The 72,089-nt window shown below is 44.1% G+C and overlaps 1 protein-coding gene across 2 annotated transcripts; it reads right to left on the bottom strand.

The window, feature by feature from the left end:
* Window positions 1-25,278: 25,278 nt before the first annotated feature.
* Window positions 25,279-64,789, bottom strand: LOC135905276 (cholesterol 7-desaturase nvd-like). Of its 2 annotated transcripts, none has more exons than XM_065436297.2 (6): window positions 64,644-64,789; window positions 41,730-41,853; window positions 40,419-40,607; window positions 34,395-34,990; window positions 28,671-28,831; window positions 25,279-25,406 (listed from the first exon to the last, which is right to left on the bottom strand). In XM_065436297.2, exons 1-6 carry the CDS (start codon window positions 64,656-64,658, stop codon window positions 25,280-25,282), a joined length of 1,212 nt encoding a protein of 403 aa, XP_065292369.2. In that variant the 5' UTR covers window positions 64,659-64,789; the 3' UTR covers window position 25,279. The 2 variants fall into 2 exon arrangements, with proteins under 2 accessions (XP_065292369.2, XP_065292363.2); XM_065436291.2 differs by lacking the exon at window positions 64,644-64,789 and adding an exon at window positions 45,702-46,079.
* Between the last annotated feature and the right edge of the window lie 7,300 nt (window positions 64,790-72,089).

The following is a 72,089-nucleotide window of genomic DNA, read 5'->3' as shown; positions in this document are numbered from 1 at the left end:
AATTAAATGCCACGAAGATCAATTCCTCTTAAATACTACCCTTCAGAGCATTCATCCCTGGTGCCAGCAGTGGAACATGGAGCTCAACAATAATAAAACAGTTTCTATGAGAATTACTAAAAAAAAGCACCCTTTACCGTTTACTTATGATCTTGCATCTCAACCCTATCCGAAGTCGAGGAATCTAGGTACCTGGGGGTTATAAAGTATGATCTTTCCTCGACTAAACATATCTCTGCTACATGTTCTTCAGCTTTAAGAAAACTTGGTCTGCTGAGGCATAAATTAAAAATGGCACCTTCAAAAACCAAGCTGCATGTTGGCTTACAACTCTATTATAAGGCCTACACTAGAATATGCGGCAACTGTTTGAGACCCGTACATGAAACGCAACATCGATGCATTAGAAAAAATTTAGAAAACACTAAAAGTGCGAAGAAAAATTCAAAGGATTAAGTTCCTCTATCTGCTTCAGAATAATCGGCTATCTCTCATTCCGCAGCAACATGTACAACCACTAACAGGGCGATTAACAAGGCACTGGCACGCCAAGTCATTAACTCCGTATTTTGCCTGGACTAACACCTTTAAATATTCCTTGTTTCCTCGCACAATAACCGAATGGAATAACTTGCCCATATCGCTCCCTATTAACACTGAAAGCATTGAATGCGTTGACAGCTGAACACGCGACAGTTGAAAAGTGTTTGCTTCTCTTTATCTTGTTTTGTTGCAGTGTTTTTGAAATTGTTTTTTTTTTACTTTCCTGCAATCCTTCCAATGTAATTGCTGTTATTTCTGTTTTGCATTTTCTTGTTTTTTTCTCTACTTCTGCCCCTCCTGCAAGGGCCACTACAAGGCCTGCAGTATTTTCTAAATAAATAAATAAATAAATAAATAAATAAAGTGCTCAATGTCTCCTGTATCGTTGCATGCCGTACAGTTCGGAGAATTTATTCGCCCTGTCTTAAATAAACAGGCCGGTGTATTAGCAGATCCTGTCCTTATTTGATATAGAAGTGAGGCTTCCTCTCGGCGCAATCTCTTGGTTACGCAGGGCATATGCGGTGGAACCCAAAGCGACGCAAAGTGATTTCGAATGTGAGATTTTTGCCCTTGATTACACTTTGGAGTCTTGACTTTGGGAGGATGATAGCGCGCTGCGTATGCAAGCGCATCAACTTTTTTTGTTTCCAGAGATACCAATGTGGAAGGGAATCCACTAAAACTTTACTGTGAAGCCTTTGTTGTTGAGTTCTTTCACGATGGCTAGTGGTTTGCGTGGGAACTTGAGGGATGGCAGACCACATTATACTTGTAACGCGGCCTTTGAGTACGTAAGGACAGCCACATTCTGCGGAGGCAAAGTCTTTAGTTTGCGCAGAGCAGAAGCTATTGCTACACTTTCCACAACTGTCGACGAGGCTATACAGTCCTGACGGCCAGACTACGTATATCTTAGAGATAGAATGTAGAATGCAGCTGCGCAGCGGTCTTCGTCTGCCTTGACAGAGCTATCTGTGTATACTTGTAGGTGATTCGGGTAAGTTGTGTTCAGATGTTCCAGGACTAATGACTTGGCTTCTGCAAATGGAATGCAGCTCTTTGACTGCAATCATGGTACATTTAAGTTGCATTTGATGTCCTCGAATGTCCAGGGTGGTTCTATCCTTTCCCTCTGTCTCGAGCAGCACAATCATAATACGCGAAGTGTTTTCAGTGCTGCTTAAAAATGAGAGCGCGGCCTGTTACCTATACTTCTTAAGAGGGCTTTACCGGGCATAGACTCACTCAATCGTAGTAGCTGTATCATGAAAGCCTCGGAAGCCTGAAGTCGCAGAGGGCGGGACTCAGCTTCATAGCGCACTTTCTTGTTTGACGCTGGCTGATGGACTCCAAGGCAAAGTCGGATACCTTTTCTGTGGATGGCTTCTAAGCGCTCGTATTGGCTGTCTGAGGGTGACATCAGAGGTAGCTAATACAGGATCCGACTGGTAACCAACGCTGTACGTAGCCGTAGCATCGACGTCGCGTGGTTGCCCCAGCGTATGCAAGCTGCTCGCTTGAGCACATGTAGCCTGGGTGACGATGACGCCACAGCGTGGTCAACACCGCGGTGCCAGAGTAGCCTGTGGTCTAAGGTAACGCCAATAAAACATACGTTGGTGTCTTGTCGAATCTGGTATCCGTCCAGATTCAGCGTCAAGCGTGTAGATTTGCTTTTCGCTCCAGGAAATAGTACGAATGATAATTTCTCTGCTGATAGTGATAATCCAGTCGTTGCCAAGTGGCCCTGATTGGCTTTTACTGCTCCCTGGGCTATTCGTGCGAGGCGGCGATGCTGGTAGGCGGTGACCCATATGCAGATATCATCGGCATATATAGATATCTTCACTGGTATACGATGGTTTAGTACTCTTGGGAGGCTACTCATGGCAATGTTAAATAATTAGGGCGATAGAACACTCCCCTGTGGCACGCCGCGAAATATACGTATTTCATCGCTCAATCTGTCGCCAAGACGAACTCTGATGCGATGATCATTGAGGAACGTATGCATGAAGTGCAAGAAATGACCCTTGACGCCTATAACTTGTAACTGGCTGATGATGGCTGTTTGAAACACGTAGTCGTAAGCCTTGGAAACATCCATGAAAACAGCAAGTGCTGACAGGCCATCTGCGCTGTAATGTTAACATTGCTGGTTATAGAACCAACCACCTTCGGCCGTTGGTTCTATAACCAGCAATGTTAACGAAGAAAGGAAAATGGTCGCTGCCAATTCTATCTTTACTCGTCGTTGACAATGCGAGGATGCCCGCTGAGTGTAAGGGCAAGTAAATGGCACTGTAAGAGGCTGTTGGTCTAAAAAATGTTGGCTGTTTGTCATTTGCCACGCAGAGTCCATCAGTGTTTAAAGCACTAACAATTTGCTTCCCACGTCCATCAATCGTCTTGTCGTCCCAGAGAGTATGATGCCCGTTAAAGTCCCCACATATAATCATCGGAGCTGGGCAGTGACGACTGACTATTTTTGTCTGCTCGTTTATTCATGGGGTTTGGTGTCTTTCACGCCGTGATTAAGGTATGCTTGTGCATGCCTCAGTTGTGCGGCCTATTTGTTCTGGCATTTAGGGAAGACCTCTTATGCTAAAGATGTTAAGTTCCATCACAACTGGCAACTCTACTTATTGTGCTAGCTGTCCCAGTATTTGCTGCGCAGTTTGTCTGAAGGTTTCCAGTTTTGTTTTTTCACAGTAGGGATTTTCTTGCAATATTTGAGCTTTCATGGGCATATTGCACTGTGGATGAACAAATATACGATAGACAGTTTCGTAAAATTGACGGCACCACATAGGAACAAAAACATAGGCATTTAGTAAAAAGCGTTGGTACATTAAACTGGTATGTATTGCCCAAGATGTCTCGCGGCCCCGATTAGAAACAGTTGCAAAATTTAATTGTGAAAGTGTGGATGAAGATAATAGGACTTCGCAAGACATTAATTGGAGAAATGTGGCAGAACATAGAAGAAATAAACAGTCGACCTGGTGAAACGGGTGGTATACTGAAAAAGTTTGCTACCATATACATGCAATGCCCCATGACTGAAATCAGGGTTTTCGAAGAGTGCCCTGAAAATTACAATCCTTTATAAAAGGAAACGATAAATAATTGCGGAAGTATTTATACCATCCAGTTACAAAATATTCATGCAGATAATTTCGAATAGATTTAGCGCAACCCTTGTTTCCAGACAAACGAAACTGAAAGTCAATATAAAGGGATATTCAAGAATGACATAACATCACTGTGATCAATCAGGGCATTGAGGAGTCTGCTGAATATAACCATCGTTGGCATATGAACTTCACAGATTACAGAAAACACGTTCCATACAGTAAATGCACAGCCGTCACGGAGTCATTGCTTACTGAAGCAGGAGAGCAAGCATAAGAAAATCGAGCAACACAACGGGCGCCAAGGAAAACTTTCAAGGTAGGTAGAGCATTACGGGGTGGGATCAAAGTAGAAAATGTTCAAGTACAGGATGGAGTCGGTTGGCCCAAGATAAAAGTCGTTAGAGGTTACTTTGTGAGGCCTCGGTCCTGCAGTGGGAAAAAGATATCAGCAAATACTCTTAAAGGCCGAGCCCCTCAACAGGCCTGGCCATTTTCAGCTGACAAGCGCAGAGCATACATTGTGCGATAACGATCGTGTCTACATAGTATTACATCGTTATGCGCCGCGGATAGATCTGAAATTTCAATCCGAACGCCGTTTTTCCTTAAACAGTGCAGAGGTGCTTGTAGCCATGGTACGAAGGGAAGTTACACAATAGGTGCTTCATGGTGTTTTCTATGCCACATCTTTGATTTAATGATATTACCTCAAAAGTTCAACCACCGCCGTGGCTTAGCGGCGTTGCTTAGCACGAGGTCGCGGGATCACATCCGTGGCGCTGCTCCCACGTTTTGATGGGGGCGAAATGCAGAAACGCCCGTGTCCCTGCATTGGCAGCACGGGAACGATCCCCAGGTGGTAAAAATTATTGCGGCTACCCCACTACGGCGCGAATCATAATCAAATCGTGGTTTCGGCAAGTAAAACCCCCAAATTCAATCAATTCCTCAAAAGTTTCTTAGTGGGGACATTACATGAGGCCCTTTTACAATTGCCGCTTTTCACAATACCCGTTCGGAATAGGTTAGGCATAAGCAGAATGTGTTTGATGTCTGTATGGGATACGGCTAAATATTATGGAAAACTGGCATCTAGAATTCACATGGTTAAATACATCCTCACTGCGTATCTAGCTAGTCAAGATTCTTTTCTACAGCGGACTTGTTGCCCTGGGTGTTCGTATTTTTTTTCTGGTTCTCTATTTACAGTGTTCGGTGAATTTCACCGCTAGTTAACAACCTAGTTAGTTACCTAGCATAACGTTTTACAACAAACGACAAATGGTCAGCAATTATGCCACGTACAACATGGTGGGGGGAAGCCGTAAGTGTTAATCGTCAAATACATAATCGAACTTGCTGATCGAGTGTCACAGAGCCTCCTTACCTTCCAAGTACATATATATAAAGAGGAGTAGCAGCCCCCATTATTACGGTGTCTAAATCTCTTTCTTTTATTTTCATAAAGAAAAAGTAGAGCCGAACATTTTTGCTAGTCATTATCCAGTACGCCCAGTGCAACAACATATCGAAAGAATGACATGAACGATGAAGAAGCTGGAATGATTGGAAAGCCATAGAGCTTTTGTGCTTTTGAAATCAAGGCTGACAGTGTTCAAGCAGCATTGCACCTATCTACGTGATAGTGTAATTATGACAGAAATGTATTTTCGAGTGCCTCGTAATGAAGTATAGTGTAGAACTAAACGGACAACTTATGTAAGTAAATGAAACCAGGAACAAAACAATCCTGATGTGTTGATGTAGTCTACGATAATCCCCTCAGCGATACTATCGCCTTCGCTCGACATAAGGCTATACCAATAACAGCGCGCCTCACGGTAATACTATCGCCAAAGTGATTGTCACAGAATACGTCCGCTTACTTATACTTTCGTCGCAATTGTAAACACGATAAGTGTAGTGATGATCCCTGGCAAACCATGCATCGACTATATACGATGCAGTATTTGTGCATCGTTTAATTGCCGCTAAAACGGATCCTCAGCAAGGAAAAGTTGGCAAAGAGATGTCGTGCATGTGCCCAAAGGGCGCGACAACGTTATGCAGTGACGAAAACTTTGTTATATGCAAATGAATCCATTCTCCCCGGCAGCTCCAAGTAGCCAGGACCAGCGATCGGCGGGCAGCCATCTTCGATTCATTTCAGAAATGGGCTGTCTCAGGCTATGCCAAAAAATTAAAAAAAAACGTTCGGCATATTGAAGCGTCTTTAGTGCCTGCACGTCACTTTGACATCGTGAGTTTTCGCGGTTTTGCGACCTCGCGTGACAAACAGGCGAAGTGAACGAGGCCCGAAAACATCTGACCGATTGCGAAAGGCTTTTACGGCCTATGATGTTAGCCAGCTGAGCACAAGGTCGCGAGATCTAATCCCGGCTGCCACGGCCGCATTACGAGGGGGGTGAAATGTTAAATCGCCCGTGTACTTAGATTTAGGTACACGTTAAGGGACCCCAGTTTTTCGAATTTTCCGGAGTCCTCTACTACGGTGTGCCTCATAATCAGAATGTAGTTTTGGCACATAAAACCCCGTATTTTAAAGGCTTTAACGGTTTGACACGCAATGTTTCTTTATTTCACTGTTTTTCTCTGTCCCCATATGTAGGGTAGCAGACTGAGCAATGCGTAAATAAAACTCCCTGCCTTTCCTTCCTTGTCTCTTTCTCTCTCAGCCTTAATGTAAATGATGAACAAAACATTGCAGCAGGCGAGCAGCAATGCTCGTTCAGCCAACTTGCCTTTAGAAATGCATACAACTTTTGTATTACCATGGATGAGCGACTGTAACGCATATTCGGGTGGATAAGGGTTTGGTAGCAACGTAACTTTCGCAAAGCAATGTTTTTGTTTCACTAAGATGAGTTCAGTGATAAAAGATGCTTGACATTTGTTATCATTGAAGACATTGTCAAAAGGTGTCACCACGAGCGCTTGTATTAGCGTAACATGCGTGCCCTAACATAAACACTGACATCAGGAGAAGAGGCTCTACGCGATGTCCATACCAGTTTCAGTATTGAAGTGATCTTTTTTTGCTCGCCATAATTATTTCATGTAAACTGGAAAGTCTTATGGTGCTGGGCTGCTGAGCACGAGGTCCGGGATCGAATCCCGGCCACGGCGCCGCATTTCGATGGGGGCGAAATGCGAAAACACCCGTGTGCTTAGATTTAGGTGCACGTTAAAGAACCCCAAGTGGTCGAAATTTCCGGAGTCCTCCACTTCGGCGTGCCTCATTATCACAAAGTGGTTTTGGCACGTAAAACCACAGAATTTTTTTTAAACTGATATTAAATTTTAGCATCTCTTCAGAAATGAGGGCATCTTGTCGTGGCTTGACTCTGACCTAACGCAACGCCAAAAATATGCTCAAATAGGTGACTAGAAAATATAAATGGCTCCAGTCTTTTCAGGTGTTCCTCATAGGACCGTCCTGAGTGATCTATCATTTGACAGTGCTGCACAATGTCGACTTTTTTGTTTGACTGAGTGGTTTATCTTGCAATTCAATCTTAACATGACATTACTTAACATGACCAATTACTCTTAATGCTTGAACATGAACTTCTAACTGGTGCCATACCTGGATGATGAGCCAAAATATCCCAAAGTGCTCTAAAATTACTGTAACAAAAAGAAAGAATGGGCTATCGCATGCATATACAATTAATAACGTTGACATTATGCCTCTCGATGCTTCTAAATATAAGGGCATTGAAACATCTCATGGTTTAAGAGGGAGTGCGCATATTAACACCATAGTTTCGTCAGCCTCAATAAGGCTCTCGTTGCTTACGCAACGTCTGAAACAATGTAGGAGCAAGAGAAAACTAATTGGTTATACATCACTGGTGCGTCCTCTACCTGATTATGGTGACGTCGTTTGGGACCCACACAAAAAGGATACGAATAAGCTTAAAGTACAAAAAAGAGCACTTAGGTTTATTTTTAATGCCTGCGGAACACAAGTGTTGATGTATGATTTCCGTTCAAGTTCTGGTATCTCAACACTGGAGGAACACCGAAAGTTACGCCGTCTTAAGCTGCTTTACACGTTAGTCAATGGCCAAACTAAAATTAATTTTGAAAAGTATTTGCAGTTTACAACGTCTTGAAGTGTCCGCGGAGAACACGAACTGACCCTTATTGTATCCCAGGCTAGAACGACCGCTTATCGATTTTCGTTTTTTGCCAACACGGTAAGGGAGTAGAACTGGCTTTCACAAGGGATAAAAAAAAGCGCTCTGTTGACTCTTTCATACCACCTCTTTGTCATTTGTGAGCGAGTCATTTGATTCCTTTAGTGACCATATTTTTATTCAACTCGTGTCCTTAGTAATCGGAGCTATTGTTCTGCGCAGTAGTGTATAACCATATATCTTGTTTTTTCCAGTGTGTATAGTCTTGCTGTATTCGAATTTTATTGCGACGTTATCCTGGCTAGTACAGTGTCCCGTTTCTTTTTGTATGTAGCACCCCTGCTTTGGCTGCCAAAAATCAGCTGGCTGTATGTCAAATTAATACGCATAGGCTGCAGAGTCCCTGATCCACACTGCTGTTACTATACCAAAGAGATTCGCACCCACGTGAGAGCAAGCCTCTCTTGCTCCAGCTATGCAACTGCAGTGTGCAGTAAAGATACTGCCATCCGTATTTGCCAAGAGCCAGTCTTTGATGGGTGCCTCTGCAGACGCTGCGAATAGTGCACGTACAGAGAAAGGATGAACAGCAGATTGGTGACAGCTTGCCTCAATTTGTTAGCGAACAGGCAAGCTCATTTTTCTTTTGCCTATGCCTTACTATCATTCACCCTCGTGGTAAGAATAATTTAAAATCGCGCTGATAAAGAAATTCAGGTGATGACAGAGCACCTGACTTGCTGTTTGTCTGATTGTTGGCTTCCAGAAAGCTGGCAATGATTCTGCGCCACTTTTGCTAGCAGCTGTCATGCTCTTGTTGCAGCTAACTGCAAGTAATTGACGGAAAAAAAGCAGCGATAAATGAGAACTCGACAGTTTGGTGCAGTCGACACACTATAGCAGATGTCTGTCCACATGCGCTTTCTCCTTTTTTGCATTGGGTTGCTTGATGGCTGCTTTAAGATCTGCTTTTAGCTCTTGTGTCCACTCATGCAGGGAGATCGTGTCATGTTGCTCAGACTTAGATATTTTGTGGTGGAAAGCATCCGAGTATTTAATTTTGATTACACGTTCAGGGATGCGTGTCGCCGCCCCTACGACTACAGTGGCTAATTTACTGTGGCCTCTGCCCTAGTTCTCCATTAGGCTGTTCCAGAAGCATTGAGTTAACCCTTTCATCCTTGTTAGGTCGGGGCAGGTATCCCTGCTTATGTTGCTACCTATTCTGGTTGGTGTGTCAGGTTCTACCAGAAAGATACATTGATGAAGAATCATGATGTGGTTTAGCCAGAGACTTTTGGTAGCTTATTTAGTACCCCTATGCTGGGGGAGGGGGCGCATTGCAGTCTATCTCGAATAATAAGCTTTCTGGCTTGTTTGCTGGCCACCGCAAAAAAAAAATATGTCTGAAGATGAGCCGTCGCGATATTGAATCATCTGCCTGCAACCTTCTCGTCCATCGTTCCGCGTTTCTTAAACTAAAGAAATAATCCTGGTGGATTGCGCTACTTCCTAAGGCAAAATTTGAGCGAGCAGTATACGTGTTTTCATTTTGCGGTATATGGGCTGGCGTGGACAACCTGTTTCGTGCGGCACGTTGCAATGGCGTGAGGTGCGACCTGGCTGCCTCGCTAATCTGGAGATCGCGAGAGCCAGCACGTGGGTGACGCGTGGGCGCAATTCACAGCAGCCGTCGCCAATAGGTCTTCCAGATGACGCGCGCTACTCTGGCGCCATTTCGTAGCCATCGTCGCCGCGCTACACTTTTCTTCTCACGCGTTCGCCATACTGTCCGCTGCTTTCCGCTTCATGCTTACACTGCACCCGCCTCTCCGCTTTGCTTTTTGCATCATCATCATCATCATCATCATCATCATCATCATCATCAGCCTGGTTACGCCCACTGCAGGGCAAAGGCCTCTCCCATACTTCTCCAACAATCCCGGTCATGTACTAATTGTGGCCATGCCGTCCCTGCAAACTTCTTAATCTCATCCGCCCACCTAACTTTCTGCCGCCCCCTGCTACGCTTCCCTTCCCTTGGAATCCTGTCCGTAACGCTAATGACCATCGGTTATCTTGCCTCCTCATTTACATGTCCTGCCCATGCCCATTTCTTTTTCTTGATTTCAACTAAGATGTCATTCCGTCGCGTTTGTTCCCTCACCCAATCTGCTCTTTTCTTATCCCTTAACGTTACACCTATCATTCTTCTTTCCATAGCTGGTTGCGTCGTCCTCAATTTGAGTAGAACCCTTTTCGTAAGCCTCCAGGTTTCTGCCCCGTAGGTGAGTACTGGTAACACACAGCTATTATACACTTTTTTCTTGAGGGATAATGGCAACCTGCTGTTCATGATCTCTTCTTTTGCTTTGCTTCTTTTGATTTTGCTTCTTTCCCTTACAAAAATGACTTTAGACTGTCTATAGAGAGTCTACAGACTTTTTGTGGATGACCATGTCTTTCTATAAATGTGGACTTCTGTTGACACAAAGTCTATAGACTGTCTATAGACGAAAGTCAATAAAGTTTCTATTTCTTTTTCTCTATTCGCAGTGTACAGACGGTCTGTAGAAAAAAGTCGATAACGTTTTGTTTATTCTTTGTCAACTTCCCCTCTAGAATACCTATTGACGAAAGTCGATGAAATCTCTTTATTTTTGTCCATTATTTGTCTATAGACTTTCTATAGACGAAAATAGATGGGATTTCTATTTCTTTTTGTCCATTCGCAGCCTATAGACGATCTATAAAAAAGAAGTCGATTAGGGGTTTCTTTTTTGTCTACCTCCCCTCTATAGACTACCTATACGCGTAGTTTGCTCAGTGGCTATGTTGTTGGGCTGCAGTGGACGAGGTCGCGGGATTAAATCCTAGCCACGGCGGCCGCATTTCGATGGGGGTGAAATGCGAAAACACCAATGTACATAGAGTTAGGTGCACGTTAAAGAACCCCAGGTGGTCGAAATTTCCGGAGTCCTCCACTACGGCGTGCGTCATAATGAGAAAGTGGTTTTGGCACGTGAAACCCCACAATTTTATTTTTTTATACGCGTAGCGCGCGCCGATGGACGCGCCACTGGTGGCGGCCTTGCGCAGAACACACGGCAGAAGAGCCAGCCGCGCGCCGTAATTGTTGTGTCGTTGACAGTGTTTGTCTTATTCACGTTTTCGGAGCAAGACAGGCAACACCCTTCGCATGTGTGGGGTGGCCAAAGCGTCAAGTGATGTCCAAGAAGAATTGTTGTAGCGTGGGGGGCTCAAATACCGGCGAAACGGTTCTAATCATTACCCACAAAGCCTCATCAGCAGGAGCAACGGTACCAATGAATCGTCGCTACAGCGGGAAATTTCGTGTTCTCATCCTTTCTTTTGTCGCGTCGCTGTTTTATTTTTCCACTCCATCGTAATTAGACGCGTAAGCGACGAAGTTCGTCTGCAGTGCACCATGCGGTTTAAAGGCATTTCGCTGACGTTCGGAATGTCGTTTGCCGCTTATATTGTTTTCCGCTTCTTTACCGCGTTGCGCTAACTAGGCAGCACAACTGCACGAGCGCATTGTGTTGTATGTTAAAGCTACTGAAGTTTGCAAGAACTGAAATTGTTGGTTTTATGTGGCCCGGTAAATCTTCGCAACAGCTGTCGCGCACTTTATGTATTTGCACCTCTCTGTAGTAACATTAAAAATAAAGTCCTGATAATTTAGTCACAGTTCAGCTTTGTACGTTTCCAAGCAGCTCCCTTGGGGAATTTACAATTGCACAAACTGCAGTGGGACTGGCAGTTCATCGGCATATGCAGCAGAATTGCATCGGCGGTAAAACGCTAACACGTGCTTTTATTAACTCGTGCGTTTTGTGACTTCATTGACTAGTGTACACGTTTCCATGAATAGATTCGTGATAACGCTTCTTGAGCCGACGTTCACTGCCCTTATTCGGCGATGTCACATGCAATAATAATATATGGGGTTTTACGTGCCAAAACCACTTTCTGATTATGAGGCACGCCGTAGTGGGGGACTCCGGAAATTTTTACCACCTGGGGTTCTTTAACGTGCAACTAAATCTAAGTACACGGGTGTTTTCGCATTTCGCCCCCATCGAAATGCGGCCGCCGTGGCCAGGATTCGATCCCGCGACCTCGTGCTCAGCAGCCTAACACCATAGCCACTGAGCAACCATGGCGGCTTCATGTCACTTGTATTCATCGGCAGAAAAATCACAACGGCATATGCAGACATCGCACCGTGCGGGTTGGTTTGATATAAGTCTGCACTAACGACGAGTGCTTATTATTGAGGTACATAAGCAGCGTTACGGCAAGGGTAGAATTAAAAAAAGCGATCAAGACATCGCGTTACTCAGCAAAATTTATCAGCTACTTAACATGAGTGCCACGTGCTTCAAGTAAATGGGGTTCATGGCGTTTGTCTGCGGGACGCACCTGGCACGTATATACGGGGACCAATCAGCGCCATTTTTGCTCAAGAAGCGTCTACGGAGTGGCGAGGAGCGCATGTCGGCGGTGTTGCTACGCTTGAGCAGTGTAGGTGGCACCACGGTCGAGGAGGAAAAGCTTGAAAGAGAGGAGAAACGAGGAGTGAAGAGGGAGGAGGACGAGAATGTCGCGACTTTACGAAGTTTAAGGGGTTTTTGTGCGCCTGCGCAATGAACGCCATCTCTCCGCGTAATTTTGAATTCTCAGCGAGTGTGCCAGGCACGTAATCGCTTGTAGTGGTGTGCCGTGTCTGCCTGAACGTTAGTGTCTCTGTATGCACGTCTTCTTTGTGGCATCACACGTGAACTACACTGAACGGTAAGCTTTAGCAAAGATGTTTTGCGTCAATAGCTCATGATTAGGTAAGCGCATTTCGTAGCACGAACCGGCTGCATGTAGTGCAGGCGACTCGGGCACAGTATCGGCTTCTCATTTTCATGATTTGATATCGCGCTCTTGTTTTCACTTCTACTATACGGAATGTTTACGGCAAGCGATCACTCACGCTTGTTGATTTTAGCGTCTAGTTGATGTGCGTAACAAAGGAAGTACACCATGTTTTAACTTGATACTGAGCTGCCACTAAGCGGATTGTGTGTGTTGAGCAGCCGGTGTGGTAGATCTCATTTCGTGGCGCTCGATTCGGCCGCGATGAATGCTGCGTCGCATGTGCAGTGAAATTCTCGTGACATGCTTTACGTGTATGTCTCGAAATTGTGTTAGCATGAAGGATTTTCAAACAGAGACGTATAGTTGAATAACTGCTAGCGTACTCGGCTGAAAGGCCATGTTTGCGCTGCATGCATCAGCAGCGTTTGCGCTGCCGTTTTGGTCTAGTCTAAAAGTAGCAGTATTTTAAGTTTCCTGACAACCAATCTAAATAATTTTGGGAAGTTACCGCAAGCAAAGCACGAAACTTGAAGAAATGGCTAGATTCACCCAATCTAAATATGTGAAACCACTAACGCTTTTGGAGCATGAGACCTGCGATAAGCTCAGTGACTCGCAGCTTCGCAACTTAGGCGAAAAAAATGAGAGAAAAATAAATTAGTCACCCCGGGAAGCAGATTTACGCGTTTCGAACTGAAGGCATTGCATTTGAGGGTAGTTGTAAGATTTTTTTGTCTCTTTTATGAACAGTTTAGCACTAGAAGTTATCTTTTGGGCTATTTGAAAAGCGCTAAGCTCCTTTCGATGCTTCGGCGTTATGCCGTTTACGTGCTGTTAATCACTAGGCAGCTGCTGGCGCAGATTCACATTGCGCCAATCGTGCACGGTATGAAGCCCTTGACGTGTGTAATAACTGTTCCGGTTTTCATTACTGTTGCATTTAGTGCCGTCGTATTGGACAGAATGTATATTATATGCGCTGTACAAAAAGAAAAGAAAAGAGCCAGATTACTCATTTGCTGGCCTTTTCTTAGGAGATAACGCTCAGATTTTTCAAATAATTTAGTGGACATTACACTTATTCTACCCTTATCAACACACCTTAGAAATCGTAACACATTTTAGTTGATAAGTAACCTTATCAATGCGCCCCCATTCATGGGCATTCTACTGAAAGTGTGGCAGATGTAATGATTTCGAAGTATGAATAAAGAGACATTGCAGACTGTTCTAAGCTGAAATAAATTGCAATTCTTTACGTGATTGTTAAAAACTGTAGTCACTATGCTGAGCATGTTCGTTCGGCACGGGCATATTGCATTAACACCTGAAAAATGTGCACCGTCCAGCCGGGTATCTTTGTTTCAGCAATTATAATGATAGGAATCGTTAAGGATTCTCGCATTTATTTTTCTTTTATTTTTGTAAGTACACTGTGTGTCACATGAACCTGTCTCGAAACGAAACGTATAGTTGCTGGTACCGGCGACCATTACGGCTGTCTAACTGCTAATGATACTGTAGTATCATGAAACATCATAAAGGTACTGATTCATATTGCCATGTGGTCTTTAGTCAGAGGTAAACAAAGTGAACTAGAGGCATAAGTGATGAGAGCAAATTATACAGAAAACTACTATTGAACCCTAAAAGTAGCTCATTGAAGAGTTTTCCCACACATTGTTGCATTTGCAATGTGTGTGTTGCACAATGTGTGTCTGCAACACATATTAGCTTTATGTGTGTGTCTCTGTGTCCTTGTCTTCCGTGCTGTACTCGTGTGGCGATCAATTACGAACTTGCCCAACCACTTGTCAGCTTGATTAAACAACGAATTCAGTTGAATCAAATACTGCATGTCAAATGACTGATGTGTTCTTCGTTTTAGCTAAATATTATGAACTGGCGCTACTTGGCAAGCATTAAACCACAATATCTTTTGTTGCACTTAAGATGCGGATGTAATAGACTGCCAGAAAATTTTCATGAAAACAGCAAAAGATCGGGGAATTTTAAAATGACCACATAGGTATGCTGTCTTGTTAAATGTCATACAAAGATTCCAGAGAATATCTCTGTTAAATATATTTGAAACGTTCACCTCATGAAAAGTTTAGAGAAATTGGTCGCATTTATTGAAAAAAATAATGAAAGGCAAGCGTACTGACAAGGCATTTCTTACTCAATTAGTTTTTTTTAGTTAACTAAGAGTACTGAACCTCGAAACCCTACAAAAATAGTCAACTTTGAGAGCACCTTAAATAATTTACTGTGATAGCATTCATTCGAACTATAGCATCAGTTTTATTTCCTTGGAGGTGCATATCTGTCGTACCATGACACAAAGTGCGAGTGTGGTATTTTGGGTGCTAATGTGGTATACCTAACCTGGAAACCTGTTAGCATGCCCAAGAGGCCTCATTACCTGTAAGAAACTAGGTGACCATATCAATACAATCAATCCATCTGCCTTCTGCTGAAGTTATGGCCAATGACCCATTCATATAAGAGTATGAGAAAGACATTTAAATGTTTATTAAGCAAAATAAATTACAAACTTTCGCAGGATACTGTGAATACTCCAGTCACGTCTTCTGAGCATATCCCTCTGCACGGGCATATTTAACTACCAGCCAAAAAAATGTACAGACAGTCCAACTGGGTAAAGTTTCCCGTACTAAAATGAGTGTTGATTAACCATTGATACATTGTTGGGGAATTGTTGAAACAGCGGACTTCAACAAATTTTCAAGAGCAATTGAGTTCACTCAATTTTTGCACTACAATATTACCGTTGAGCGTTCTCAATAAACAATTTATTGGGTAATTTGTGTTGATTTTTCTAGTTGTTCTTTTGTTGTGTAGCAGTTGAGTCCGGTATACAATAATTAGGACTCGCATATGAAGACATTCCAAACATGTTTTGCGATGCGTTCCAACCTCATTCCTGTCACTTTGCGGCAGGTAGGTTCTTCTTTCGCCTCGCTTTCATTTAAAAAAAATTATGGGTGACCGATTGGTTGGAATCGAACGTCAGCCGTCAAGCCCGGTACTCTAGCCAATGGGCCACGAGCGCGTGCATACTCCTCTCATTCGAAAGCCAGTAAGCTCTGAAATGCTTGGCGTGTGCACCGCGTGCCACTTCCTGGTGCTGTCGCTACAGCTGTCGCTTTGAAGCGCCTATGTCCGGGACCGGCCCACTTTCGTAGCCATTTTCGCTACGTAAAAACTGAAAGGTTAGACTAGATTCATGACCGCCCAAATTCATAACGATTTATTTCTTCGCCGGAGTACAAATGCCATCGTCGTTTTAACATACACTAGATGACATAACCATTGGTAAAATCCGAAATGAGCACGTTTCGGGGAGCAGAAGAATGTGAAATTCACTTGCAAACACGGTGACTACGCGCATGTGGAGTTCCCCAAAAGGAGACACGGCGGCAGCGCGGCCGGCTATAAGACAGTTGCCGACAGGCGACGACGCTACCTTCGAGCATCGGACGCACTGATACAAGCGCGCACACGCTGCAAACATGCACAGGTGAGGTCTTCGAATTTCCTGCGACGTACCCTCTGTCCGTAAAGCAAATATAGTTTTTTATCCAATGTCCGTGGTACTAGAGATCAAAGAATGAACGCGCTTTGCGATCGCAGCGCGCAGCCGCTATAACCATTGACTTCAAAGAGCTTCTGATTCAGAAACAGCCACAACAGTATCGCAGCTAATTGCTGTATCGGCGGCTGCTCGCGACTCTCGCCCTGCAAGAAGCATGCGATTTATTTGAGCCTCGCCGAACTGTCGTCTTCTCGTCTGCCAAGCCTGCGGGACAGGTCCCGTATGTTCAGTCAAATAGAAGAAAACCAAAGGGAAATGAAAGAAATACAGGTAACGGACTCTTATCATACCTTACTTGCCACATTGTCATCTGCAAAGGTGCCATAAACTATTCTGATAGCGTTACTTTTGCAAAAATAACAAAATTAGTAGTAATTTTTATTTCTAGGTAGCGCGACAAACGTTAATATAGCGTTCGGGTGTGTATGTGTGCGCGCAAGCGCGCGCAACCGAGCTTCGGTTTGCGCACACTTTTACAACGGTAGATACGGTTACCGCTAGTTTCGTAGTCGCATTTTTTGGTCGTAGTATTTATCGTTTACTCTTTAAATTAGGTAGTTCTTAAAAATTTATGAAGGTTAGTTGATAAAGAATAATTGCTAATTAATTAGTGGTTCTTAAGTGCCATTATTTTGTGTTTGAAAGGTTCTTATACCTGAATATGATAGTGAAGCCAGGTGAAGCTGTGAACGGCTTTCGGACTCAGTTATTCGGTTGCAGTTGTGCGGTGGTTCACGCCTCGTGCTTTTTGATGAAAGTATTTTCTTTTCGGACATCATGACGCACATTTTAGTGAAATGCTTTAACGACGATAAGTGGGACGTTTATCCGTTGAAGTGATTGGCTCACCCAGCTACTAGTCTTCTACTGATGTGCGAGCCTGACGGTTTTGATGAGTTGCGCGGCAGAGGCCATGATGCCTGTTGGAGAGAAGGCACCCCGAAACAGTCGCAGCCGCACTTGTGAAGATAGGTAAGTAATCTCGTTTTCTTGGGCACGTAGCCTTCTTTTCTATTTTGACATTGACGAGCGGGACATGTTAAGCACCCCGTTCACTTTCTTCAAGCAAACCGCATGTCCCGGAGCAAATGCGCGCGATACTAACTCTCGCTGCCGCCGCTTCGCCACTTCGTTTGAAACAATGGTAGGCGACGAGGCAGCGGCGCCCCATGTGCGTAAAATTGCATTGCTTCATTTGTTCCTGTCTAATAACGTTTGCTTCATTTGTATGAGAGAACACAAGTGGAACATGAGGATCGGCTTCTCTGAGCAGTGATAATTTTGTACAATGGCCACGTCATATTTCATGGAGGCTCACGTATGCCGTCTAAGCGCTTGTTATCGCATTCCGATACGTGAGAGGTGCCCTGCCTTTCAAGGTATTTAGGCAGGCACTATGAGCTTAGGAGAACCGCGACAAATAATCGTGCAGCAGGTGTGCAGCTGTGCTACGCTTGTACCACACTCGTACCGGAAGGCAGTGTTGCACTTCACGCTTACGCATTTCGTAACTATGGCGGCCTCCGTGGCAATTTGGGGCTCGAGGTCTTGGATACGATCCCTGCAGCGGCCACATTCCAAAGGAGCGGAATGCAAAAACGCTCGTGCATTGTGCATTATATACACGTAAAAATTTCCAGGAAGTCAAAATTAATACGGAGTCCCCAACTACGACGTGCCTCATAATCAGATCGTTGGTTTGGCACGTGGAACATCAGAATTATTTTTTTCCGTAGTGGCTCATCGTATACCATACGGTTAGTGTGATCACCTTTTGTGCCGTAGCGGTTAAGCGCGCCTCGATTTAGGTTGCGGATAATGATGCGGCGCACCGCGAAATATATTTCGCCTCTCTGGGATTTGCGCGGAGAACAGCCAACCGATTAGTCACAGCTCCCGCGCGGTGACTGTACCCGGATACACAGCGCAAATGAACAGGGGTGTGGTGACGTCGTCGAAGAACACAGCCGTCGACGGGCTCACCTTATCGCCTATCACCGCCAAAACTACCGCAGTAAGCATCTTTATCTAGCGCGGCGGGTTGCCGTTGAAGGCGTACGGTACAATTTTAAGAAGCGATAACCGAAACATACCGCCGTTCTCTGCTGCCTCTTTGAGTTGGACCGATCCGAATGTGCATTGTTTCCAGAAGCGAAAGGAGCGCCAATCGGCGCGTTGTCGCCTCGAGCTAAGCGTCGCACTCGAGCACCGTCTGCGCGGTGAAGAATGACGCGTGCATGAAGCTAGCTCACTGCGCGGACGCTACCGCGCAAAACGCGCAAGGGCGTGTACGCGACGTTCTGCACACAAATCGCGTGGGATGATCGGAGCCACGCCGGAGCGGCTAGCTTCAATGAAGCGGTACATGTTCTCACTCGTACAGGCACGCTCACGCTCACATCGCTCTCGGCGTATGTTTAGGTCATTCCTTCTACTGGACTTCTACCCAAAGTTTCGAGTTATGTTTTGTATCGGCTATGCACTGTCGCGTGGTCTTTGGTTCTGCGAGAGAGCCGGGAATATTTTCCTCACTGTGAAACATCGCTGTGCGTGTTTTAGCTAGCATTTACCGTAGCAACCCATTTCTTCCTTTTCTCGACGGCACTCGTAAAGAGTCGCAAATTTTTACTTGCCACTATAGTGTGTACTTCTATTTCGTGCGTAGTTATGTGCAGTGTATGGCAGATTCTTAATCCGCGCAATCTCATTTTCTGTCCACATTCCCTTCTCACAGGTCACGCATGCAGATGCCCAGTTGCTAAAGTGTTCTACGCCAAAAGCACCTTGGCGTCGTGCAAGAGACACCCGTTGATATGTGGCTGATTCACTACAAGCTCGCATCTCTGTTGCCACTCTCCATCAAGTGGGATTTTCAACTATTTTTTGTGCTGCTCTGTGGTGTGCTAGCTGCCGCATGGATGCTGTGAAGGCTTACTTACGATTTGCTCTGGCGTTTAGTAGTAAAGGATGGGCTACTTTTTGAGGGGAGGCATTTACTTTTGTTTGTGAGAATGTTTACCAACCTAACCTGCATACTGTAAACAGCAGCACGAACGGAGGCGGACGACGGACGACGAAATAGGTTGGAGCACACAGGAGCGCAAGCTCTACTTGAAGTTTGCTTTTGATGACAAAGGTATTAAACACACTGGTCAACTTGGCAAAGGTAAAAATCCGTGCATGCGTGGCAGATACAGCCACAATAAAATATGAAAAAGCCTTGTCATGTAGAATAAACGTGCGTGAAAAATGAGAACTATCGGTCAAATCTTTCGAAAAAGCGAAAGATTTGTCCGATAAGTGATACTACCCAACGAGAAGTACTCTTTTGAGAACTGCAACTTTTTCCCACTAAGGGCAACAGATAACTTGGTTATGCATTTGTTTCGTATGTGATCAATAAATATTGCTTCTGGAACTCCTCTGGTGCTGCGGTATAGAGCAGAAAGAACGATTGTTTCATCACAAAGACCAGAACACAAGAGGACTTATGGAAGCATTATTGATCACGAAGAAATATTCATAAGCAAGATTTCTGTGACCCTTATTGGGAAAGAGTTGCTGCAGTACTTCTCGTTAATATCACTTACTGGAGAAACCTTTCAGTTTTCATGTTTTTGCTAGTTTTTGACGCACATGTTTATTCTACAGGACGTATTTCGGTCCTTTTTTGTTGTGCCGGGCTGTTTATGCTGCGCATCCATGGCTTTGTCTTTGAAGTTGGCCAGTGTGTTTAAAATCTTCGTCGTCACGAATAAACTTCTAGTTGAGTCAGCGTTCATGTGTGTTCTTACCTTAATTCATCCTTCTCGTCTCTGTTTGGGTGGTTGTCAAATATAAATGTACACCGAATTGGCGAAGTGTCCATAGAATTGATACATCAAGTTATTTGCGCTGTTTATTTCAGGAAGAACGCTATAGGGTCTTATCTTCTCTTTGTTTTTGACACTGAGTACATTTTTCTAGTTCAACTTCAAGGAGTCCCCTGAGGAAGCCAATAAGAGTGATGGTAACTTCCTTTGTGTGTAAGATTTATGAATTTCATCCATTCAAGGCATGACATGGCACATGCCTGATTGTAGGTTGCAAGCAATCGTAGTAAGATCTACTTTTCGGTTCTCATGACGCTTTGTACTGCGCTGCATTTTCAAGGCACATGAACGTTTTTATGCTCTAAATGCATGCGTTCTTTTTCTCTATGTTGGAGCGAAAATTGTGAGCTTAAATATGCATATATATCATTTTCCTTGTAGTCTTTTTCAACATGCGTGCTGTAGCTCCCTCAGTCTTTCAGTTACTGCTTTGTCCCAATTTTTATGCAACCTTTATGTATTTTATGCAGCAAAATTCTGGTGCTATTTTAATAACATTTTATCTGTGAAATTGAGGTAATTATTGTTTGGTATATGCATTTATTTGCATTTTTCACTGTCTCAGCAATCTGGCTGTCGAGTCATTGGAACCTTTTCTCATCCTTTATTACTATTTTTGGGGTGCTTGATACTGAAAGTGCAGGTGACCATTTATTTGGCTGTTTGGAATTGTGTTAGCCATGTGTTACTACCAATCTTCTGTGCTAAATTACTATTTTTTTTCTCTTATCGTTCAAGGTATTAGCCTTTCCTTGTCTCTTTATTGACTGAGGTACCACTTCGTTGCTGGGTATAGGGAAAAAGGCCCCAAAAAGTGCTTTAATTAGCATTGTGCAAGTCCAGAAAATTACCTGAAAATGAGCTCACTAAATTGAGGTAATGCCACTAACAAACTCTTCTGTACCCCAAATTAACATAATTGTAGCATAGCCACGGCACGCGGCCCGAACAGTTACGAGGCACAGACCGCTCGAACATAGAAGACGTTTTATTTCGGGGCATGCGATAGCATTTATCCCCTGAAGTGGGAAGGGAAGTGGGAGTGGAAAGAAGGAGCGGAAGTACACTGTGCATGCGCAGAACTATCATGACGAAGACACAACACTGCCCTCTCCTCAAAAATGGAACCGTTGCACTGGCTTGCGCTGCCTCGTTGACCGGCGCAGGACTTGCTGCGAAGCTTCGGCCGGACTCAAGCTAGTTGGGAGAGGAGGGGTGTGAGGTCGAATGCTGTCATCCGCAATTTGGCCTGCATCTGGAGAATTAACTGGGGCGGCCGCTTCCAAGGAAGTGGTTGCATTGGTGGCCGTGCTGGGACCTGGCGTCTGGTTGGACCCTGGACCACGAGCAGTCGTATCCGGAAACCTTGGTGATGAATCCGAGCGGCGGCGCACCTGATCGACGTGGCGCTTTACAATGGCAGTGGGAGTCTCTACGGTTACCATTCGTGCTCCGGTCGCCGATTTGACACGACCAGGTATCCACTTCTCTCCCTGTCCGTAATTGCTGACGTACACGCTGCTGTCTGGCGGCAGTGTCCAGTCGTGGCTCTCCTCAGTTGGACCTGTAACAGTCACAGGGAAGCAGGTGTCTAGACGCGATCTTATTTGATACCCGAGGAGCATCTCTGTAGGCGATTTTCCAGTCTTCAGAGGTGTTCGTCTATAATTGAACAGTAGCCGTACCAATTTTTCGTCGAGATCGCCTCCCGTCATTTTCTTAATACCCTCCTTTATCGTTCGCACCGCCCTTTCAGCAGCTCCGTTTGACTGTGGATGAAAAGGTGCCGTGCACAGATGCGTGATGTTGTTTTTTGCTGTAAATGTGGCAAATTCCTTACTCGTGAACTGTGTGCCGTTGTCCGATACTATTGTACGTGGCACACCAAAACGGGCAAATATGCTTCTCAGAGCCCTTATTGTGCTTTCCACATTTGCATGCTTCATGGGAATCGCTTCGATCCATTTGGAGTGCGCGTCCACTACAACTAGGACCATCTTCCCGGTTACGGGTCCTGCGAAGTCGATATGAATCCGCGACCACCGTTCTTCCGTCTTCGGCCAGTTTAGGGGAGGTGCGGCCGGTGGCATGGGTAAATTTGCTATGCAATTCCTGCAGTTGGCCGCACGCTGCTCTATGTCGCGGTCAAGTCCTGGCCACCAAAATAGGGAGCGTGCCACAGCTTTCATAGCCGATGATCCTTGGTGGGTTTCGTGAAGAAGTTGTAGAAAACGCTCTCTGGCGTCACTTGGTATGACGACGCGATTTCCCCAGTACACGAGGTCGTGTGCCAAGGACAATTCTAGCCTACGCTCATAATACAGTGCTAAATCGGGCTTTATGTTTGTCTTGCTTTTTGGCCAACCGTGTAACACATAATCTTGAACCTTACGCAATGTCGAGTCGACGGCTGTTAGGTCCTTCAGTTCACGCGTTGAGACCACCCCTTCATCTAAGCTTTCGAGTGCGAGTACGTACTCCGGGGGCTCACCTTCAACTGCGTCTCCGGTGGTCTGCTGTGGTAGTCTGCTGAGGGCATCCGAGTTCAGTAGTTGTTTCCCAGGAACATACTGAAGCTTGTATTTGTAGCCTCCGAGGTACAGCGCCCAGCGTTGAATTCGCGCAGCCGCCATAGTCGGCGTCAGGCGGTCGGGTCTCAGCAGGCTGACGAGTGGTTGATGATCCGTAACCAACGTAAATTCACGACCTAGAAGATAGTCCCGGAATTTCGTTACACCGAAAACCAAAGCCAACGCTTCGCGTTCTAACTGGGAGTAGTTCCGCTCTGCTTGGGTCAGTGTTCTTGAGCGAAAACCTATCGGTCTATTTACGTTATTGATCGAGTGATACAGAACCGCTCCCACACCCAGTGAAGACGCATCGCACTCTAGCTTGAGTTCCTTTGCAGGATCGAAATGTAGAAGAATTGGCGCATTTTTCAGAGTTTCTTTTGCTGCATCGAAGGCGGCCTTTTGCGGTGCGTTCCATTGCCACCGTGCGTTCTTTTCCAATAGTTGATACAGCGGTGCTAGGTACGTTGACATGTTTGGCAAAAATTTCGCGTAGAAAGTCAACATTCCGATAAATGCCCGTAGTTCGGTCACGTTCCGTGGATAAGGTGTGCGCATGATAGCTTCCACGTTGTTTTCTAGTGGATGAAGGCCTTCGCCGTCAATGCGATGTCCGAGGTATACAACTGCCGGTTGTCGAAATTTACATTTGTCATGGCGTAACTTAACCCCATGATCCCGAAAACGCTCTAAGACGGCTTTCAGTCGCTCTCCATTATCGCCTTTCTGCTCGGACACGATTACATCACCAAGATAGGCTTGAACTCCGGGTAAGCCACTGATAATCGTGTCGATTTTTCTCTGGAAGATCGACGGTGCTGACGATATTCCGAACGGAAGCCGGTTATAGCAAAATAAGCCTTTGTGCGTATTTATTACGTAAAGTTTGCGTGCGGCATCGTCTAGAGGCACCTGACTGTAAGCGTCGCGCAAGTCGAGGGTGCTGAAACATTCACCGCCACTTAAAGCTGCGAACATATCCTCGATTACAGGAATAGGATACTGTTCGAGTGCGCAAACCGGATTCAATGTAACTTTAAAGTCACCACAAATCCGCACCGAGCCATCTTTCTTTAACACCGGTACTATGGGCGTTGCCCAATCCGAATGGCTGACTGGCGATAAGATGCCAAGGGAAACGAGTCGGTCCAGCTCCAAAGCTACCTTGTGGCGTAAAGCACAAGGAAGAGGTCTCGCCTTACAAAACTTTGGAATTGCTCCATCTTTGAGGTGCAGGCTTGCTGGAGGACCCTTCATTAGACCGAGTTCCGTGGTAAAGATGTCCTGGTAGTCTGTGAAAATGGCCTTAACCTTGCAGGTGTCCGTTTCGCTCGTTTCTGTGGCTCCGCAGGCCGGTGTCACATGTAGCACCGGTGCACCAGCTTTATCCAGCAGCGTAAGCAGGTCCCTTCCGCAAAGGCTTGGCCCTTCGCAGTCGAGCACTGTGAGGGGACAGTCCACGAGCACGTCTTTGAAGCCCACACGTAATGTCAGGTCGCCCAGCACCGGTAACCGCCCTGCGTAGCAAGACAACTTCACACGTGATGGCTTCAGGGCAGGCCAATGGTTTCGATGTTTCATGTACAGCTCCCGAGAAATGACGCATACTGGTGACCCGGTATCGACTTCCATGGCTACTTGAACGCCGCCCCATGTATATGAGCGGCGGATTGGCGGCTCAATAAAATTTTTACGTTCCGAAACCAATTTCCAAAGGTGGACTTCATCACTGCTCTCGTCCCTTGGCGTTGTTTCCGTTATAGCCAGTGTATTTGCGTGCATCGCTCTGGTAGCTAACCTTCCGCGGTTAGGATGACTTTGACATTTCTTAGCAAGGTGTCCACGCCGCCCACAGCGATAGCAACGTGCATTTGCCCATCCGCAACTGACATCATCGTGTTTTGAGCTGCCGCACCTTCCGCATTCTAGATGTTCTTCAGCGTTTCTGTTTTCCCCGGAGGGCGTTTTTCGAGCCGCCTGCATTTTCAATAAAACCTTTGGCTCGGATGACATTTTCATAGCATCATTCTCGGCAGTTTCAGCTGAAATTGCGAGCGCTTCAGCCTCCGCTAACGTGAGGTCGGCCTTTGCCAGTAATTGCTTCTGTAGGGCCTTTGACCGCACACCGCATACAATACGATCCCTGAGCATCCGCTCCAGGGCGTTGCCAAAATTGCAGTTATCGGCTATGCGGCGTATTTCCACCAGAAACTGCGCGACAGATTCTCCTTCCATCTGGCAGCGGTTAAAAAACTTGAAAGTTTCCGTTATTTCATGTCGCTTCGGATCATAGTACTCGTTTAGCACCTCGACAACTTGCTCGAAGCTCAACGCGTTTGGGGCTCGCGGTGCGACCCTGCCGGCTAGTACTTGCACGGTTTGCGTGCTCAATGCTGCCACGAGAAGTGCTCTCTTTTTGGCTGAATCGGTGATTCCGTTAGCTTCAAAGTAGGCATCTGCCTTAATGAGATACGGCTTCCACTTATCTGTATCTTCGTTGAATGCAGGGAGCATATGATGAGCCATGCTTGTCGTCGGCGAGGCTTCCTTCGCGGTTGCCGATTCCGGGTCTTCTTTCACCAAATGGGGGGTATCCTGGCTCGTCGCCACTGTAGCATAGCCACGGCACGCGGCCCGAACAGTTACGAGGCACAGACCGCTCGAACATAGAAGACGTTTTATTTCGGGGCATGCGATAGCATTTATCCCCTGAAGTGCGAAGGGAAAGAAGGAGCGGAAGTACACTGCGCATGCGCAGAACTATCATGACGAAGAGACAACATTAATCAAATGGTGTACTGTTTGTTCTTGACTTGAGCCAGGGACATAAGCTGCTTTCATTACACAAAAGCTTTACAAGTTCATTTCTGAAGAAAGTAATCCCGGCTTGTCAGAAACACGATTCAGGTGTTCACCATGCCCGACAACTTTCTAAATGGTGTCTCGTCAAATAATAGCCAAGTTGAGTGATGTTATTTTATAAAATAAACGGGCAACATGAAAATATATATTTCTCGAAAACAAAGCTCAGGCAAGTCTACTTTGGTACTTCTTTAAATTTTAATCCCGGTGAAAGACGTGTGCTAAAGGTTGCATATATTTACGTGAAGACATTTGTTTCAAGTTTGTTATTTTGCCTTCTCACAGTCAGCCGTAGCTCTTCTTGTGATGTGTTACTGTGCGCAGCATTTTAATGTAACATATTCAGATGCCTTGCGTATTCACATGCAAGCAGCTTCAAGTGTTCATGTGTTCAAAGTTGGCTGTTACAAGGGTATGCTTAAGCCCTGCCTTTTGAGTCGCTTTGCCTTCTAGTCATAAACTTAAGTCGAAAGTGAAGAGCAAAATGATCGTTTTGATTGGATTCATACGTAGAGGTTTTTTCAGATGTTTTTACACTGCTAGAGTGCTGTAGGTACTAGCCTATGTCTCCAGGTTCGATGTAGTGGTGCCTTATGTACTGTAATGTTTCACGTGCACGCATCTTTAGTGTAAATAAAGGTACTTCAAGTTGATCAGTCTCTCCTTTGATTTTGTTTGTGTTTGGGAAAGTAATGAGCAGGCACCAGGCATGCAAGTGTGAACAGCGAAGCAATTTCAATATATGAATAAAAATACAACAGCCCAACGAAACGTCAATCATATTTCAATGGCGACTTCTAAAATCTCAATGGCATCTCAACTGTGCCACAATATGCTTTTCAATGATGTGGCAATAATAACTCAACAACAAGTCAACAGAACTACCACAACGTCAGTTGAATGCAGAATAATGGTAACTCAACAACCATTCAACAAAACGAACACAACGGGCCGTTTAAACACAATAGACTTTCAATGGTAACTTAACAATTATTCAACATTGAGGTACCCAATGGTGTTTCAATTAAATTTCAGTGGCCAATATTAAAAAGTCCTAAATACTCAACCCAACAATTCTCCAACAAACTCTCAATAATTTCTCAGTAAAAAACTCAACAATGACCAACAATATTTCAATGCCTTCACAATAATTTTTTGTACGGGTTGAGCAATAAATATACAGATAATTTGGAATAAGTACATAAATGCATCATATATGAACTTGTCATAAAAGAGAACACACTGTTGCTGGCACGAGCAGCAGTTATGACTGTTTAATTGTTCACAATAACATAAAATAAAACATTGCAATATGGTACTGATTTGTATTGACAAGCAGCCATTAGTCATCGTTAAACCGCATTAAGTACTGACTTAGGTGGTTTGAGCAAATATATTAAGCTGCTCAATGAACATACAAAGAATACACACTTGTTATTTTGCCTCATATTACTGCATCTATTCATTTGCAGCATACACCTGCATCACCTTTGGGTCTAATGACACAAAGGTCAAAGCGAGCCTGGCGACCAGGCTTGCCAAGGGGAAGTAGTGTAAATATTTTGTCTCTTTCCATTATAGCATAAGACATATATTTTAAGACATTCATCTATTATATCGTGCAATAAAACAGTTAATTCATTGCCGGTGCATTTTATTTCTTTTTTGAAGTGCATGATCCAGCACTTTAATTCTGTCTGTTTATGCAACATATACGAAAGTACTGCTTGTTCAGGAGCACTATTATCTACTAACGTCAACGCAAATGCGCAGATGAAAAGCAACAGGTGCACACGCATAAATACATTTAGGATTTTTTGCTACCTCATGTAACCAAAAATGTAAACTAACTTGCAGATAGCAGATAGCTATGAAATTATGGGCTTATACACTCTTCGTAGATTTGTCTATAAAATGCCTGTGTCTATAGACTAATGAAAACTCATGTTTGCTGACAAATGTCTGCAAATTGTAATAGAAAAAAGTGTATAGGAATATATAGTTTTTTGCAGACAAGTCTACAGAATGTCTTTAGACAAATGTCTGTAGGTAGTCTATAAAATGTCTATAGACGATCTATAGACATTTGTCTATAGTCATTTTATAGACTTCGTTGTACAGAAGTAGAACTGTATATATAGGTTCTACTTTTGTAGACTGCCGTCTTTAAAATGTCTATAGACAAATGTCTTTAGATTGTCTATAGACATTTGTCTATAGACGTACTATAGACTTCAGTATACAAATATAGAACTGTATAACCCTATACACTTTTGTCTAAACATTCTGCGGACATTTATCTACAAAAGTGAATTTTCATTAATCTATAGACACCTTATAGACAGTCTATAGACTCAGACTTTTTATAGACTAGTCTATAAAAAGGGTTTGGCCATAACTCTATTAACTGGTCTATAGGAGTAGTCTATAGATAGTCAATAAACATTCTGTAGACTTCAGTCTACAAATGTAGAACTATAAGCCTATACACTTATCTATGTACATTCTGCAGACAATTGCCTACAAACATGAATTTTCATTATTCTATAGACAGTATATAGACTCAGACTTTTATAGACTAGTCTATAAAAAGTGTATCGCCATAAGTCTATGGACTGTCTATGGACTAGTCTAAAGAAATGTCTATACACGTCTACAGACTTCATAGACAAATGTCTATAAACTGTCCGTAGACCTTATATAAAGAATTTTTAAGGGTTCATCTCCCGCTGCGCTCCAAATTCGCTTTCATGTTTCGCTGTGCTCATTCGCTTGGTTACGTCGACGCTCGCTAAAGGAACGGCTGTGTAAGAGTTGTGCTCTAATATCATAGCAAGGGCTAAAGATGGCATATAAAGCTAGGAAATTAACACACTATGGTCATGGCTTACACATAGTAGCTCACTGTAGCAAAACAGTGTAAATGTAGGAAAAAAGCAGACAAGAACCACCAAACTGAATAACTCGTAGAAGCACGATGTATTTCATACACCGCAAAAGATGAGGTTTACCATTCGAGCGTGCGAGACCGAATATCCTGCCACGTGGGGCTACTTTGGCTGTAGAATTGGTTGTACCACCTACGAAATTCAGCAATAGTCCTGTCTTCTTTCAGTAAGGGTGGCTTCAACAGCATCTTCTTGTGATTCCACACGAGCAGATCCCTTTCGAACTGCGAGGCAGAAAAGATCAGATGGCAAGAACTGTTAAACTACTGGTGCTATATATACCACTATATCTCACAAAGAACAACGAAATGTTCTGCGCGTGTCATGGCAACGTCGAGTCGACGACACGTAACTAAAGATTCGCTAAAGCGTAAGGGTGGTGAAGTGAGTTAATTAGATATGCCTTTCTTGTGCGGCGCATCTTTTGGTACAAAAAACTAGTTCCATGAATATGTAGTCTTCAGCCGTCTCTTAACGCATTAAATATTAAACACCAACCCTTACACTTGAAGTATTTGGTTAACTCCACGATTGTTAATTATTGCTGATTTCATTGTGCGTCTTTCAGTATAGCTTAATTATGTGTAACTTGAGGAGGAGCCGCCTGCTGCCGAAGCTCACGGGTTACCTGACACGATTGAAAGGTCAAGAGAATGGTCCCTATCCACCGCCGTGACATTGAGTGGCGCTGGTTAATGCTCCCCTCGTTACATCTTGTACACATACATAAACAGCCAAGAATGCGAAAATGGGAACATCCGCCGCCGTAGCTGTAGCAGCAGTGGTAAGGCAGCGCACGCGTAATGCGGAGGCTGTGGCTTCCACCGGAGGCAAGATGTTTTTTCGTCCACTTTCATTTCCCTTTGCCTTATATCTACACTTCAATTAAAAACAACACATGATTTATTTGCAAAAGGTTTTCCTTAGCTTCAGTAGCTGTAGGCTTCATACAGGGTGATTAAAAAAAATAGGGCCCCTCTACTTCTCGTTAATTAGTATGCTGTATGTTTCCACTCTCTGGGAAGAAGCGCTTCTTGCATCTCGACCACCGGTGCACATGGGCCTATGGCATACTTGTTACGATGCTTGTAATCTCTTCTAGAATTGTTGCGATAACCGTTGCTTGACCTGCATTATGCCATTGACGCTTCACAAATACCATATATGTGCAAGCTGCTTCATCCAATTCCATGGCCGCCGCCTGTGCAGGCTAAACTTGAAATCAACCCTCAAGGTTATATTCCTTTTATGACACAATTTCTAGACGCACATAAACAAAAAGAGAAGGAAGAACGAAGGGAAAATAAGCAGACTAGAGGGATTTCTCCGGCGCTGAACTTATTTATTGCAAAAGTTGTAGTTCCCAATTTCTCAGGGTGCTTACCTCTATATGGGCGACTGGCCACGAAGCAGGCGGTATTCATTTTATGAGTAAGGGTGCGGGTAATTTCTAGCGAGAGATAAACGAATGGCAGCCACTGATTCATCCTACGATTTATAAAAAAAATTCAGAGTATTATTCTTTAAAAGTGAAGCAATAGACGCTCTCACAAATTTAATATGTTTGTCCTTTTGTGTCAAAGATAAAATTATAAGGCGTCCTTGTGGCTGGAGCCCTGCGAAGTCACCCCAAGGGAGAGAATGACTAACGAGCTTAGGGAAAACCAAAACTAGCGAAAATATATTTGTAAATAAATTTCTCTTGAAAATCACCCACAATATAAGTAGAAGCTCAGTAGATTCCGATTGATGGCAGAATCAACAGATTCAGCATACAGAAATTTCACGGTAAAATACGGTAGCTCAAACTTTAGAATCAAACCAGAAGTTGCCTTGACGACACCAATGAATATTAATAATAATAATAATATATGGGGTTTTACGTGCCAAAACCACTTTCTGATTATGAGGCACGCCGTAGTGGGGGACTCCGGAAATTTTGACCACCTGGGGTTCTTTAACGTGCACCTAAATCTAAGTACACGGGTGTTTTCGCATTTCGCCCCCATCGAAATGCGGCCGCCGTGGCCGGGATTCGATCCCGCGACCTCGTGCTCAGCAGCCTAACACCATAGCCACTGAGCAACCGCGGCGGGTCCAATGAATATTCTACCACATATAGATGATCGCAGCGAGGATATGATGAGATGCTAGATCCACACAGATAAAATTGTGATGAACAACTTCTTTGCAAAACACAACGTCATGCTCGTCTTCATTATTACCTCTAAGACAAGGTGCATAGTGCGCAAAGTCTTGCGCAAAGTACCAAGTGCAAATGTTACGTAATAACACGGAGGATAGTGTCCCACATCCAGTTTCCAGTTGTTGCTGGAATGTGAATTCGAATCCCACTGGGGTGTAGTAGCAAAGTGTCGTCCTTAGTGCGCAAGCGCTTATGTTACCCTCCGCGAGTTTCATCCAAGTTTGCATGTGGCACCCAATCCGCTGACATAATGAAACCCTTGCAATGACGAGCTCTTATTAGCGATTAGCCTTTGTGCTTTAGAGATTCCTATGTGCCGACTACATATTAGTGGTATTGTGTCATGATTTATTCTTTAATTGCGCTAAACATGGGTGCGTTATCTGGAATCTTTGTGGCAAAATGGCATGCTAGATAATGTGGTTTCAAGTTCGAGCAGTCTAGCGGTGGTGCTGAGAAAATTCAGTTTTCGTTCGCCCTATTGGGAGGTTGAAGTTGAGGATGAGGAGATAACCTGACGACGAGGCGATGGCGAGTTGATGATGATGACTACGGCAGCCGTCATCGGTGACGGCGTAATTGAAAGAGCACAGAGACGGATAGACACAGGGAAACCAATCTTCAGCTTTTCAGTGGCTGCCGACGATAAATGGCACTGGAATATGCCGAACATAAGCCCCGAAGTAATGATAGGCACTTTCAATGTTATTCTCGATACGAAATGATCAATTGTGACAAACATGCTAAAGAAATGTTTGAGAAAGGCTCAAGATATACCCAAATCCAAGTTTCCTAACCACCTACCAGCGAATACTTCATTGCGGTCGCGCTAATGACAATTTTATTGTTGCACCTACTTATTTTCCCCAATACCGTAAGTGGTTTTCCATTGTTTTTACCTTTGCTTGAGACAGTGTGCTTCGTCTAACAACATAAACTAAGCATGATACATCTTCACAGGTGAGCACGACACGCTGTGCGGCGCTGTGGAAAGACACCCTAATTTGCATTGCTAATAAAAACAACGTACTGAAAACTAAGAGGAAGTAAGGCGTAGGCGCAACACACACAAGCGCTGTGGTTTGTCTACGCTTTCCGTCGTGTTCGTTTTCATAGGCCGTTGTTATTAGCCAAGAATCAACACCAACTCTCCCAGTTTTCTATCCCCTACTTTTGAATGTTGCACGCGTCAGTATGACGTTATTGTATACAAAGGCGCCTCTCTGTCTATATTAAAAAGTGTTCCACATATGCCAGAAGTATAAGAGTACAGGGGTGAGTGTGCCTTTTGAAGCTAGGGAAGCCGCTCTGGCGCACATAGACTATGATTGTTTTTGTAGCTTATACAGAACTCGGTCAGCATTCGGAAAAAGTGCTTACACTAGAATTGTTGGTATTACAAAATTTCAGTCAATCCTGGCACTGGACCTAATATTAGTGAAGGGAACCGGCCAATCGAATGACGCACTTACGGACAAAAAGGTTTATGAATTTGGCCCCAGGAAATTTGTTCGTTGGCGAAGGGTCATATTATAGAAGCTTCACTTCTATCTTACACATGTGACTGCCGCTCTAGCTCAGTGGCTATATAGGGTGTCCCAACTGTCGCTGACAGTGCAGCATGCGAAGCCTGCGGCACCGAAGAAAATATCGACCACCTGTTGTGCCACTGTCCACAATATGCCCCAGAAAGACAAGAACTTGCTAACGCTCTCCAAAAACGGGACAATCGGCCGCTTTCCGTGCAGGTGCTGCTGCAACACAGCCCCCATCGCTCGTTGGCGGATAAAGAGGTGAAGGCATTTTTGTGCGTCCTTAGGACGACGGGCGTGTGTGATTGTCTGTGACTATTAGTGCAATTACGATGAGACCACACTCCTCAGGGAACTCGCCGCTAATTTCCTTCCGTCCTTCCCTCCTCTCTCTCTTTGTCATCTGTGTTTTGCCTTTCCCATTCCCCCGACATAGAGTAGCCAACCGGACGTTATTCTGGTTAACCTCCCTGTCTTCTGCTTTTCTGTTTCCCTCTTCCCAACTGCCATGCACCAAGATTTAACCATATGCAAATCCATGCAACTTGATCGAACCAAGGTAATGTCTCTAGCTGGGAGGCACCCAGATCATTTATTTTGCATTACGCGTAATTGCATGATTAGTCTTAATTAGTTGATCAGCTTCTCGAATAATATATTTGGATGAAAAGTGTCAGCGAGAAAAGTGTATAGCGACATGAAAAACTCTCGATACATGTTTCTGTGGCTCAGTACGCGCTACGTAAAGTGTATTTCCGACCTTGAAAGTAGCTCGCGAATACACGCAATGTGTCTCGAGCGGCCAGTTATCGCGGGCTTCTTTCGCACCCAGAAAAACACATTTTAGTAGCACGTAATGAGCTAGAGGACGCTGTACCAGACTTTATCATGTGGCTCTACAGTTTTCTCATTGGCACTTTTAATCTAATTATATTTGAGAAGTTGATTAACTAATTGAGACTTATTATGTAATTAGGCAGAATACAAAAAATAATCTGGGTATGTCGAAGCAACGGCAAGCAACAGTGCCTTTGTTCGGTCGAGTTACATGGCAATTCAATACTTTTAAATCTTCGCGCATGACAGTTGCGGTGGGAATGCGGCCGCGGAATGAGTGCCAAAAGAACTGAATGCGGCCGCGGCTGCCGCATTCCGATGGCGGTGGAATGCAAAACATAGCTCGTGTACCGTGTATTGGGCGCACATTTTTAAAGAGAAACGTCAAATGAATTTACACTGGTCAATTGTATCTCAAGAACTATATTTTCATAAATTTCGAGGCAACAAGTTGTTTACTGAAACAGTAAATGAAGACTAATGTTCACATTTTTTTTTCCACCCCGAAACTCCAGCGCTGGCTCTTGAATGTGACCGCACGGATTTTAAAGTGAGTCACCATACTTAAGCTGTTTTTTCCCAATAAACATTTTCAAAATTTGCAGGTTCTTTAGAAGACAATTCAGTTAATATCTCGCGATAAAATCTTCACTGAATCGGAGCAGACGCCGTCAAAATCTATGACGCCGTGGGGCGCTGGCTCAGGAACTGCAGGGTGGCGTCACCACAGGTCTGCCGTTTTCGCGCCGCTTCTTGCTTACCAGCTTCCTTTTTCTTAATTGGTCTTCAATGAACCGCAAGTAAAGAAAAGTAATCCGGAGTCTCCCACTACGACATGCCTCATTATCTGATAGGTGTTATGGCAAGCAAGACCCCATAATTTATTTTTTTTAAATTTTTTTCCACAAACCACTTTTTTTACCCAAGATATTAGGTGTTCCCAGACGCAATTAATCTGGTTCTGCAAATGCATCGGGAAATCCAGAAAACTTTTATTAGTTTCTTCACTTATTCGTCTTGCGTCGACATGAAGACTGAAAGCCAGGATAGTAGGTGCTATTAACTGCAGCGCGGCAGGAAGGCTAACGGCAGGAAGGAGGCGAACACACAGATCACTGTGCGGTCGCTTCGTCTCTGTCCTTCGCCTTCCTGTAGCCGGAGCAGTTGGTGATGGATGTTCGTGGGTTGGTTTGAACGACCAAGTGAACTCACGGCTTTCGTGTAGATGATGCCTGCCAGCCAGCGGAAGAGCAAGCTTGCGCGGGGCTCGAAGTGCATGGTGTGCACCACGCGCATCCGGAACGGACCAATCGGCGTCACCGCGATCACGATAAGTTGGTTGCCGAAGCCACACTCGCCGCGCACCACCATTAGCCCGGGTCCCTGCTGCGTCAGGATGCCCACGTTGTCGAAGAAGCGCGGGCACCGGCCAAGAACTCGGATCTTGGAGGCGATGTCAACGCAGAAGCGGTGCTCCTTTGTGTACCACTTGGCCGTCCATAGGTGCGTGAAGAAGCGGCCCCAGCCGGTGTCGCCCGCGTTTTTCGCGAACTCCTCCGGCGGTAGCAGCACGTTGGGTCCGTGGAGGTAGCGGAAGTGCATGAAGTCCGACTCGTTTTCGGGCAGGTCCCGTATGTGGCAGCTCAGCGTTTCCTCGTATCGCCTCCACGCTTTCCAGCGACCGCTTGTCACCTCGGGAACGTCTTCTACCTGCCAGCTGGGCTCTTCGCCGTCGGCGTGGTACCACAGAAACACGTTGCCGAGAAGCTCGGCCGTGGTCCAAGTTTTTATTTTGACGAAGTCGGGCACTGTAGGAAGGCAAGCAGCATAGCTAAAGGTGAGGCGATAAAGGTGTAGTGAACCGGTTGTTTCACGAAATGCCTTCGAAAGTTCTTAAAGAAACGGAAGATGCGATTATAAAGTTATTTCCTCATATTTGCTTTTATCACCGAGGCGCATATTATATTCGGAGTAGAGGTGCATATTAGACGAATAATTATGCAAATTTGGCTACCTAACTTATGTAAAAAGAAAATATTACATGCCATTGATCCGAATGGACGATTTCAAGTTCGCTGTACGAGGAGCTCATAACCCTTTCCGGAAATGTAACCAGTCGCTCCCCGAATGAATTATTTCTTTTACCCAAATGAATTATCGCGAATTGTCCACATAAAAGCGAAACTCAGCAGGCAAAGAGCGCAACTGTCCTTATTTTACAGTAGAAACGCATTAGGTATGTTGCTGCTTACGCCTCACCGCCTGGCAAATTTCAAGTAGGACATCTCATATGTGTACTTCGGTTTCATTTTTTTGTGTGTGTTAGTGTTTGAAATCAGCCTGAATTCAATACGCTGTAAAAATTATGAGCGTCTACTTTTTGCGCTTCTGGAAACGGTTATCAACACCTCGGATGATGGACTTAAGTATTCCATTACTGTCTATCGTCTGACTCTCCTTGATGAAGAGTTAATTACTCTAAACTGACTAAATACTTGTTTAATTACCATCTAGAGTCATTTTCAAATGTATATCTGTCGTAAAAGTAATCCAGAAAAAAGTAATTATCGCAACTTCCCTATTTTTAAGTAATTTCGAACGTACTCTGTGAAACACCTACAGGCATAAACGTGAGTGGCAAGAAACGTGAGCACTGTGATTTCATTTCAATGAAATGTCTTTACGAGGAAACATGTACAAAACGACGTACTTTAGCCACTTCGTTTTCATATGTTATTTATTTATTTCTCCAAATACCCTAAAGACCCGAGCAGACATTACATCGGGGGGGGGGGGGGGACAAAAGTAAGCACATAGCAACGGAGCACTACGATGTGTACAGAAGTCGTTGGCCGATAACAACATGTTGAAAAGCAAAACTCAAAATATAAAGAGAGATAGCAACAATCATCAACAAAAATTGAATTGTTACAGAGAGTAGCGTTATATATACACTGAGAGGAGGAGCAGGATGAAGTTTACAGGTCAAGGTGACGTTTCAGGCTGGTTACAAACGCTTCGTAATCAATTACAGATGCAATCGTGCCAAGCAGAAGATTCCATTGACGGATGGCTAGGACGAGAGGCGAATGAAAGAAGAGATTAGTGCGAGCACAGATGGGGTTCGACCTTTAGTTGGTTGTCATGCAATGCGTGGGAATATGCGATGCGCTGGCGTGAAACGGGACATAACAGAGGAAGAGCGGCTGAGATACAATCTGTAGAAAAAGTACAGAATGGAATTCTACGTCTTTCAAGAAGAGGTAATGTGAGAGCTTTCTTTTTTTTCAGTCACACTTGCCTTACGCGAGAAGTTCTTCGATATGAATCGAACGGCTTTATTTTGAGGAGACTCCAATTTTGTTATTAAATATGCTTGGTATGGGTTCCAAATCAGAGAAGCGTAATCCAACTGCGAGCGCACTAATGTGATGTGTGCTAAAATCTTAATGTTTGCATGAGCTCAACGCAGATTGCGTCTGAGGAATCCGAGTGTTTTAGAAGCATTGTTAATAACCGTATCTATGTAAATGTACCGCTAAACGTCGGATGCTAAATGGATGCCGAAATATTTTATGACAGCTACCGATTCTGCGGTCATGCTGTTTAGAATGTAATGGCAAGGTTCGGGGTCAGATGTCGTCGTAAATGCCGCGACTTTTGTTTTTGAGGTATTAATTTCCATTTGCCATTGCGTGCAGTATTTGTTAATTTTGTCTAAGTCCGATAATTACTAAAGTGAATCAGAAGGATCATCAATTTGCCTGTATATCACGCAATCATCTGCAAACAATCTGACCATAGAACTCAGGTGATTGCGTATGTCATTAATATAAACTAAGGATAAGATAGGTCCGACTACAGATCCTTGTGTTACTCCAGATTTAACGCTGGAGAGGGTTGATTAAGGGCCATTAGCGAAGACTGTTTGGTAGCGATTGGCCGAAAAATTTTTCATCCAAAAAATAACCTTCGAATTATCGTTGAGATCCTCCAGTCTTTTTATTAGACGTTTGTGTGCAACTTTATCGAACGCTTTAGCAAAATCTACAAATACGGCTTCTGTTTGAGAATGAGCATGAACAGCGCAATGAAGGTCAGTAATTCGAACAGTTGTGTTTCGCAAGATCGTCCATGAAAAAAGCCGCGAGGATTCGCAAAAAAAAAGTTACGCTTCATCAGATAGCTCGTGATGGCCGATGAGATTATGTGTTCTAGTAATTTGCAGCTGTTGTTGCTTAACGAAATGGGCCTGTAAATTTTCGGGTTAGAAGCATCACCAGACTTGAAAACGGGCATGACACACGCAATTTTCTTGTCGTTTGGGACAGCCCGTATGTATTGATTACTGAAAAATGGCGGCTAAGATGGGGCATATCACAGGCTTTTGCTATTTTGAGTAATTTCAGATATATTCCATCGGGTCGGATGCCGAGTAACTAGGGAGACGGTTTATGGCAGAATATACGCCTTCTGGCGTGACAGTTTTGTCAGGCATAGTTGAGTGCAGCGTTGGGAATTGTAGGTCAGCAGGTACGGGGCTCTCATGAGTGAATACTGAGCAGAAAAATTGGCTAAATTCCTCTCCTACCTCAAGGGAGGTAAGAAGATTACCTTCGTTATTTATGGATACTGAGGGGTTTGAACTGTGACATGGATTACCAACCCGCCAAAATTGTTGAGGATTGTTTTTAACATTTGTGAAAGGTCACTGTTATAAAATTTGTCCTTCGCTGATTCAATTTCACTTTTGCACAGTTGCGCATTTGTGCGGGTGTTGTTCCAATCATGTTCAGATGCTGTCAGTTTAGCAGTTGCGTACAACCATTTCTTTTAGTTTATGCATCGTTTCACGTGCCTTGTGAACCATGTGCTTTCTGTAGATGTGGTGATGGTGATATTAGGCACGTGTTTATTTTTCAGCAGAGTTAGTTTATCAGGAATCAGGAACCAGTTCTCATTTGCATCCCGCATACGGAAAGAGTGGAAAATATCTGCAGAGAATAATGATAGTTCATTGAAGAGAGCGTCAACATTTGCACTGGTATAATCAAACATAACTTGTTTTCTGCTTTTCTGGTTTTTTCCTGACTGCTGTAAAATCATACTGCAGTATCATGTGGTCGCTGATACCACCTAACACGTGTACAGCTGTCTTCTCCGGTTCCGTTGTCAGTGCAAGATCTAAGAGCGAATGACGACACGCAGGTGTGGAAACCATTTGGTGCAGATTGAAAAGTGTTAGCGCATCCAGAAAATTCTGGCATTCAGGCTTACTTGTGCCGTGGAGGGGCCTGCATGTTTTCCAATGAATATTCGTATAATTGAAGTCCCCGACCAGGAATACTGGTGCGCGTGGAAATTTGTTCTGAACGTGAGGTAAAGATTCATTCAGGTGTTCAGGGAATTCCTCGTGTGAATCAGGTGGGCGATAACACCCCCCTCCCCCCCTCCTTATGGCACAAGTTACAGACGGTGACGGACGCAACGCAATCCACAAAATTTCCAGGCATGATCCCGATCAACAACATGTGCTTGCAAGCTTTTCCTTACGGCGATTATCACCCCACGGCCGCGTGAAGTAGTGCGATCTTTCCTAAATAATGAAAACTGGCTGGACAAGGATGGTTCAGAATCATTAACATCGGGAGATAACCAAGTCTCTGATTCTAACACCAGGCCAGCTGAGCAAGCTTCGACATATCTCGCTTTGGAGGAGGCTACGGAAGTTTGTCACCAAAATTGACAACGCTGGATTTATCCCTTTATTTTGTAGTCAGTTGTCCTGATTGGTCGCGTCGCCTTCAAGTGGAGTAGTCATTTCTTTTATACGGTTTTTCGAAAAAGCAGCCCCATCTGTAGAGTGGCGCTTGGGAAGAGCAATCACTTCTCTAGTGGTGCAGTTGAATGAATACAGGGTACCATTAAGAAGGACCTTATCAAAGAATAGTATATATTGCTCACCAGGATGTCGGGTCTTTCGAGCGAAGTCTCTAAGCTGCTTCCAAATAAATTGCATCCTAAGTGAAAAGTCTTCCTCTATCCAAGCGGAAGCCGATTTAAAATCTTTCAGTTTGTGGGCATTTTTGAGAATGCACGTCTTTGAAATTTATGAATTTTACAATTATCGGGTGGGTGTTGTCCTCCCTTCGTTCTCCTATTCTATGGGCTCGTTCGATTTCGCCAATTGAAATTCCCAAATTGTTGGTTACAAACTTTGTCACAACATCTTCGGTATCTTTCCATGTTTCCGTTGTCTGCTCAGCAATGCCTTTGAAGATCAAGTTATTTCTATTTTATTATTGTGGTCATCAACAACTTTGCTAGACTGTCGCGTTTGAGTTGTTTCTTTGCTTTGAAGCCTGTCTTGCGATTCTTCCAGCATCGAGACCAAGGTGTTGACCTCCTTAGAGATGTCAGTGACAGCGGCCGAGTTTTCTTCTAGCTTAGATAAGCTCAGTTTGATTTCTGTAAGGTTCAGCTGTACAACTTTGATTTTTCCAAGAAGTTCTCTTTGAAAACTTTCACTGGCTAACCTAATTTCTTTAATTGCAGCGAGAACTTGATCATATATGTCTGGGCCAGGATTTGTCTTAACGTCACCAGCACAGATTAACAGCAGCCATATACACAACACAGCCAAAGTCAGCCGAGCGCCGTCGCATATCCTATTGGCAGCGCAACCTGGACGAACCCATACTGGTGAAAATAACTCAGTATCCCTCCAAATGATACAAAACAACCTATTCGAATGCGGTATGTGTAAATATCAACACCCATCAGAGCAGGATGGACAGTTCAGAAAACGACAGTTGGGACGCATAAAACAAAATTCGGCAGGAAAATGGACGAATGCGCCGAGCATTACCATGTGTACCTCGGATAATATCCGAGGTACACATGGTTGCGTACATACATTAGATAGATAGATAGATAGATAGATAGATAGATAGATAGATAGATAGATAGATAGATAGATAGATAGATAGATAGATAGATAGATAGATAGATAGATAGATAGATTACAGAAATTGAAATCGAGACGTTTTTCATTACAATCGTCCATCGATCCCTCCAAAAGTGTTTTGCTAAGATTTCATTTGGGTCTATTAAAGCAATAATAATAATAAAAAAGGAAAGCGCTGGATTGAGGATGGGCACTTCTGTAGCAGCATGTTTAACGGCTAAAATATCAGCGCCACAGCTTTTTATTACGAGAAGTTGGTAACAGCGCACCTTTGGCCGAGTAAGGCACGTGGGTGCAAGCGCCGTCGTTTGAGTCGAACCTCCACCCGTGGAAGGGGCACTCGATGCAATCTCCCACCACACGGCCCATCACTCCCAGGTGGGCACCCAGGTGCGGGCAGTAGGCGTCAAGCACGTGTGCAATGCCGTCCTCGGTACGAAAGGCGACAAGCTCTAACCCTGTAGAAAGAGGAAAATCTATTAGCGCATCTCGGGAAATGGGCTCCAGATTGCCCGATCAGCTGTCGGCCGGATATGAACATGCACAGTTTTGTTAGATTAAAACTGTCTTGCTGCATCGGGAAGGCTTCATGGCTGTTAGTTCTGGTCTTACCGAACTGCGGTTCGCGCACATTAATTTTCCTCGGAGAGTGCACGAGCGATCCGAGAGCCCGCTGTAGTGAGACGATATTAAGGTAGAATAAATTATCCAAGGAGCGACCGAGAGGCAGTTGCAACGTTTTTCGGGCATTTGCACCAACATGCAATGCCGTAACGAATGAGGGTGGCCTTGTACGCATAGCGAGCTAGTTGGTTGAAACAATGGCTATGGGACAGTGGCGGCGCCGATGTGACAGCCGGCTGAGCAAATGAGCTCAGTCAGAGCAATTCGCGAAGTCTGGTATTTTTTTATGTTCCAAAGAATATCCTTTATGCCTTTCAATTTCCAAGGAGTATAGGATTTAGGCTTAAGGCGTGCAGTATGCTAAAAAATTACCGATATTTCAATAATAGGCTCCATAAGGGCCTGACTTTGGGCTGGTTGGCGTTCCACTTCGGAGGGAAAACACCGCGTAAGACGAAGACTAAGAAAGGACGGCAGCACATGCGCTCACTAACAACGTTGTATTTATGGCAAGAAGAAAATAAATATGTCGAACACGCACAGCCCCCTGCATGCCTTGAGCTTCGTCGTTCTTGAGGCAAAACCACTTATTTAAAATCAATGATTCACCCTTCTTCTGCACAAAAAACTTTTCATCTTTAATCTTGCATTTTTGACGATATACTCGACGCATGCGGGGTGTTGTGCATGTTCTGCGTAGTTATTGTATGGTTGCAATAAAGACAACGTTGGCAGGCAGCGCATCTGTTGCCGTTCTTTCTTAGTCCTCGTCTTGAGAGCTGTTTCCTCTGTCCAATGACTAGACTGGTAAAATCGAGTATGAAAAACATGAAATAATGCGTCAATACCTTGTTTTACTTCTTTTTTTTATCGCGGAACCTATTTTCTCAAAGGCTTTCGTCCTCTTTCTCTTTCTAGAACACGTAAAAGAGCGATACCCCGACATTGAAACTTACCAAGTACGTCGACTCGCTTTACTTGTTTAACCTTGAGTTCTTGAGACTCTATAATAGGAAACCAGCCATTGGGATATACCGGCGGCAAATCCTCTTGGGGATACCGCCTTCGGGTAGGAATCAACTGCAAGTGGAAGTATGCAATGCTTTAAACTTATGTGATCGTTTCCAGTCCTTAAGCAGCGTTCATAGGCACCCATTGAACATCGAAAAAGTGACGACGCAACAATTGTTAGTTACCCAAGGATATCACACTTTCTTTACTCAAAATGTTTGTTGCCGATTTTGGGTGTTTGTGAGAGGTCTAAAGGAGGGTATATAATTGCGCGAATGCAACAGACTTGAATTAGTTTATGGTCCTCTGCATGAGGTTCTAGCAAACCGCTGCGGCAATACTGGGCAATGCGGACTAGTAAACGCAGGCAGAATGTTTAGTTAAGGAAATGGAGTGTTTACATCTGCCTGGTCCCTGGAAGTGGGGAGCTCTATATGCTCTGTCATTTGTGAGTAACATCATGTAGGGTAGCTTTCTGGGTCATTTCATGCATGATGACAGTGTGGTATTTCCAGCAAGTAAAGACGCGAGTACAAGCAAAGAAACACACAGGCCGAGTAAGTTGTAGGTTAATAGGCCAGCGTTGTCCTCTGCATTTCTTTGTCCATGTGCTCGCGTCTTTTCTTGCTGGAACAGACATGCTGTGAACATCCTGTAGTCCGAGGAAGAGAAAGGTGTGATTGTCAATACAATTAGTGCACCTTCGTCGCAACCTTTTAGCCAAGAGGAAACGAAACCAGGATAGTTTTGGATCACTACACTGCGTCCTTCTATAAACACTGAAACGTGTGCTCGCAATAATAAAGTTTGCTGAACGGATTCTATGTTTATAAGAGCACCGAGTGGCCGCCTACTCTCAGTCTCATAAAGGAACACAAATGGTGCGTCTTCGCGTCTAAATATAACGGCTCGACAGATGAGATGAAAGGAGCAGATAAACAGGGCGATCTCCACTTGTTTGCTACAATTCAGTCGTTTTACACCTCGTGCGTATTCGTCGCTGCACACAAGAAAATGCAAGGTGCTACAAATGAAGAAATGAACAAGTGTTGGATATATAATAATTTTTCATTGTTACTCTCCAACATCCATGACGGTATTAGACATATCAACATGTCTCCAGATATTTCTTTGTTAACACAAATTTCAATCTGATATAATTGCTCGGAGAAAGACTAAGGCTCTGACGCCTGGCGAATCTGGGAACCTCCTAGGTTACAACTTGGTTTGCATTCTATGACTTAGCAAAACACAGGGTGGAAGTGTTCGACTATTTCTCAACGCCAACCCCATGGATTGTCATCATCTCTCGTTTAACCACAGATATGTCACCGCAATATGAGGCACTATTTATTTAATTTTCATGTTGAATAAATGCCGGCATGGTGTACCGTTCACCAAGTTCTAAAGTCTCTTTATTCCTTCACGCCTTAGAAAGTATGTTAGATGATCTGGGCACCAGGAATAAGGAGCCACTCGTATATGAAGACTTTAAATAAAACCCAAACACGATCTCTCTAACATTTCGTATCAAACATTATATGAATCGTACAGGTTCCCGAATAGCGTTTTTGCTTGCCTCATCAGGGCGACAACAGTATATGCTGTTGTGTCAACAGCGGCGCGTACGGATAGAATTTCACTTCGAGAGAGTTTATCGGCGATGTGCGAAGAATGAATGGAATCCTAAATAATGCAATAACGCAGAGCGCAATGCAAACCCATGAACACGCCAAGGAATCGTGCAAACAGCCGATCAACCCTTGGATGACGCAAAGTGCCTGTATTCCCGCATCAAGGAATATGGGCATAGAAAGCAAAATGAATGTAATGATCATGTTTGCTACACGAATAAATAAAAGCTATTCAGGAGCAAATTATTAGCGCTTCTACGACGCAGTAAGAAAAGACTACTATAGATCATCGTACTATCATAGCTAGTCCAATGAGCCCACGAAAGCTGTGAGAAGTAAATAATTCTCGTAATAGAGTTATTACTCAGAAAGCCAGGGTGCATGATAATATATTATACGCTGACTCAAAACTACAATAAGCAAGCAATTTTAATCCACTTTACCTTTATTGTCTTTCTTTAACTTACCGCTGAAGAAGTAATGGTCCCAATTTCTTCAATACGAACTTGTAAAGCCACGGGGTGTGACAGGATATAATTCAGTATAACGAAATATAATGAAGGTTTACTGTGCCCACATCGAGCGCAAATTGTTTACTGTGCTTTAGGCGCAGGTACATATCTTAATCTACTGAAAAGAGCTAAGGTTTCTCCCATTTTTAAGAATGGTAATCTAATCTTTAAAACTACAGACCCATTTCGATACTCTCAACCATTGACACATGGTTCCAGCAGCTTATATACAAGCGAATTACTAAGTTTCTAAAAAAATTAAAAATTTATCTGCACTGCAGCACTGATTTTATCGAAATAAATTCACTAGAACGACAGTTACTTATGTGACAAACTACATTAAAACTTTTCTGAATACCAAAGAAATTGTGAAATTAATTGTCCTGGCCGTAAAGAAAAGTGTTCGGCACCGTCGATAATCACGTCGTTGCCAAGGAAGTTAGAAGTCTATGGATTTCGTAGTGACATTCTGAATTTCTTTTAGAGCTATCTTGAGGAAAGGTGCCAGAGCGTATGCACGCTGAAAACGTCTCGTCTAACTTCTTATTTCATATAGTGTACCGCAAAGGTCAGCGTTGGAACAGATACTGTTTACCGGGTAAATTAACGACCTTCCCCAAAAGTTTAGGGAGAGGCAACAATGTATGGTCACGGTACGGTAGTTTTAATGTCAGGCAAGGATTTGGTCAGCTATGAAATGCTGCTAATAAGCAACTAGAAAACATAAGAAACAAGCTTAAGAGACAACAGATTGACGCTTTTATCCAATAGAGCTAAAATAGCAGCATCAACAAATTAGAAGGTCGCGACAATAATTGCTGAAGTTCAAGACTAGAAATATCGCATTATAACGCTGCAGGGCACACATAACTAATGTTTGCAGCCGGCTAAGTCGTGCTTGATCTGTGCCTGATATGAATTGGGCACACATTCATCTTCTTTTTTTTTTCGGTCAGAAATATGAGCCTCATTGTACTAACCACTCGGAAAGATTTCTTTTGTACGTCCGCAATGCAAACAAAGACAGAGAAGGGTCCATAGAGGGGCCTTCAATCGTTGAAAGCCGAAGCAAATGTCTCTTCTCTCGGGTGCGATGAAAAGGTCAGGCAATGAGAAGTTAAAGTGACAACGAATATGAATGAATTTGCTCATTAATAGCATTGATAGCTACGAGATCATACACGATAAATAATCGTGGTGCAATATCACTGCACAGAACCTCATCATGAGTCGAGTATTTTTTGTTGTAACTGCATTGAAACTGGCCTTCATGCTTCCATTTAATTTCAACCCGAAGTGATGCTTTGTAGGAACCCTTAAGTCTTAAGACTTCGCGGTTTTAGCCGCGGTAGTCATTAACAATGTCATAAATACATCGCCGCTGCCTACTCACTCTCCATCCATGTCCACCCACCTACCTTTATATGATAATTTATAATAAATGTGCCAAATGGCTGTACCTTGCTTTGCTTTATACTGATTTTTCGTCGTATTCTTTTTATGTATGTAACAAGGGCTGTAATTAGCCTTGACTTACTGACACCTCCTTTTGTGACGCGCATATCGGCGTTTGGCGTATTTGATTTAAAAAATTCAGCCGTAAATAACTTCTGGTGGGTGCAACTTTTCCGAAGAGCCCCTACAAAGCGCTCCGGTGAAAAAAGGCGAAAACACATTTCACGCGCAGTAATAAGGCCGCATTCTACTCGCTAAATACGGGGACACGTACAGCAAATAAAAAACGGTGTACAGAATAAATTGAAAGCCCTACCCTTTTCTTATCCTCCGATGCCCGTGAACGGTGCCAAAAGAAGGTCCAGGTGAGGCTGGCGAACAAAGCAATGAGTGGCGCAAATCCCAGGTTGAACAAGAAGAACACGTCCATGGAAATCATGGCAAGGGGCTAAGCTTTCATGGGTATGCTTTGGAAGCACACGCGCCGTCTGGGTAAATTCGAGAAACGGGCGTCGCCGTGATAAGTTTGGTGTGCACCTCCGGACCAGAGAGTAGCGAGTAAAAGAGACGGAACTCGTGCACCTCTGTGCTTCGTCCTTCTCGCACAGCCTCTTAGACGAAAGTAGGAAAAAGCAAGCCACAACACGTGACTGCCGATTAAAAAAAATAGACAAAAGAAAAAAAATCCTCGCAGAACGCATCGCCCGAAAATCAGATAAGCATTCATGCAGTGTAGCGATACTTCACATTGGGCCCTCGAGACGACTGCCCTAGAATTCGATTGGAATTGCGTAGCTACCGGTTTGTTATCGATTGCACACACCCCACGCTTACGTAGGAATCGGTGTTAAGCGTAGCACTCGTCGTTGTTTGCACGAATGTTCAATACAAATGCGACACAAAAGGGAGCGCTTATGACGGGAATGTCCGTGTAAAATGATGCATACGGGGGAGTCTACTTTTGTGAACGTAGCCGACTTCTTCACTTCGCTGCAGCTCAACGCCCCTCGCTCAGTGCGCGCTCAAGAACGAGCAGGGCAACAGTCAAAGAAAAACAAAGCCACCTCGCTCAATGCATGTTCAAGTCCCAGTTTGTTCACGTCAGTTCTTTTACCACGCTCGGCCGTTTCGGCTGCCGACTTCACTTACAGCCTATTCTCCCGATGATCTATTGCCCTGCCGAGAATGTTATTTTCGTATCTGACTGGTCTGATGTCAGTGAGCACACGTGTTTGCGCGTACAAACACCTGTACCCGCATTCTCTGAATAAGCTTTGGTGCGAATGACGCTACTTCTGTCCGGCCGCTGATTGATGTTATTTGGCGTCCTTTACACCATAATTAGGGCATGCTCATGCTTGCCTCAGTTTTGCAGCCCATTTGTTCCGCCATTTTTGGAAGACCTCTTATCCATAAGATGTTAGGTGGCATCGCAGCTGGCAAGTCAACTTATTGTGCTGGCTGTGCCAGTATTTGCTGCACAGTTTGTACGAAGGTTTCAGCTTTTGTTTTTTCACACTAGGGACATTCTTGCAATATTTAAGCTTTCATGGGCAGATAGCATTGTGTATGAACAAATATGCAATAGGCAGTTTCATAAGACTGACGGCTCTGCACAGTAATAAAACGTAGGCATTGAGTAATTACAATTATTCTACTAAGCTGGTATATTACCGAGAATGGCTAGCGGCCCCGATTAGACACAGTTGCAGAGTCGAATTTCGAAAGTTTGCATGAAGACAGTAGGACTTCTCAAGATTTTAACATGGGAAATGTGGCAGAAGATAAAAGGAATAAACATTCGACCTGGTGAAGGGGGTGGTATACCCAAAAGCTTGCTACCATTTACATGCAGTGCCCCGTGAATTCAATCAGGGAGCTGAAATATTGGCCTGCAAATTACAATCCTTAAAGAAAGGAAAGTTAAATAATTGCACAAGAATACGAGGTGGGACACAAAAGAAACGAGACTAAGTGTGTAGCTTGAAAAAGGAAAGGAGTTGGCAACAACTGTTTTGCTGACGTAATCCCATACACCTCCTCTATTCATGCGTCCAGTTTCGACGGAACCGATCACGCCATTTGGGAGTGCTGCGTCATTGAGTGAACATGTGCAACTGCATTCTGCCGGAAAAATATCTGATGTAAAAGCGAACAGTTAATCAACACCAAGTTTCTTGTGAAACTTAAGAAATCAGCCACGGAAACATTTCAAATAATAATCGAGGCTTATTGAGATGTAACTTTGTCTCGTGCACGTGTGTTTGAATGGCATAAGTGGTTTTCAGCAGGAAGGGACAGTGTGGAAGATGACGAACGTGCTGGGTGCCCAAGGTCAGCGGTTGCAGACCAAAACATTGCCAAAGTTCGTGATGTGATCAGTGGTGATCGAAGATTAAGTATTCGTGCAGTGGCGCAGTTGGTTTACTTGGATAGAGAAGCTGTTCGACACATTTTAACGGACGAGTTACACATGAGGAAGATTTGTGCGAAGGTTGTTCCAAAATTTCTGTCCGTTGACCAAAAACAGTTCAGTAAAGACGTGTGTGTGGACATGATAGAACGCATTCAAAACGAGCCAAATTTGCTGTAATCTGTTGTAACATGTGATGAGACATGTATTTTTACCTATGACTCAGAAAGTAAGCGCCAGTCAATGCAGTGGAAGTCTCCAGGATCCCCAAGAGCCAAAAAAGCATCAAAATTCAAGGCAATATTAATTGTCTTCTTCGACATTAATGGAGTTGTAATGATTGAGTGGGTTCCCAGTTGTCAGACTGTTAATCAACACTAATACATTGAAGTACTAAAAAGACTTCATGAAAAAATTAGGAAAAAAGGTCACAGCGCTGGAGTGACGGATGGCTGTTGCTCCAGGACAATGCGCCCTCTCACATGGCCCTATCTGTCAAGCAGTTTCTGACCAGCAAAAACATTACTGTGATAGGGCATCCTCCTTATTCACCTGATTTGGCTCCATGTGACTTTGTTTTACTTCCTAAAGTTAAATCTCGCTTAAAGGGAACCCATTTTACCTCAGTTTAAGAGGTTCAGGCAAAAACGGAGAATCTCCTGAAAAGCCTTCCAAAAACCTCGTTCCAGAACTGTTGCCAGCAATGGCAGCACCAAATGCAGAAGTGTGTGAATGCTGAAGGGGACTACTTTGAAGGTGATAATGTCACAGGGAACTGATTCAGTAAGTGCAATAAGTTATAGGACCAGTCTCGTTCTTTTTTTTTGTGTCACACCTGGTATACCCTCCAGTTACAATATAATAACGTGGGTAATTTCGAATAGAACCAGGGCAACACTTGTTTCCAGACAAAACAAACATAAAGTCAATAGAAAGGGTTATTCATGAATGAGCAAGCTGTGCCGTCTCCCGGGGCACGCAAGTTCTACCGCAGCAGAGTTAGCAGGACTCCACCTTGCTGTGGACCTACTTGCAGGGGAGCTACCAGCGACCCTGGCAGCCATCTTCTGCGACTCCAAGGCAGCGATGTTCTGCCTGCAGAACCATGACATGTCTAGCCTTGGGGTAGCGCTGCTCTCTTCAAGACTGACGGCCCTTCAGGACGCAGGATGCTCAGTATCTCTGCAGTGGCTACCGGCACACGTGGGGATCCCGGGCAATGAAGAGGCGGACACTCTGGCAAAAAGTGCCCACCACTCAAGCGTCCCCTCCGCCCTGCTGTAACGGCCGCAGACTTCTCGAGACACAGGCTGCGCCAGCACATCATCGCCTGCCACCCGGACAAACGTCCCTGGGCCGGCCTCCACGGCCTCTTCCACAGCACGGCCTCCTCGTTGCTGCTCCGACTGCGAGTTGGCTGCTACTGGACGGCAGCCCGCCGGCACCGCCTTGGGAAAGCCACAGCGCCAGCCCTTGCCTCCTGTGGTGAACCAGAAACTCTGGAGCACCTCCTGCTGGCCTGCCCTGCTCACCTGTAGCACCGCGGTCGACTTCTGCAAGAGTTCCACCGCCTGAGGCTCCCATGTTCATGACAGGAGGATATCCTCTTCCCCTGTCGTAATCAGCTACTAGCCTTCTTAAGTGTAGTCGAGTACCTCGACTCGTCGGGGCTCTCGGCGAGACTATAGGACATTTCTACAAAGACGGATGGCCTAACGGCCATCCCACCACCTCAGGCTTCCTGATCGGCCACTACTTCGCTTCCATCTCTACAACCCTCTATCTTTCTCCCTCCTACCCTCTCTCTCTTTTAACCCCATACCCTCCACCCTGCTGGCGATGAGCCATGCTCCCCCATGGGTTGCAGAAAATAGCGCTAGCCTTTTCTCCTTCCCCACAAGAACCACTTCTCTCTATCAGGACATTGAGGAGTCTGCTGAATATAACGATCCTTGGCATATGAACTTCACAGATTACGGAAAACACGTTCGAATCAGAAAATGTAGAGCCGCCACAGAGTCATTGCCTAGACAAGCAGGACAGCAAGCATAAGAAAATTGAGCAACACAACGGTTGCTAAAGAAAACTCTTTCAAGGTAGAAAGAGGATTACGGGGTGTGATCAAAGTAGAATTTCTTTCTAAACTCTGTTCAAAAATCGCACATTCTCAGAAAACTATACTATCTAGCTTATAACTCTGTAACTAAGCACTGATAAGTGGGATCACAATTATGTAAATCGCATCTAACAGTACGTCTAAACCGGACAAAATTGATATGTTATACATGAATCTCAAAATAATTTACTAATACGAAAATAGATCTTTTGCAGAACCATTCTATACAACGTAACGAATTCAAGTAATATATAAATTGACATCTCAAATTTGTGCGCTTTGAGTGATCTAATGGATGCTGTTTACAGAACCGTGATATCTGCTATTGATGCAGAGATATGAATTTGTATGCTTTGTGCTTCTATTTTTTTCGCACTTTGGAAGTTTCAAAAGTTCTTGTAACAAAATTCAAGCCTTAAATCGAAATTCCATTTCCAACAGTCACTAGAATTTAAATTTTTCTCTCAAATGTAGCAAATTTCATTAAAAGCAGTCCAGGGGTTACCTTAGAAAAGTATTTCTGAGATTTATTTGTATTTGAATAGGTTGCGTCAAAGTTGGGCCCGAGCTAAAGCTTTCTTTTAGAGCTTTCATACGTAGCATGATTCTGAGAAAAATCACAGCAGTGGCGGTTAAAGCGTTATCACTCAAAAAGTCCGAATCTGCCAAATGTGACCTGAAACAAATCAGTCACAAAGCTGTCACAACGGAATGGGATGACGAGAAGACCGTTTTCGGGCGTCTAAAATTGTGTTGAAAGGCACATGGGAGGCATAGTCGCGTTATGAACGGCAGCCGACAGCTATGCGGTGAAACAAAGATCAAAACTGCGAAAGAGGGAGGGAAAGGAAAACAATAGATGAAATCTTCACAGATGGGAAGGATGCAGTATCAATTAGTAAGCGAACGCGCTTAACTCTAGCACGATAAAATCTGTCTCCCGACAGTACTTACCGACGTCCGCACCGACATTCCCCTACCCTGCCGTCACGAACCCGCATTATTACTCACCTAAATTGCTCTTGAACTCATCTCTGAGTAAGCCCCATTTGAACTTCTGGCCTTAACTTCATCAACCATTATTATAAAACCATTATTCATGTTGGCTTGCACGTTGGCATTCGCGGACTACGGCGAATATCAACGCCGGTAATCTCCGTGTCTCAAGCTTTGGGCGATCTTATCGCAACACGCAACCAAAGGCATTGTTGGATCAAATCATGATAGAGCTACTGGTAGCACGATAAAATCTATCTCCCGGCAGTACTTACCGACGTCCTCACAGACATTCCACAACCCCGCCATCAGCACGATAAAATTTCTACCGCGATAAAATTTATCTCCTGACAGTACTTACCGACGTCGTCACCCACATTCCACTACCCCGCCATCACAAGCACGCATTATTAGTTACCTAAGTTGCTCTTGATCTCATCTCAACGTAAGCCCCATCTGAACTTCTGGCCTGAAGTTCACCAACCGTTATTTGAAAAGCTATAGCTTTGCGCATAGCATTCACGCTGGTTTGCACGTTGGCATTCGCGGACTAACGCGAATATTACGCCAATAATATCCGTCTCTCAAGCCTTAAGCAATCTTATCATCATAGAGCTACTGGCACATTTTCGGATGTCATCCACCGGAAAGAAGTGAAGTGAGGTCGCCACAGTCTATAGTTACCTCGCTACGTCGAGACACTCCCATAATGACAAAACAACAAAAAAGTACAATCTCATAAACATCAAAAATGGACTTCAAAGAATAAATAATACAAAGAATATAATCCCCGTAAATAAAAGCCTTTCAATAGAATGTATGGAGGCTTATACAGCTAATATAATACAGAGTTTTAGAATAAGGGCCCCAATTGTTTGGGGCCCAAAAGAGATTTGCGGGTGTTAGCGTTGGGGCACGCAGGAGTGAAGAGTTTTAGAATAGGGCTTTACGTCTGCGGATAGCGTCTTGCGCTGACAGCGCGACTACGGCGTCAAAGAAAAGCTATTAGAAATAATGAAAAACATTTTCCATTTTATGATAGGAATAGTAATTTTGACTTGCGAGTATTGGCGTTTAATTACAATTACAAGCAGCAAACAATTGGGTGCACTTAGTTTTGAGCAAACCATCTTAACGTGCCTTCACCAGCCAAGCTTAGCTGTGTTAGGCCTACGAGCCATAAGATGCACAATCGAATTTGTAATCAGCGGCGTCTAATGAATCAATCCTCATAACACACGCTAGTTGAGAGCAAGCGATAACCGCAGTCACTTCTCCTAGCTTGCGAACTTCACGCGTTACCACGAATCGAAGCCAGTTTAGTGCTAGGCAAGAGCCGTCGCTTCGATGGGTGCCGCCATGTTTGCTGACGCAATGCTTTTGGGGACGCTATTCGGGCTACCGCTAAATCGGTGAAATAGCGCTTCCAACCCAAAACCCAAATGCGCAGTGGCTTCGACGCTATTACTTTGGGGCCGCAAAACGTTTGGGGCCCCTATTCTAAAACTCTCTAATGTTTACATAATTACATAAATCAAGGAGTTATGTACACCAAAAATAAACAATTCATCAATACCCAAATATTGCGCATTTTTTGTTTGAGTGTTAGAGAATCGTTGATGTCAACGATGTTATCGGGAACATCATTCCAGTGTTTAGTGAAACGTGGCAAAGCAGATGCGTTAAATGCGTTAAAAAGAACGTCGCTGCAAGTTCAAGTGGTTGTTCAGGCACCTTGACATGCGGGATGAACGAACGAGTGGCAACGAGTGCTAAGTCAGTGTTATGAATGATTATAAGTAGCAGACAAAGAAACGCTACATTCCGGCCTGATTGCAAGGATGACTGTGCCAATGAAAACTTATTGTTACTTACTATCGAATATGGGCTTTAATCTCTGGCAATGAAATGTGCAGGCCGTTTTTGGATCGACTAGAGAATGGGGATTAGATATGCGTGTTGATGGGGACCGAATTGGAACCGCAAAGTTTTTTTTTGTGCCTTACTAACATCTGATACTTAAGCTTTCACGTGACGGAAGGAGCACCTCGAGGGTTGTGTTTTAGATAGTTTAGCGTGCGCGAGGCGTTAGCTGTTATTTTTTCATCATGGGGCAGAGCATTATAAGCTTGGTCTTAGAAGAAGGCCAAGGCACTTGTATGGCGCGCGGGGGTGACGCGGCTGTTGTTAAGCGAGTCAGTGAAAGTGGAATACCAGTGTTTATGGTTCAATGTGATTGGTATACACTTGTGAATATTTTGGGTCATTTGGCAAGCTAAGCAGCAAATAGTTTTTCATGATGTAGTTTAAGAGCCATGTTACTATCAGGTGAGCATATTTGACGTTAAATGACGTAATTTCGGATGGCAGGTTGTTAATGAAAACGAGAAAGAGTAAGGGTCCGAGGACACTTCCGTGTGGCACACCAACACACCAAACTACTGAGAGGAGAGGAGTAATTACCAACGATGGAGAACTGTTTCCTAAGAAGCACACTTAAATATTGCTCGTGAAGTTTTATACTGGTGCGTGGGCATATCACGCAGTGATAGGGCACAGGTGTGCATCACTAGAACTACAGTTGTGGCAAATCGAATGCCACGAGGACGATTGTAAGTAAGGACGAGGGTCATAGCCAAAGAGAGTTCTGTCTTTCCCTTAACGTCGAGCTTAAGATTGTTCATTTCATCTCTATTTGTGTGGTCTGTAACTTAATCTCAATAAGCTTCATTATCAGTCTCCAAATTTCTGCCCCATATGTTAGCACGAGTAGAAAGCGTTGGTTGTACATCTTTCTTTTTATTGATAATGGTAAGCTTCCAGTCGGGATCTGATAATGTCTGCGGTATGTGCTCCAACTCATTTTTATTCTTTTTCTAAATTTCCTTCTGATGATAAGGGTCACCTGTGAGTAAGTGACCTAGGTAAACGTACTCTTTCACAGGCTTTAGCGGCTGACTGGCGATCCTAAACTCTTGTTTTCTTACCATGCTATTAATCATAATCTTTGTTTTCTGCATATTAATCTTCAATCCCACTCTTAAACTCTCTCTGTTAAGGTCCTCAATCATTTGGTATGACTCGTCGCCAGTGTTGCTGAACAGGACTGTCATCTGCAAACAGAAGGTTGCTGAGATATTCGCTGTTAAATCCCTACTCCTAAGCCTTCCCAGTTTAATAGCTTGAGTACTTCCTCCACGCATGCTGTGAATAGCCTTGGGAAGATTGTGTCTATGTCTGCTCCCTTTCTTTATAGGTATCTTGCTACTTTTCTTGTGTAGAATTAGGGTATAGCTGTGGAATCTCTGTAATATATATAATATGTTTTCCAAGATATTTACGGAAGTCTCCTGTACTTCTTAATTATGTATTGCCTCAATGCATGCTGTCATTTCTACTGAATCATATGCCTTTTCGTAAGCTCTGAAAGCCATATAGAGAAGCTGATTGTACTCTACAGATTTCTCAATTACCTAATTGATTACATGGATGGGATCCAGTGTACATTCTCCCTTCTTGAAGCCAGCCTGTGCTTTTGGTTGATTGAAGTGAAGTGTTGTCCTTATTCTATTGGAAATTATCTTGCTGAACGTTTTATACTATACTGGAAGCAAGCTATTGGGCCTAGAATTTTTCCATTCTTGAACGTCTCCCTTTTTGTGTATTAGTTTCATGTTGGCATTCTTCCAGTTCTCTGGGACCCTTGAAGTCGTGAGACATTTAGTGTAAAGGGCCCCAAGCTTCTCGAGCATGCTGTCTCCTCCATCGTTGATCAAATGGACTGTTATTCCGTCTTCTCCTACTGCTTTTCCTCGTTTCATATCTTCCAAGGCCCTTCTAACTACATCTGTAGTTATAGAAGTTTCTGTAACCATTTCATCACTACTTCGAATGGAGGCATTGAAGCTGCTCTGGGTATTGTACAGGTCAGTATAGATTTCTTCCGCTGCTCTTACTAAATCTTCTAAATTCCCCATGATATTAACCTACTTATCTTTCACTGCGGCATCTTGCCTTGTCCTTTGCCAAGTTTTCTTCTCACTGATTTCATGCTGCGTCCATCTTTTACTACTTCCTCAGTCTTTCTTACGTTATAATTTCGAATATTCTTTACTTTGTCCGTGTTGATCAGTTTTGACAATTCCACGAATTCTATCAGATCTCTTGAGTTGGGCACCTTCAATCTTTGTCGTTTCTTCATTAGGTCCTTCGTTGCTTGGGAGAGCTTACCAATTGGTTTCCTTGGTGCGCGACCTCCCACTTCAATTGATGCTTTTGAAGCCAGCCTAGTTAAGGCTTCATTCATTACCTCTATGTCATCTTCATTTTGCTGTTCTAAGGCTTCATATTTGTTTTCAAGTACCAGCCTGAATTCGTCTGCTCTTACCCTAAACGCGTCTATCGTGGCCTGTTTCTTCTTGACCAATTTTACTCTTTCTCTTTTCAAATTGACTTGAATCCTAGCCTTCACTAAGCTATGATCACTGCAGTTTACCCTACCTAACACTTCTACATCCTGCTCTATGCTGGGATCGACAGAAAGTATGAAATCAGTTTCATTTTTTGTTTCAGTATTACGGCCTTTCTAGGTACACTTTTCTTGCTTCGCTTTTTGAAGAAGGTATTTCATTATTCGCAGCTTATTCCTTGCGCGAATTTTGCCAACATCTCTCCTCTAGTGTTTCTAGAATCGACGCTGCAGTTGCCGATTGCTTGTTAACCAGCCTGCATTTCCCCCAATTTTGCACCGAAGTCTTTCATTGGTACAGTATGCCGAGTTTCCAATTTTCTCATCGCTAATTTTAAAATTTCATAAAACTGATCTGCTTCAACACCACCATGACTGGAGGTTGGAGCGTAGGCTTGTACTACCTTTAATATGTACCTCTTAGTAAGTTTTATTACTACTACTGTAACCCTCTCATTATGGTGCTGAATTCGTCAATGTTGCCCGCTATGTCCTTATCGATTAGGAATCCTACTCCGTACAGCTTACCTGCAAGTCCTCTATAGCAGAGGACGTGGCCATTAGTCAGCACTGTATAAACTAAACGAGTTCTAACCTCTCTAAGGCCAATGATATCCCAAGCAATTCCTGATAGTTCTTCAAAGAAGCCTTGGGGGGGGGGGGGGGTATTCTGTAAGACTCCACCTTGTGGACTGTCTACTTCGGCCGCTGCTTATTGGCTAGGGCTGCTCGTCTCCTCCTCCTCTCGTACAGCAGCATCCAATCAGCAGCGGCCGAAATGGGCAGTCCACTAGGTGGAGTCTTACAGAATACCCCCCCTGATAAGCTAGCTTCACTCGAGAGAGTTCGGGTGTAAAATGTTGCCAACGTCAGTTTCCATTGAGCTAGTGTTTGCAATTTGTTTTTAGTTACAAAAGTGTGTTATGTACCACAAGTGTTATGCATGGAGAAAATTGAGGTGCAGAAATATCATAGTGTTTGCGGTGTACATATCGGGATTCGCTTGGAAAAGAACTTGCTGGTGTAACTTTTATTATTCGGTGAATAATGGGGCACTGGGGCTAAAACATTTGTTTTCGAAACAGATTGTTAGTAGGTTCTCTTCCTTAGGGAATCAAATATATAAATTTCTGCGTACTTTTATCCAAGTAAGATTAAGTTCTTCCTTGCCTGAGTGGGTTGTCTAATCAAGAAATGAAAACTCCAACACCAATTGGTTTACAGAGCGAAGTTATGTCATTTTCTTTAGTGAAAGCAAATTTTTCAAGTTAGATTTTGTCATCTGTGGCTTGTAAGAAACTATCGTGATCTTCTTGATGCTTTCTTTCCGCCTGCTGTATATAGCACAAGCTATAAATTAAGACCTATACGACATGTACTGAAACACGCAAAATAAGTGCCGGTTAGATCTTTAGCGAGAGAGAGCGTAAACTTTATTTCAAATCAACAAGATTTGAGTCCGGCGTCTTTTTAGTGGGTCTGGGCACCCACCGTGGACGCGGTTCCGAGAGCTTGTCTCGAAGCGGCTTCCTCGGCTCGCTGGACGGCCCAGAGTTGTGCTGTCAGGTGAGAGCTGAGCAGTGCGGTCATCCAGCGTGAGCGGAGGCTGGCGGTGGAAGAGACGGAGGGGCGGCACTGCCCGACTTGTTTGTTAGGTCCCGACACTCCCATAACATATGATTTAGTGTGGCAACCTCGCCACACGATGTGCATCTGTTTGTAGTGTACATGCCTGGATACATGGCGTGCATGAGTCTGGGTTTCTGTAAGAGTCTGTTTGTAATTGTCTGAAGTGTACTGCTTGCGTCCTGTCTAACCTAGCGTGAGGGAATGGGTATATGAGTCTTTGTATTTGTTAGTGTGCCGTGATGTCGTGAAAACTGGTCATACGATCCTCCCATGCCCAGACGCTTGCAGTACCCCGCGGGGGCTCTTCCTCCGATGCTGCTCGGTGAGTCGGGCCTCGAGCAACGCCGTGAGCCGCTTCGTTGAGGGTGCTCATTCCAGTGTGCGCCGGGATCCATAGCAAATGCCTTCGGTTATAAAAGGCGGCCTCTCCCTTGTGCATGGGATGTCGCTGGAGTATCTGATAAGCCTCTTGCGAGATGCGCTGATTTGCAAAATTGCGAATTGCCGTTTGCGAGTCCCAAATCACGTATGTAGCTTTGGTTTGCGTGAGGGCCAGTGCTATGGTCGCTTCCTCTGCCGCTTCGGCATATACCGTGTTCACGGCGACACTCTTGAGGTGGTTGCCTCGGTGGCTAGTAACTGCCGCCACGAAACTCTTCCTGTCTCGATAGCGGGCTGCGTCGGTGAAGACCGCCTCCTTGTCGTTAGAGTAACTTTTGTTAATGTGTTTTGCCCTGGCTTTACACCTCCCCGTGTGGTGTTTGGGGTGCATGTTGCGAGGCAACGGGGGTACGTATAGTTGCTCGCGCATGGGTCTTGGAATGTCTACTTTGACACCGTGTTGCGAGTGGTATTTGGTGCCGTGATTTTCGAGTACGTGTCTGCCCGGGCGGGTCTTGGATCAGCGTTCATGTTGGGACACTTGTTGCGCCTCCACGAGTTCTTCGAGCGTATTGTGTAGGCCTAGTTCTAAGAGCTTGGTGGTGCTAACTCCAGGCGCAAGTCCCAACGCACATTTGTACGCCTTGCGTATGAGCGCGTTGAGCTTGTTTTCCGCAACCGTCCAGTTGTTAAACGCTGCCGTGTACCTTATCTGAGAAATGATGAAGGCTTGTATGAGTCGGATAACCTTTTCTTGTTTTCAATTGCATTCTGACACTTTCCCTGGGAATCCATGGCTACAAAGCAAGGGATTCTTTGTTCAGTGGTCTGTTAACTGCATCATGTATAACAAACCTGAAACTATTAAGCAGAACTTCTTGGATTGCAATGACTCCGTGCTATTGTGAGATCTTCTCAAACGAACTCTTGAAAAAGAACTGCCAATAAGCGCTTTCGGCATTCGGTTCTTGCCTTGCGGGGACTCGGAGGGAGTGCTGGCTGGCATGATAATGCTTTGTTTTTGCATGAGTATCGTGTGGAAAACGCGCAAGGACATCAGGAGAGCTCGCATAGATGTAAGGTCTGCGAGGGGACACCTAATTGAAAGTCTTACGTACACGGGTGATGCCCCAAAGCACATGACTGAACCGCCAGAGTGGTTTCAGGAGCTTGAAAGTTTGGTGCCTGTGATAGCCTCTTTGAAGGCCTTTTAAATCAATACAGTCTCTTCATATGATGTAATAATATTGTTTAGCACCAACTCACCTGCTTTGCACGTGCTTACGTAGTGTTTCGATGAAGGCAATAAGAACAAGAAAAGATTGTTAGGGCAGTGACTAAGATGCCTAACTGAATAAAGAAGTCGCAGGTTCGAAACTCATTGTCGCCAATTTAGCTTTATAATATTCTGTTTTCTTTCGGTTTCGTTGATTTATTTTTATTAGTACAACAATTTCATTATGCAGTGAAAGCGTCAAGCCTATTTCACATAATGCGATTTTCGTCGCACCGGAAGTGCGATTTCCGTCGTTTGTGATGAAAATCGCAGTCGCAGCGCCGTCCCCCCAATTTTCGGCTGCGACCAACCGGTTGGTCGCACAGTCGCACCGTCGCACAGATCGCTGCGATTTTCCGTCGACATTGCGCGGAGAGCTGTCAACGGAGCTATTTCGCCGGTTTGTTTTGGAAAATGGCGTCTCGCAAGACAAGTGCAATCGCGGAGGCGTGGGTCGTCGAATTCGGTACGTACGCGAAGGGAGAATAAAAAACTTGTACAGATTGCATTCTCCGATTGCTATGCGTTTGTTGACACGCTACACAGCAAATGAAGTGCATTTTCACGTTTGCTTCGTGCGCCTTTGCGAGTTGTCAGTGCTAGGAGGTGTTTGATCCCCAGCAGATGACGAGGTCGTCACAATTTTCTTTTGTTGAGTAGCATGCAAAAATCGCGCTTACGGAGCAGCTTGAATTATTTCAACCTCGGCAAGAGCAAATGACAAGACAGCAAAGTACCCGAACTTTCAACGTTGCGCTGAACGCGGCACCGTTCAGTTCCATTTTCTTGTCGGTTTTCAAGCATGAATTTCCCGATGCATCTTGAAAGCTTATCTTGCCCGTTATTAATTTGACAGAGCAAAAGTGTAGGCTATCATAATGAATTTGCTACGATAGCATTATATCCGTGGCTTGAGTAAAATATTACATGCACGTTAAGTTGCACCTCTTCTCTGCAGAATTTTTTTTTTCTTGCAAAGAAACCAGTAAACATAGACTATGTTGCGGACTTTGCATCCTTACTGCATCTGTATGAACACTTGCTCTGCAAGGTAATTAACTGTACAGCTAGCAGAACAATTAAATTGCTTGCTATAGTGGCAAAGTGACAACGTACCCTCCTGCACAATTATGTAGAACTCGTGCAACAATGCGAAAAGCAGGCAAATGGCCTGTTCTTGTGGGGATAAAACAGCATAAAACGACACGCTGAAGAAAAGTAAATCAAAACTGTGCAGTGAAGTCAGCCAGTACAAGCAGTTCTTGCACGTTCACAGCGGATCAAGTGTGCAGAAACATTCATGCCTTACATGTTTCTCGTAAATTTCTAATAAGTTTGTGATTACATATATTAGTGTGTAAACCCATATAACGATATCCGCTGCGATTATTATCTTTATAAGTAATGAAATACAACGCTACTTGCAAGAAAATGTATCACCCGTGGATTCCAGAACAAATTTCTGCATTTCAACTATACACAATATGTAGTTTATTCAATAAAAGACCATAACCTGGACCTTCTTGCAATGACAAACTTATTCCAAACTTTACTTATATACAGGCAAGAAAAAAAATTATAGACAGAAATATTGTTCTTCAATTTGTTCACCTGCCACTGTGGCTATAGCATTCTGCTGCTAACACAAGGCGAGTGGTTGATTTGCCAGCCATGGAAGTCGCATTTCGATGGTAGTCATAGGTGAGAAAAAAGCTCTTGCACTTAGATTTAGTTCATCACCTTTTATTGAACCCTTCCACTTCAAAATACTATTGCATAGGGGGGCATGCTTATGCAAAATCTAACACGAATAGAAAGCAAAGGGCAGAATTGTAAAACAACCATCTTTCGTGATAATTCGAGTGTGTAAATATTCATTGCATCAATATGTATTGTTCAACAGCACTGCACAAATAAGCATGATCAGGTATAGCAAGTACTCTGTCATGAAGCTGGTTCTACAGATGTATAAAAGGCATGAATGCTCATACTACGTCGCATACATAGCACAAAGAAAACCTTTTTCAAGAGTTGTCCCTTCTGGCAGATTTGAGTGGGCCATAAGCAGCAGAAACTTTATTGCAGGACAATGTGTAATATCGCTTATGAAAGAATGAAGAGAGTGAAAAGGCTTATAACAGCAGTACCTGATGCTGCTCTAATAAGAGGAACGATGAGCAAAAACATTTCTGGTAGAGCACTTAAACAGTAACTTTCTGAAAGACCGAAAATTCCAGGTGAGAGTTGGAGGTACATTTGGCTCACGCACACCAACAACACGGGCATACTACAATAAACACTGCAGCCTATGGTGTATTACAGTCCATGGGAAAGCTATCTTATACAGAAATCAAGAATGATGCAACAAGCCCTCGACAACACTGCAGACTTTCTTGGCCAGTCTGGTCTCTCGCTTTCTGATAAGTCAGGTCATATCGACATCAGAAAAAAAGAAAGACTAGAATCAAGAACTACCCCAGATTGCACATTGTGATCCACATAGCTGGACAAATATGCCCGCAAGTCAACATCCACAAATCCTCAGCTAGTGTAAGCCTATGATGGCAGAGCCAGCACGTGGGTGAAACAATTTTGCAATGCCTGAACGCAACTTCCACACCTGGTGAAAAGAATAATCTCAAAATAATGGGGGTGGACGAGTGGATACTATAGAAAATCGCAGATGCTGTGCTTGTGTCCAAGGTATGGTCCGGTATGAATTACCAGCAGCACACAAAAAAGACAACTCATCGAATACAGGCATCGGGTAGTAATAACAGGTCTTTCCAACTGTACGATGCTTGAAGACCTCTATGAGAAAGAGCTAACGAACAAGCACCTACACAGAGTAAAGTTGCAGCCTGCAGCACAAATTCTTTGTCGCAAGAGCTCAGAACCTCGTCCCAAGATACTATGCCAGCTAGCATATGAGATTCAAAGACGACTACCCCTCCCTTCAGAAACACAACCTCAGGAGTATCTGAACTTGAAACACAACAGGCCCATACCGTGGAATATGGGGGCAAACAATTAGGGCAGGAGACTATATGCAACTGCCAAACACACAGAGGAGATTGCTAAACGTGAAGATGCAAGCAAACATAAGGAACATATAGTACACTGATCTGGCAATAGCAGTGTAACAGTAGTATGACACTACATAAAACTAAACCGCATATAAGTGAGTACCATTCCAGGTTATCCTACACCTAGAAAAGCTGAACTGAAAGCAATCAAAGCAGCACTTGTAGTGCAGATTACACCTTGCACAACACCGTGCATGGATTCATCAGAAACTGTCTGGGCCTGCACATCACACAAGATTGTCAGGAAAATCAGGGAATTGACACGCGACTTGCAAGCACATGGCCAGAAATGAAATTACAGGATACATAGCCATGCAGATATTCCAGGACACAAGCGGGCTTATAAGCCCGACATAACTGAAAACTAGATGAGTTTGTGTATATTCATTATCAACTAAAGTTCAACAGATAGACAACAGACAAGAACGAAGAACACTGTGTGTTAACTTCGTTCCTGTCCATCGCATTTCTGTTGCACTATAGTTAATGAATTCATAAGGCTGCACAGGAGAAGAACGATACCTCTGCCCAAGGGCCCGATCTCACATCCAAATCCACGCGTGTGCACACACACACACAAATGTTGCAAGAGTGCATAGCATGAAGTAGTATCAACAGGATGACACTAGATATGGATGAGGACTAACTTTCAACTGAGGTTAAGTTGTAAAAATGTGGCGAGTTATATAAATTACCAGAAAAAAAAGGACGATGAGCAAAACGAGAACAAGGTGAAAGCAGTAGCCAACGTTTCGACAAGTGGACTTTTCTTCAAGGTCCACGTGTGGGCATGTTGGCTCCTACTTTCACCTTGTTCTCATGTTGCTCATCATCTTGAATTTCCATCTCCTGCCTTCCCCGAGTTTCCCCCAGAAAAAGAAAGACATCTTTGAAGGATAGATAAAAATTGGTGCTTGATGCAGCCAAACAAATAAAAATGCTACAGAAAGAAAATATAGAAAAATTCCAAGTGCAGGCAAAAATAATTACAATTGCCAATCCTGCATACCAGCACCTTTCAAGAAACACTGTTGTTATTCCAATAGACAGACTGACAGCTTGTTTATGCAAGCACATTCTTTCACTTCCATGCCACTGGGAAAAAAATGAGTTTCCTGGAAGGTAGCCACATGCACACTTGATGATCACGATGTTTTTTTTTTCCATGGACTTGTATATCTATATGTATTTTCTCCGTTTCCTGCTTTTATGTTTGGTTTCATCAAGCGCTAGTCTTTATCAGGTTTTATTGCTGTACTACTTTGTGGTAACCTTTATAGATCACTGCATTTTCACAATAAACCTTTTAATTAGAAGTTAGCATACCCTGTTCTTACTGCTTCACAATGTACGTTATTGCTACATTGGCCAAATAAAAGATTTTATAAGGTATCATGAGGGCCATTAAATTGACTTGTTGCAGTCTAAATAAAAAAAAAGAAACGAATAGCCTGGCTGCAAATGGCACCAGAGAACACATAGGACAAACAAGAAAACCGAGATGATCTCACAACCAAAAGTTTAATGTACACACCGAGTAAATACTCGCTGACAAGCAATAGACTGAACATACACAAAAAGGAGAAGCAAAAATTGATGTGCGTTTCCTGACCGGAACTGAGGTGAAACAGCGCGAAAAAGACGAGGACACAAGGAAACAAATACCACAGACAAGTGCTGACTGCCAACTGGAAGTTTATTTGAAAATCACCAGACATTTATACTTTCATCAGCATAGGCATGCGCACATCATTCGCAAGAACATCTGCAAATCATCATGATGATTTGCAGATGTTTAATAAATAAACAGTCGACCTGGTGAAAGGTGTGGCATACTCAAAACGCTTGCTACCATATACATGCAATGCCTCATGACATAAATCAGGGACTTCGATGAGTGCCCTCGTTAAATAATTGCCGAAGTATAGACCCTCCAGTTACAAAATATTCAAGCAAGTATTTCCAATAAAACCAGCAGTATGGGGCACAACCCTTGAACTGAACTGAAGCGCTATAGTTCGCTACGAATACACAGAGGTGGCCAACACCGGCTACCAGACCATGCTGGACGCTTGCAGAATTCCTTCTACTCGCCCTCATGACAAATGCGTGGGTGGCGTTCAGAAGACGGAATTTTCGAGTTACTAGTTCCTAGCGTTTGAGCTCCTTGGCGTTATGTTTTGCGCGTTCTGCCGGTGCAAGCAACACACTCCTGTGTTATCACTCTTGACAGTTTCTCACCGCGTTTTCGACAAGCGTGAGTTCGAAAGAAGGATAAAATTGTTGGGTGCCATACTTGTCACAAACCTGTCGCACTAAGATTCAGTACGCGCCAAACTAACGGTCACTACGGCCGAGTTACTTTTCGCTACGTCAACACAGTCGCGACGAGCGTGCCTCATAACAAAAAAGTGGCAAAATTGATTTTCAACAATGTTGGGCGTCAGAGAAATCGCCAGGAGCTTGTCTAGCCAGTGCATTAAAGCGCGAAATTGCGCACCATGGCCGAGCTGCTTTTCGCTAACCGCGTCAGAGCGCCAGGCGCCCTCACTGCGCTTGACAAGTACACAAAAACTAACGAAATTAGTTACGATAATGTTGTTGGCCAGGGAAAGTGCCAACACTTGTCGCAATTAGATTCAGTATGCACGAAAATTTGTCACAGCACCCTGTGCGACTAGCGTGTCCAAAAACTACCGAAATAAGTTAAAGTAGTATGGGGGCTCATAGAAAGCGTCGCAAACATCTCCCATAAGGATTCATTAATTCAAATTACCTGTGCCATGACCGCCGCATTGTATTTCGTTAACTGCGTCACAAATCTAGCCTAGGTGCCATGCCCTAAGCCTAATTGCTTGAAATGGGTCGCAAACTGTCAAACAACATTTCTCACCTTGGCATATTCCATTGGTGTAGCGGTGCCATGTCGAAGTTAAGAAGGAACGCAAGAATTCGCCTGGAGCCCTCCAAACCAAGCTAAATCCAAAAATAGAAAAACAGGCAGACGGGTGAACCAACACGCCAATGCTCAGATGCGCGGCCGGCCTCTCTCGCTTTGGCGGTGTGTCTGACGAATGACGCAAGCATCGGGCTGGCCATTTGCCTATTCGCCTGTCGCTAGGCAACGGAAGTAAGCCGCAAAGTTTAATTTAATTTATACGCAGATATTTTTACTTTTGTCGGGAAAGAATAAAAAACAATAAAATAAAACAAGCTCTGTTAATCTCATTTCACATTTTTTTTTTCGATGCTCGCGGCACCAAACGGTCGGCGTTAATACTATAGCGTGACATATTTCCTGTTACCACTTTGCGCCGAGTGTCCGCTCTTGTTATATTCCTTTCTCTATGGCTTCGCTGTAAAAAACAGAATAAAAGAAGAAAAAAAAACGCCTCGACCGTCAAGTTGGACGCCCCAGATTTCGTCAGGATGGCACAGTCACCATCGGCACGGCTCCTTGAGCAGCTCGGCACCATCGCTTCGTCATGCACCGCTTCTGCGACCAAGCAAGATTTCGGCGGCCCACGTTCATTGCTGTATTGACACTACCCGCCGTGGTTGCTCAGTGGCTATGGTGTTGGGCTGCTGAGCACGAGGTCGCGGGATCGAATCCCGGCCACAGCGGCCGCATTTCGATGGGGGCGAAATGCGAAAAACATCCGTGTGCTTAGATTTAGGTGCACGTTAAAGAACCCCAGGTGGTCAAAATTTCCGGAGTCCCCCACTACGGCGTGCCTCATAACCAGAAAGTGGTTTTGGCACGTAAAACCCCAAATATTATTATTGTATTGACACTAAAACATTAAACTGCTTGCCTTCTAAAAAACAGCGTGAATGAAAATCGAAAGCGGACTGGCCACAAAGAACATGCTCACGGGGCCATACGACTGATGACAGCATAACAGCATCACAGCATCACAGAAAGAACAGTGCTTCAAGTTGTTAGCGCAGTTTGAGTGTGTTTCCTGCGTCAGTTACGCCTTCCAAGAGCACTTACTCTGAAAATATTTATTCGCATAGCTCTTACAGAATCACCTTTAATCGAAATTTCTTATAGGCTGGATAATTTCGAGGATGGGCTCCTAACTTCTCATTTTCTTGAACAGGTAAGATCAATTACTGAAAATTTAGTTAACGTAGCTTTGTTATATTACGCACAGAACTTCTCAACTTACTCCGCATCCAGAGGTTACCAATCTGAACACTGTAGTGATAAAATGATGTCACGAATATTTGTGTTCGTTGAATAGTTTTGTTTGGTACAGTTAAAACCAGGTGGCATATTTGTGGTGCTGTGGGATTCTTATAGAGAAAGTGTGAAAGATTGGACAGGATATCTTGGCGCGAGTGAATATCATGAGCTTAAGCACATGTGCCCAACCGTGCACTTCTGCCTTTATAACCGATTCTCCCACATTATGCAAGAAGCACCTCAGTGCTACGGTACATCCCACAAGGTGTGCGAAAACATTTTGCGCAGTCCCGAGTAGATTTCTGAGCGTTGGTGACATCAGGCTCCGTTTCCTGGCATCATGAGGAATAATAACAGCTGCCCGGGGGAAAGCATTGCATACATTTTCAGTACTTTATACTATACAGATCAGCGCGGACATGTACGTTAGAACAAAAAGTACAAAAGTATTAGGAAAAGGGTGTCGCTGCATGTATTTTGGCGGTCTAATGTGAAGGTCTAAAGAAAAATACTGTGATTTTGGGACAAAAAATGCTGATATAAAATATGAGCTCCGACGCAGTACCCGTGGTGGAACTGGCCCCTTGACTACAGGGCTACATTGAACCACGAAATGTTGGCTATATAAATACCAGTAATTGGAAAGTGTCTAGCTCTTGAATTTTCGGTATGTCGGCGCCGTTGCACATGTCTTATGGCCCTATTTCCCACGAGCACTATGTTTCAGCTAATATTCAGCGCAACTGTATAAATTTTGGGGGGAAAGGGGAGCTTTTTTATCGTTTAACCACTGTTCCAAAGTTGTCGGTTAGATCAAGACGCACCTGCATGCGTTTCTACTATCCAGTATGTTGTCACGGGTTAAATAGCGAAACAGCATTATCTTATCAGATTGCGCGCGTGAAGCGAATAGTGGCGTACATTGACCATCACATTTGAGGACCTGAGATTGCGCTGAAATGTACGGGCATTCGAATCTGATGAACAAATGCCTTGATCCGTAGAAAAGATTCAGAGGAAGCACCACTTTGCGCGCAGCCATCCCTTGTGGTTTGTTATATTTCTGACTCATTCTTTTGAAAGTGTTTTGCTTTCACATCCCTACAACGTGTCAGTATAGATACGCTACACTCTAAGAAAAGTTTACACCCTGTGGAGTGCCCCTTCTGCCACGCAACGATAATCGTCATGTGCATTGATGCGTCTCCTTTCTTGAAAACGCCGCACCCGCTACTTACCTTTCGGGAATGCTATCATGCTGATAACGCGCATGTAGTTCGTTCTTGGAAAGTACCGGGCTCGCAGCGTTAAAGAAAGCAAACGCATCAAGGCAGATGCGGATTATCGTTTTGTGGCAGAAGGGGCACTCCAAAGGGTGTAAACTTTTCTTAGGGTGTACATCCAATTGAGTGAATATTGCGAAATTGATTAGGACTTTTCTTGCTCGTGCGTTTGCACATTTACCGCAACAACTTATTTTTCATAACTAATTACTTTTTATTTTAGGAGGTTGTAAAAGACAGGAACCTTATATTAGCAGGAGGTCTTAATTAACAAAGAAAATTTAACTGCTTATTAGTCGGCTTTCACTCATGGTAAGGATCTTCAATAAAGATATCCTTATAATTAAAAGCTTATCCGCTTGACAAAGTTTCATCTGAGTTCTCGCTTCGCAAGATGATACCGACTCGCAGCTGGTTCGTATTGAGGGCCCTTGACATATGTTCAAACTCAAACAAAGAGTATTTCCGAATATTTCATTTCAGGAAGGCGTGTTACCCTCCTGCCTTTCACTTCCGTTCGCAAACATGCATGGTGGGGGGAGGCGGTATCGTAGTGGTTAGCGTGCCCAGTTCCCGAATGCAGAATACTGCAAATCCATAGGCTCTAATCCCGGTGGTTTGTTTGTGAAGATAGTGTTCCTGGATTTATTTCCGCAAGGAGCAGAGCTGCGCATAACCTTTCTGACCCCGCACGCACTGCTATTCGCCGAGCGCTACAACGTGGTGCAAAATGACTTCAAATGTTCAACTGCGCCGCTGCGAAGCCAACTTTACGGGTCCGAGGCCGACTCGCATCCGTCAGTGCTACCGAAATTGCAATCAGCTGACCGCCGAGCGTGTGTTGCATCAATCGGCTCCGGGTTGCAGGTACGGTATTAGACGATATTAAGTTAATGACTTTGGTGAAGTGATACGAAACACATCATTTCGACACTTGTATTCCAGTATGACGGGGTGCAACGCAGCAAAGTGCTCAAACCACATGGAAGACGGCAAAGTTATTAGCGGTGCCGTGCGGACGGACGAGACCGTCTGGTTCAAAAAGGGACCAGGATGTGCGAGGTGTGTTCACTTTGTTTACAGAGGTGAGAGAGAGAGAGAGACAGAGAAATAACTTTATTGAGTCGAGCTTGACATCATCTTAGACGCCGTCGATGGAAGTGGTTCCCTCTTCACGGGACCCATATGCTTCCCTAGCCGCCTGGCCCCTGGAGTTCAGGACGAGCTGGTCTTCCAGGGCGGGGCTGGTTATCAAGGTTTCCCATCGCTCGCTAAGGGTGGATGAGGGATTGGGTAGAGTAGTGGGGCAGGTGAGGTGGGGAATTTCCTTGACGAAATCGCATACACCAATGACGTGTTGGAGCGTGCCTAACTTAGTCTTGCAGAAATTACATTCCTTCTCGTACCTTTCCGGGTACATCTTATTTTGAAGGTAAGGGTGCGGGAAGAATCCTGCTTGTATCTGCCTGTAGATCACTTGCTGTTCTCTGCTAAGCGATTTGTAAGGATCGTAGTAACGGCCGTAATGGTTCGTAATGTCCCTATAACTAACAATGGACTGTGGCTCACCTTCCTCTACCCGGTGTTCGATCTCTCGGGCGAGCCGGTGTCCATATCAACTCAACTTTCCTTTCAGGTACGTCGCGTTTTGCCTTGAGAATATCTAGTGCCGCAAGAGAAACCCACCCCTTTCTGTAGCTGTTATACGCCTTTTGTGAGTCAGTGACAATTCTTACCACGTTGGGCTGCGCGAGTGCTATCGCTATTGCGGTCTCTTCTACCACCTCCGGAAAAGACGTCTTCATGGATCCGCCGTTTACGAACACATTGCGCGTCGTAACTTCCAGCGTGGATTTCGATGAAAACTTGGCTAATGACGCGTCTGTGAAGAGTGGGACCCCCTCTTCCTCTTCTACTATTTGATCTAAAGTCTCCGTAAAGGCCGCTATACGAGCCGCTTTGCTGCCGTCGTTGCCACCCGACGTCATGTTTCGAGGCTGTCGCTTACTGTCGACTTTATGCGCCCACAACCTGGGTAACGGCCCTGTTTCCTTCCGCTCTGCCTCTTGCCAGCCCAACTTGGAAAGAAAGCGGCGTCCCGCCGAAGTTTGATTGAGTCGAACTCTTTCATTAGACAGATGAGCTTCTATTAACACTTCAACGACGTTGTGCTTGGCCATGCCGAGAAGCTTGTCGGTCGACGAATGCTTCGACATGCCAAGCGCCATCTTGGTTGCCTTGCGTATAATGACGTTCAACTGGTCCCTGTCTTTCTTGAGTAACGGTATGGCGTCGCGTAAACGATGCGCGACGTTACGAAGGCCTGTACGAGCGTCATTGCATCGTCCTCCTTCAAACATCTGTGTCTGTTTGTGACTCTTCTGATCATGTTCGAGATTTATTCCTTTGAAACCTTGATTTTGTCGATCGGCGCCCCCGCCTTGCCATTGTGCTGGAAGATGACACCCGGAATACGTGCTTGCGTGGTTGGCGTTATGGTCATCCTGTCGATGGTGATGCGGACGTTCTCTTGGTCTGCATTATTTCTTCTTGGCTTGATGACGAGTAACTCTGACTTCTATGGCGAGCAACTGAGGCCGCACGATTTAGCGATCTCTTGCACCGTCTTTGCCACTCTCTGAAGGGTCTCCTCCATCCTACTCTCCAACCCTGCGCTAGACGTCCGCACAGTGATATCGCCTGCATAGAGAGCGTGATCTTTGCACTCTATGCCTTGAAGCAAAGCCGGGAGAGGGAGGAGTGCCAGGTTGAAGAGAAGCTGAGAAAGAACCGATCCTTGCGGGGTGCCTCTGTCTCCCAGGGCTATCGGTGAGTTCGGCTTGTTTACATTAAAGCAGGATTTATCTCGAGTAACACTCCTGTACACGCTGAAATGCGTACGCCCGAAATGAGAGGTTTTTCACTTGTGCAATTTTGGTGTATATGTGCAGCGCGACACCGAAGCGTGACAAAGAATGAACGAAACGTCTTTGTTGCGCTGCCCATATACGTCAAGAATGTTAACTTACCAACTCGCCCAATTCGCGGGGTTGCTTGTACGATTGTTCTGACTAAGCGGCTTTAGTAAAGTGTGTTCAAAAGAGAGTAAGTACTAGCACATGCAATTTCCCCGCTGCACCCTGGTTTCTCTCTACCCTGCGTGTTTTCCAATTTTTTTTGTGGAGAAATGATTTTTTATGTAAAGTCGGTTGATGTGCTAGTGTTCATGGTTTTGTTGTAAGTGAAAACATCGTGCGCTCCCGCTGATAAGACAGCGTTGATAGCTTCAGCATTTGCCACTCTCAATATGTTGCTCGTTCGATCAGCCTTAGCCGACGTGAGGAAGGTAAAATTCTTTTTCTACGTTTATTAAGCACTGTGTCATAGAAAATTAACCTGAGTAGCATCAAGAGATAAAGAAAAATGTGTTGTGATATCACAGTCTGCAATATGCGAATAATTACTTTGCAAGTTTGCCATCTTTTGTGATTAGTGCAATAAAAATAACCTGCTGTCAGTCTTAATAACTTCTTCCCTTTTCAGTGGCTTTGAATTCTGCCCCCCAAAGCTCCAAGAACTAGCACTCATCCCCTGCTGCCACCAGCCATTGCTCATCCATTCCATTATACGAAGTAAATTTGAACAGAAGCTCATGCATCTTATTCTTCTTCCACTTATAGACTCGCTGCTACGAAGCAACTGTTAAGTTTGCGGTATGAATCGTAAAAGTAAGCCTTGCATAAAATGTCCTCATGTGAAGATTTGAATTGGGTTTAGATCTAGCTGTCTGCACCGCATATATCGAAAACGGGCACGTGCTGTGAACGACGGTTTGTCATGAATGACCTTCACGGTTAAGAGCCCCTGACATAATTGCAGGCGCGATAATTCTCTTGGCGACGATCATTATTCGTCTTGTTTCGGCAGCCAAAATGTGCTCACACAAATGTCCACCACATGTGGGTGAAATTTTCTATAAAACCTTTCAAAACATTTCTTCCCTTCAGGCCACCGCGACGAAACTTCATATGCATGCTGAAAGACATTGCACCGCTTTTTTTACAAGGTAATGCATGTTAGCACGCGGAATTTTGAGCTGTTCGAGCCACGGGCGTAGTCAGGATTTTATATAGGGAGATCAAGGGTAGTTCTACTTCTTATATGTACGTTCGTGCGTGTGTTTATATATGTGCGTGTGCATATGTACATACAAACTAAACATTTTGGGGGGTTTGCACTCCTCCGGCTACGAGAATCGTTCGAGTGTAGCCTGCATTAAAAAGTGTCATCTTTCTCAGCGCTTGCGAACAATTGCAGCATGTAGCTCTCGACCGGCAGACGAAAAATTACGAAGATTTCTATTTAGGGCCTGAAATTTGTTAAAAGAATTTTCAAATATTCGAAAGTGCGAAAAAAATAGAAGCGCAAAGTTTACAAATTAATAGCTCCGCCTCAAGAACAGAAATCGCGGTTCTGTAAACGAAATCCCTTAGATCATTCAAAGCGGATAAATTCGACATATCGATTTATATCTTACGTGAACTCGTTACGTTGTGAACAAGAGTTTTGCAAAAGCTGTATTTCCATAATAATAATTTTTTAAAGATTCATTTGTAATATATCAATTTTGTCCGCTTTAGATGTTTTGTTAGATGCAATGCACAGAATTGTGATGTCATTTTTCATCCCCGAAAAACAGAGTTGTAAACTTTATTGTTTCATTTTCTGAGAATTTGCTACTTTGCTAATTTTGAATAAACAAATGACGACCTAAATAAAACATTCGAAACCAACAGTCAATAGATGTTCAGTTTTTCTTTGAAATGCAACAAACCTTGTCAAATTTGGTGCAGTGGTTGCCGAG

The sequence above is a fragment of the Dermacentor albipictus genome, chromosome 1 (genome assembly GCF_038994185.2).
Source record: "Dermacentor albipictus isolate Rhodes 1998 colony chromosome 1, USDA_Dalb.pri_finalv2, whole genome shotgun sequence".
Taxonomy (NCBI): Eukaryota; Metazoa; Arthropoda; class Arachnida; order Ixodida; family Ixodidae; genus Dermacentor; species Dermacentor albipictus.
Note: the sequence above shows the minus strand (reverse complement) of the source record. Positions and strands in the feature narration are given on the sequence as shown.

Bases quoted from the DNA above. Each gene is read 5' to 3' on its own strand.
- LOC135905276 (XM_065436291.2), bottom strand. From the start codon at position 45,824: ATGATTTCCATGGACGTGTTCTTCTTGTTCAACCTGGGATTTGCGCCA. The intron at 41,854-45,701 runs GTAGGGCTTTCA...TTCCACTTGCAG, and splicing joins CATCGGAGGATAAGAAAAGG to TTGATTCCTACCCGAAGGCG. The intron at 34,991-40,418 runs GTGCGCTGTTAC...GCCTTCCTACAG, and splicing joins CGTGCCTTACTCGGCCAAAG to TGCCCGACTTCGTCAAAATA.